The sequence below is a fragment of the Hemitrygon akajei genome, chromosome 30, assembly GCF_048418815.1.
Source record: "Hemitrygon akajei chromosome 30, sHemAka1.3, whole genome shotgun sequence".
NCBI lineage: Eukaryota > Metazoa > Chordata > Chondrichthyes > Myliobatiformes > Dasyatidae > Hemitrygon > Hemitrygon akajei.
In genome coordinates, this window is record NC_133153.1 from 32,202,998 (window position 1) to 32,275,086 (window position 72,089).

General features: G+C 41.4%; 1 long non-coding RNA gene across 1 annotated transcript; it reads left to right on the top strand.

Moving 5' to 3' along the window:
- Nucleotides 1-5,531: 5,531 nt before the first annotated feature.
- Nucleotides 5,532-59,735, top strand: LOC140718750 (uncharacterized). The gene is made up of 3 exons (XR_012096779.1): nucleotides 5,532-5,609; nucleotides 56,365-56,516; nucleotides 58,805-59,735. It is a non-coding gene; the product is annotated as an uncharacterized lncRNA (long non-coding RNA).
- Nucleotides 59,736-72,089: the final 12,354 nt, after the last annotated feature.

Genomic DNA, 72,089 nt, shown 5'->3' on the forward strand with positions numbered 1-72,089 from the left:
CAAGACTGCGTCCTCCGATCTTAGACACTCCCACCACAGGACACATCCACTCCACATCCACTCTATCAAGGCCTTTCACCATCCGATAGGTTTCAATTTGGTCACCCCTCATTCTTCTAAATTCCAGTGAATACAGGCCCAGAACCATCAAACACTCCTCTTATGACAAGCCATTCAATCCTGGAATCATTTCTGTGAACCTCCTTTGAACCTCTCCAGTTTCAGCACAAACTTTCTAAGACAAGGGGTCCAAAACTGCTCACAATACTCCAAGTGAGGCCTCAGCAGTGCTTTATAAAGCATCAACATTACATCCTTGCTTTTATATTCTAGTCCTCTTTAAATGAATGCTAACATTGTATTTGCCTTCCTCACCACAGCTTCAACCTGCAAATTAACCTTTATGGAATCCTACACAAGGACTCCTAAATCCCTTTGCACCTCAGACTTTTTGTATTTTCTCTCCATTTAGAAAATAGTCTACCCTTTTACTTCTTCTACTAAAGTGCATGGCCACACACTTCCCAACACTGTATTCCATCTACCACTTCTTTGCCTATTCTCCTAATCCAAATCATTCACATATAACATAAAAACAATTGGTCCCAACACAGACCCCTGTGGAACACCACTAGTCACTGAGAGCCAACCAGAAAAGGCTTCCGTTCTTTCCACACTTTGCCTCCTGCCAATCAGCTACTGCTTTATCCACTCTGAAATCGTTCCTGTAATACCGTGGGCTTGTAGCTTGTTAAGCAGCCTCATTTGTGGCACCTTGTAAAAGGTCTTCTGAAAATCCAAGTTACCAACATCAACCATTTCTCCTTTGTTTATCCTGCTCATTATTTCTTCAAAGAATTCCATATGATTTGTCAGGCAAGATATTCCCTTGAGGAAAGCATGCTGACTAAGCACATTTTATCATGTGCCTCCAAGTAGCCCAAAACCATATCCTTAACAATCGACTCCAATATCTTCCCAACCACTGAGGTCTGGCCTATAATTTCCTTTCTTCTGCCTCTCTCCCCTCTTGAAATGTGGAGTGACATTTGCAATTTTCCATTCTTCCAGAACCATTTAGAATCTAGTGATTCTTTGAAGGTAATTACTAGTGCCTCCACAATCTCTCCAGCCACCACTTTCAGAACTCTGGGGTGCACACCATCTGATCCAAGTGACTTATCTACTTTCAGACCTTTTAATTTTCCAAGAACCTTCTCCCTAGCGATGGTAACTTCACACACTTCATGACCCCTGACACCTGGAGCTTCCACCTTACTGCTCGTGTCATCCACAGTGAAGACTGATGCAAAATACTCTATTACTACCTCTCCAGCATCGTTTTCCAGCAGTCCGATATCCACCCTTGCCTCTCTTTTACACTTTATGTATCTGAAGAAACGTTTGGTATCTTCTTTAATGTTAATGGCTAGCTTACTTTCACATTTCATCTTTACCTTCCTAAAGACTTTTTTCATTGCCTTTTGTTGGTTTTTAAAAGCTTCCCAATCCTCTAACTTCCCACTTATTTTTGCCCTCTCCTTGGCTTTTTTGTTGGTACTGGCTACCCTTGTTTGCCATGGATGTGTCATCTTGCCTTTGGGATACTTCTTCTTTGGGATGTATATATCCTATGTCTTCTGAATTGCTTCCGGAAATTCCGGCCATTGCTACTCAGCTGTCATCCCTGCCAGTGTTCTTTTCCAATTAATTCTGGCCAGCTCCTCTCTCATGCCTCTGTAATTTCCTTTACTCCACTGTAATACTGATACATCTGACTTTAGTTTCTCCTTCTCAAATTTCAGGTGAATTCGATCATATTATGTTCACTTTCCCCTAAGGGGCAAGTTATTTTACCTTAAGCTTGCTAATCAATTCTGGTTCATTGCACAACGCCCAATTCAGAATAGCTGATCCCCTAGTGGGCTCAACCATGAGCCGCTGTAAAGAGCCATCTCGTAGGGACTCTAGAAAATCCCCCCCTTGAAATCTCACGCCAACCTGATTTTCCCAATCTACCTGCATATTGAAATCCCCAATGACTATTGCAATATTATCCTTTTGGCGTGCACGTTTTATCTCCCATTGTAATTTGTAGACCGCATCCTTACTACTGTTTAGGGATCTGTATATAACTCCCATCAGAGTCTTTTCACCCTTGCAGTTCCTTAGCTCTATCCAGAATGATCGAACATGTTCCGACCCTGTCAGCTCTTTCTAATGATCTGATTTCATTTTTTACCAATAGAGTCACGCCAGCCCTTCTGCCTTCCCGCTTACCCGTTCGATACAATGTATATCCTTGGATATTCAGCTTTCAGCTATAATTTTCTTTCAGCCATGATTCCGTGATGCCTACAACACCATACTTGCCGATCTGTAACTGTGCTACAGGTTGATCAAATTTATTCCGTATACTGCATGCGTACAAATATAACATCTTTAGTCCTTTATTCACCTTTTTCTATTCTGTCTGCCTTTTATGTTGCGGCTCATCCTGTTGACTGTAATTTTGCCCGATCATCATACAAACTCCACTCATATGGCAACAGAGGTTGGGATTGAACCTGTCTCTGGAGGTGTGAGGCAACAGCTCTACTTGTTGGACCATTCTGTCACCCATAATGCTATGAATATCTCTCTAACACACATGTATTGACTTCCTTCCAAGTAACTGCATATTGTTATAAAATACTGTCAAAATTGAATGAAAACATTATAATAATACTCAACTTAAGTGACAATATTTATGAAGGGAAGACAGTAGCTTGGTATGAACTTGTACAAAGCTAGAAAAAAATGGTGTATCATAAATTATAGAGGTCCATTAATGAGTATTCACCAAAATTACAAATTACTAGATTTAAACCTTCAATGACTCTATAGTTGTTGGAAATGTGCTCCGATTGCAGAAAAAGTCACCTTATAAACAAAAACAAAAAACAACAAATTTCGTGACATATTCCAGTGATGTTAAACCTGATTCTGAGCAATTAAAAGGATAGAAAAGATTTAGAGGTCTGTTGGCAAAACATGGACAGATGGAACTAGCTCACTGGGCAACATGGTGGACATGGACAAGTTGCTCTGAAGGTCCTGTTCCCATTCTGTAAGATGTTATGACTCTAAGATCCTTGAATACCTTCCTTCATTCCCTCTGGTGATCTCTTGAAGTGTTGGAGCTCAGATGGAGTGCACGTTTTGGGAGTCTGGCATGGAGTATGCAAATTATGTTGCTTGCCCATCGGAGCCAGTTGAGGTTGATTACGATCTCAGTGCTTGGATATTGGCTTGGGAGAACAAGTCCAATCGTTTTGATCATCCTACCAGTGGATTTGGAGAGTTTTGCAGAGATGTCCACTGCTTTAAGACAACCCGTTTCTTAGAAGCACTTGGATGTGGACAAGATGTCTCCTATATTTGGGGAGTCTAGGACCAGAGAGCACAAGGATGAGGCCACACTCAGGTTGGAGGAGCTACACCTAATATTTTGTCTGATAGCTTCCATCCTGATGGCATGAGTCCATAGTCGCCTCTATTGCCATGATAAGGCCACACGCAGGCTGGAGGAGCAGCATCTTATATTCCATCTCATTAGCTGCCAACTTGAAGGCATAACTATTGATTTCTCAAACCTCCGGTAATTGCCACCCACCACCCATTTTGCTTTCTCATCTTATCTCCTTATCACCTCCCGCTTTCCTTCTACCCTCTCCTATCAGATTCCTCCATCTCCAACCCTTTATCTCTTTCACCGATCAACTTCCCTTCCCCCTCTCCCAGTTTCACCTATCACCTACCACTTTGTACTTATTTCTCCCCTCCTCCCACTTTCTTGCTCTGACTTCTCATCTTTTTTTCCAGTACTGATGAAGGTCTCGGCCTGAAATGTCAACTGTTTACTCTTTTCCACAGATGCTGCCTGGCCTGCTGAGTTCCTCCAGCACTTTGTGTGTATTGCTTGGATTTCAGCATCTGCAGATGTTCTTGTGTCAGAATACAAGGATGTCCCTTTAGAAGAGAGACAGGGCAGAATTTGTTTCAATGCTACAGACAACTGTGGAGGCAAAGTCACTGGGTATATTTAGAGTGGAGGTTGATAAGTTCTTGATTAGTAATCATGTCAAAGGTTACGGGCAAAAGGCAGGAGAATGGGGTTGGGCCTTTATTATCAGAGGGCAGTTTTTTGGGGGCAGGGTCAGGTTTGTAAAGGACTTTTGACTTGCAGATGTTAAGTGAGAGGTCCTCTCTCTTGTTTGCATTATTGAATGAGCAGATGACAACCTGAATCTCCAATCCCAAATAATAACATATGCAAGTCAGAGTAATGTAGCCCAATGACTGATATTGAGGAGATGTTGGTTTAGGAATGGAGATGATGTAGTCACCAGAGCAACACAGTTCCTATTTGTCATCGTGATTAGATTTACACCAGTAGCAAGTTTGCTGGAGATGAGGTACAACACTTCAGTGAGAAAGACGGGGAAAAGTATTGGGAGTTGACACAGCCTTCCAGCATTGAGATTGATTCTGCAATAGATATGTTGTTTATGATCAGCGTGCTTGTGTCGTCACTGAGAAATAACTTTAGTGTGTGACAGACAATCCTTTTCTTATCAAAGTTTTGGATGTTATTATACTTAATTTGAAATACAACTAATTCACTCAACCTCCTCCTCTCCCCACACATTCTTGCTCTGACTTCTCATCTTTTTTTCCCAGTTTTGATGAAGGGTCTCGGCCCAAAACATCGACTGTTTACTCTTCTCCATAGATGCTGCCAGATCTGCTGAGTACCTCCAGCATTTTGTGTGTGTTGCTTTAATTCTCCCAATGACTCAGTTTCTTCTTGTTAGATACTGTAAGTTAACATTAAAAAGTCTTACAGGGTGGTGGGGTGGAGACATATCCCTACCAAAGGAGGTGTAAGGCACTCTCTCTGCTAGCCTGCAGGTCACCCTTGAGCAAGGTGTAGAACCTGCTTATTCCCCCGATCAGGGTCACGTGAAGCCATGGGAGCGAGTGGTGGACGGTCGTAAGAGCAGCAGGTGCACATCACAAGTCCGGGTTATGTGACCACTGACGCCAGGCAGTCAACCTCTGAAGAGTATTGATAATGGCTGGGGTCATCTGTTTTGTAAAGACGTTACCCAGAAGGCAAGTGCAAGCCACTTCTGTTAAAAAAAAATTGTCAAGAACAATCATGGTCATAGAAGAACATGATCACCCATGTCATACGGCATGGCACATAATGATGATGATGATTGGTTGTTCAGTACTGTGGTCACACAGAAATAAATATTAGTTACGCATTGCTGGAGCTAAAGTTTTTCCAAGTTCAAATTCCAGCCATCTATCTGTCTACATAACAGCAGTAAGTGTACTTTACAAGAATTACTCTGTATAGATCCTATATGGATATTTCAAAACTTTGAAATATATATATTTTCAAGTTGTTTTCTTTCACATTTGGGCTTGGATATTACCTCACAGGGACAGGATGTGGTAGTACTAATACAGGACACTAGATGGAGCACTTTAAGATGAAAGGGACTTCTTGTTTTCCTTCCCTATTCTTCACATCAGATGAAACAACTGGAACTTCACAGGTGAGTTTTCAATCAGTTAGTATCGGATCAGTGGGCAGGAATGAGGGCGGTGTATGTATTATCACTCCGAGGGGTCATAGAGATAAAAACAAAATCACCCACATATGTGGCAGCAGTTACAGGATTAACTTTTATTAAAATTCATTTGGGGAGTGTGGGCTCAGCCAGCATTTAATTGCCTATCTTTATTTGTCCTTGAGAAGGTAGTGGCAGGCTGCATTCTTGAGCCACTGCAGTCCCTGAGTACGGATATACTCACAATGCTATTGGGGAGGGAGTTCCAGGATTTCACCTCAGCAACACTGAAGGAAAGGCAATATATTTCCAACTCAGGGTTGTGTGCGGCTTGGAGGGTAGATTCCAGCTGGTGGCGTTCCACTTGTATTTTCTCCCCTTGTCCTTCTTGGTGGAAGAGGTCATGGCTGTGGAAAGTGGCATCTTAGGAATAGTGCAGAAACTGGATTAAAAATGACAACAACAACACACACAAAATGCTGGTGGAACACAGCAGGCTAGGCAGCATCTATAGGGAGAAGCGATGTCGACGTTTCGGGCCGAGACCCTTCGTCAGGACTAACCGAAAGGAAAGATAGTAAGAGATTTGAAAGTAGTGGGGGGAGGGGGAAATGCGAAATGATAGGAGTAGACCGGAGGAGGTGGGATGAAGCTAAGAGCTGGAAAGGTGATTGGCGAAAGTGATACAGAGCTGGAGAAGGGAAAGGATCATGGGATGGGAGGCCTCAGGAGGAAGAAGGGGGGGGGGGGGGAGCACCAGAGGGAGATGGAGAACAGGCAAACAACTAAATATGTCAGGGACGGGGAAGCAGGGGAGGAGGGGCATTAACGGAAGTTAGAGAAGTCAATCAAACACGAGGAAATCTGCAGATACTGGAAATGACAACACAGGTTTAAATCCCACCACAGCTGCCTGAACCTTTAATTCATCTGATATGGAATTATGGGTGTGGGGGGGGGGTGGTTTGGAGATACGACTGTACCAAAGGAGGTGTAAGGCACTCCTTCCCTCTGCTAGACTGCAGGTCACCCTTGGGCAAGGTGTAGCTCTTGTTTAACCCCACATTCAGGATTGTAAAGCCATGGGAGCAGGTGGTGGGTGGCTGTATGAGCAGCTGGTGCATATTACAAGTTCTTGGCTATATGACCACAGGCACCAGGCAGATAATCTCTGAAGAGTATTGATGATGGCTGGGGTCACCTGTCTTGTAAAGACACTGCCCAGAAGAAGACAATGGCAAACCGTTTCTGTAGAAAAATTTGCCAGGAACAATCATGGTCATGAAAAGTCCATGATTGCCCGCATAATACGACATGGCACATGATGAATGAATGAATATGGAATTGTCATTTGCATTGCCCCAATGCTAGGGGTAGTGGTATGTTGATATATTAAGGTATTTAAGAAACTCTTAGACAGGCACATGGATGATATAAAAATGGAGTGCTATGTAGGAGGGAAAGGTTTGACTGATCTTAGAGTAGGTTAAAAGCTCAGCACAACATCATGGGCCAAAGGGACTGTACTGTGCTGTACTGTTCTATGTTCTACATGTTCTAAAAGCAACAACAATGGCGACCACAACTGAGTAACCATCAATTTGAGCCTCTAATGTTCTTTACCCAGTCTGGCCAACAGCAATATGTTTAACTCCTGACGGCTCTTTGCAGTGTCCAAGAAATCTTAGTTGGTAGTTTCAAACAGTTATGTGATTGTGGTGATTCATGAGGACAGATCACCATCACGTCTCCAGGGCTGACAATAAATGCTGGCTCTGCTAGTGATGACCATATGCTTTGAATAAATAAACTAAATGTCCACACAGGCCAAAAAATGATAGAATACCATGGTCATCTACATTGAAATTCAACCTACTCATATCGTAGGCATTAACTGAGAACCCACAAAGGCAGCCTGCCAAAAATAATCCACAAAAGCTCATTCAGTGTATATGCTCACTGGACATTGAATTACATATGTGTCTACAGGCTTCCCTTGTCTGAAGATAAGACTCAATAGTGACAGTCAGTTTTCAGACGCCAAATGGGATGATAATACAATACTGGACAGAAGTCATAAGCACATGTAAAAAAATTCTGTAAAGCAAAGATGCTTTCAAAAATAGTGTAATGAAAAGTTTCTAAATATCAAAAAATTACTACAAAGAGCAGTAAACAGTAAAAAGTGAAATCAAATCAATAATTGGTATGACTACCCTTTGCATAGCGTCCACACCAAGATGAAACTGTACCAGAGCTGTGAAATGTCCACACTCTTGTATGGGTCAGAATGTTGATGCATGACAGAGAGTGACCTTGTCCAGCTGTAGTCATTCCACACCATGAGTCTTCGGAAGGTCCTTGGGATTTTCTGGCCAAGGAAGATCTCCAACCATACCGTGTCACCAAGAGGATATGGCCACAATCATCATGAGGAAACACTGGAGATGGATCGGGCACGTGATGAGAGGAGAGGCCAACTCTGTCATCAAGACAGCACTTCATTGGACCCCTGAAGGATGGAGGAGATGCAGGAGATGAAATCCAACTTGGTTCCGTACAGTAGGGGCAGAAATGAGGAAAACCACACCTGGGACACAATAGAGGAGATGGCCAAGGACCCATAGCGATGGAGGACTTTCATTGCTGCCAGCGGCGTAACAAGAACTAACTACTGCTGCTACCCTGTGCATTTAAAATAGCATCAGTTCTCTTAGGTACACAGCGGTGCTGTTTTATAAGGAAATCAGCTGGTAACAGAAGCAGTAATTGTCTCAGTAATCTGAAATTTCAGCTTAATTTAGAGGGAAAAGTATAAAATACATACAATAAATATATAGAAATTTATATTTTATAATATGACCATAGGTTCCTTCAGGTTGTTATAATCAGGGATGGTAATGGGGACAAGCTCCCACTACCTACTTAATGCTCCTAATAGCATGCACTTCAAATACCCCCTAACAACCAAATGTAGCTTTTGGCCTTCATGTGTCCCTTAGCTACCAAACCAGGCGAATTCTTTCTACTGCCAGGAGAAGGGGCATAGGCGGGTTACTGGCGCCTTAAAACCACTCACTTTGCGCAGATGGGGCTCGTTAACCATGGTTGGCAGCTCAACTCGGTGAAGGAAAACGCTGATCTCCACTGCCTTGCGGCTATACCCACTCATGGGAAATGCTTTGGGAGTAAACCCAGAAGGGAAAGCCCGGAGCTGGGGTCCCTGAGGCAGTCCTACATTGAGTTCAATGCTGACTGGCGGCTCCTGCGACGCTGCCAGTGCCAAACTGCATCAGTGTTTATCGTTCCTTTGGGTTCATCAGATGCATGGAGCGGGGGAGATTTGCTACATGGCAACAGCTTTTTCTCCATATTGCATGGCCCAGGCTTGCACATCTAGACAGCCAGTCTGACCCTGAGCAATGGGGGTCACAGAAATATGACTACAGCTCGCATAACGTGCTGTATTGTCCTATAACTAAACTGCATTTAGGATCAGATACAGCATGTGAATAAAGCACAGCCCAAGTACACGTCTGAAGGAAGCATTTCAGATACTATAAAGAATGAAGTGGGGAAATGGTCTGTCAATAGAGGGGTGTTCAGTACTAATTCAGTCTTGGAAAATTCCATTTGTTAGCATATCTATGGTGATTAGCAATGCTTTGAAGTAAAAAGACATCCAGTCTGAAGTGTTCCTCAAATGTTTAGATTCGCTTTGATTCCTAACCATTATGGCCCTTTCTGCTAATTGTCTCCACTCTATTGCAGACCTTTGTCAGCCTTTGTTATTTATTGTTTTTCATAAATTCTATTGCATTTTTTTATATTCCTGTAAATGCCTGCAAGAAAATGAATCTCAAAGTAGAAATGGTAGCTTCTGCAAACGTTTGTATATTCGTTGACATTAAATTTACTTTGATCTTTTATTGATCAATTAAAAATCTGACAAAATTCGATGATCAGACCTCTAATACAAAACAGACGTCCTTGGGCACACCCAAATGTAAACACACCAAGAGGATAGCATCCCATTAGAGACCTTTTCTATTTGTCCTCAAGTACTTGATTATATCGGCAGGAAAAATGTTATCCTAACATATCTAACTTGCTGTTTCTCTTTCTTTATGTTTCTTTTGAGATACCATATTGTTCAAAAGACTTAGGTATAAACACAGACACACAGACACAGACACAGACACACACACACACACACACACACACACACACAGTAGTACTTTTAAGTAATTGCACTGTACTTCTGCTGCAAAATAAAAATAAATTTCATGACATATGTGAGTGATGATAAACCTGTTTCTGATATGGGTCTCTGTTGTGGACTGAGAGTGAGAAAGGGGCAGGGAGAGAGGAATCATGGCGGGGAAAGGGGAAGGAATAGGGAAGGGAGCGGGAAACACCAGAGAGACATTCTGTAATGATCAATAAACTACTTGTTTGGAATCAAATGACTTTGCCTGGTGTCTCAGGACTGGGTGTGTCTGCACCCAGGCCACCCTGTTCCCGGCACTCCTTCTCTGTCACCTGTTGCACAACCCTACCTCGACGCTCCACCCTCACCATTCCCAACATTGTTTGCTCCCATCAGATTTACAAACTCACTCTTTGCTCCATGTTGAAAAATACCCTAGCGTTGCAGCCCCTTCCAAGGAGTCCATACAGCCCAATTACACCCATGTCACCAATTAATCTACTGAGGTGCACACCTTTGGAAAATAGGAGTAAAGCAGAGGGCCCAGAAGAAACCCATGTGGAGAACATACAAGTTCCTTATAGACAGCTGCGGAACTGAACCCTGGTTGCAGGTATTGTAACTGCTATTGACTGTGCTACCTCTGGCTCACCTCACAACTGCTTTGCTCATTTGTGTCTAATTCTGTAAAATACGTCTGGAGTTTTATCCTGGTAAATCCAAGCCGTTCGTGTATGGCAATGATACGTAGCTTGACTCTCTCTGCTCGGTCGATAGGTCCGATTGTGCTCACTCTGTACAGAGTCTATGCAGGAAAACCAGAGGCTCCTTCTCCTTTGCGCTCCAGCTTCTGTCGAAGTTGCACGCCTGCACATTGGAAAGGCAATCCGAAGCAAGCAGGAGGTCGAGTACCACTCAACCAATTCTCTTTTGCTCTTTGACTCAAAATGGAGTCCAACAGCAGAGCCCCGACGTAGTGAGCAGAAGGTCAGGATGCCCTTCACATCCAGCCCCTCTGTGAAGTTTGAAATTTGTGGCATCTCCTGAATACCTGCACTCAGTGATTCGGAAAAGGCTTCTTCCCCTCCCAACCCATTCCCGCCATCCGCGTGGTCCATGAATCCATGCACACTACCTCGTTATTCATTTTTGATTCAATCCCAGTTTAATTGTCATGCAACCGTACATGAAAACCCATGATTACAACCAAACGACACAACATTACTCAGGGACCAAGGTGCAAAACACAGTACCAACAGTCACTTACAGCACAAAGTGCACATAAACACATATGGAATAGCAAGCACATTTAAGATATCAGTAAAATACAGCCACACGGATAAAAAGTAGTCCAGACCCTGAGTCCACGAATTCCGCAGAAATCTGCAGTCAACCACAGTATAACTTGTCTTCTGCAAAATGATTAGTGTGGTGGGAGTGGAGGCAGCACCAACTCCAGCCTGGATGTCGTGCTATACCAGCCCCAGTGGAGCACTCCAGCTTCGACGCCTCTCTCCTGGCGGCGGTATACAGTTGACACATTGGCTTGAGGTCTAGTCCTTACTAAGAATGAGGCCAGCCAGCTGCCCTGTGCCATCTGCCAATAAAGCAGTGAATCAGACTTACAGCATTCCCCATCAACAATGTCTTAATGTCTTATGCACAATTATTTCTGCAAATTATAGCAATTCTATATCTTTTCACTGTACTGCTCCCACAAATCAATAAATTTTTCCATCATATGTCAGTGATGATAACTCCGGGCTTCATCTGAATGTGGTTTCTGGCCTGAAGCAAAAATTTAAGTGTAGAAAATGATTTAATTAATATCCTTCGATTGAGGGGCATCAGTAAGGTGAATAGCTGAAGTATTTTCATAAGGTTATGTAGGTTTAAAGTAGAGGGGAAAGATTTTAAAGGGATTTGAGCGGCAATGTTATATTCATGGATGGTATATAGAATGAGCTTCCAGAGGTACTATAGAGTTGGGTATAATGACAGCATTTAAAAAATTCTTGGACAGGCTGACTGATAGGGAAGATATGGATGGATAGGGATCAAATACAGACAAATGGGACTAGGTTAGTCAGGAAACAGTCAGCATGGATGAATTGGGTTAAAGGGCTGTTTGACTCTATGACATAACCTTAATAGTTTAATTTAATTTCTTATCTTTAATGTGTTTAAGCTGATAATTTTTGATGTATTTTGTTTATTTAATTTGCTTTTCAGTGACGTGAGGGGTGATTGATAAATTCGCGGCCTAAGGTAGAAGGAATCAATTTTCGAAAACCTAGCCCATTTATTTTTCCTACATTTACACACTTAGTCCAGTGGTCGTGGAGCATACGGATCCCTTCTTTGTAGAAGTCGACGTCTTGGACCTTCAGAAGTGGTCCACAGCAGGGGTGGTTGATAAGTTTGTGGCCTAAGGTAGAAGGAGATGAGTTATTAACTTCAAACTTTCTGCATAATCACTCAAAGAGTTTAACTGTATGTGCATGTAACGAGAGCTGTATAACTCATCTCCTTCTACCTTAGGCCATGAACTTATCAATCACCCCTCAAAACTTAAAAGCAGGCTGTTCCAAGAATTGAGTTAAAGCGAATCGAGCAATTCAGAAAATGTGTAGCTCGGGTGGATGATGATTTGGTTGAGTTGTTCTCCGCTCTTGGCAATGTTCTTGCAAACATTTCGTGACAATACGAGAAGATATCAACAGGGCACTAATGCTGTCTCCTCATTGGTGATGAAACATCTACAAGTAAATTGACAAAATCACAGAACAACTCACCCCAACCAGGAATCTAGCAAGTTTTCTGGATGAGTTATAGATTCACAAGAGAAGGCTGAGTTGCAACAAGCATCTCCGTCTCTCTGGTGGTTCCACACACATAAATACTGGAAGAACTCAGCAAGTCAGGCAACATCTATGGAGGTGAATAAACAGCTGGCATTTTGGACCATCTCAGACAACTCTCTACCCTTCCACAATCTCTCTGTCTCCGTCTCTGGCATCTTTAACAAACCTTGGGCTCCCACAGTTATATGTCGACTGCTTATTCCCATCAATAGACACTGCCTGATTTGCTGAGTTCCTCCAGCATTTTCTGTTTGTTGCCCATGCCTTTGCAGAATCTCTAGTGTTTTATTTCTTGTGGGCGCAGTCAATTAGCTTTGATCACATCTGGCTCAGGTTATTGAGGGAATAGGGGATGGGAATTGCTATCGATGGGGATGGATGGCTGGCCAAATCCAATAAAGATCCAATCTAGTAAACTAGGGGTGATAATCAAACTGTTCTTTTTACACTTAGCATCACCTCGGCTGATCCAGTCTGCCCTGCTCCCTCCAGAAATTTAGCACTGAAGTCCCAGATTCCATCTCCTGTCATAGTGATCGATGATTCCCTCAACAGCACCAGAGAGGTATTCTGTAATGATCAATAAACCAGTTGTTTGAATCAAGTGACCTTGCCTGGTGCTGCAGTGCTGGGTGTGTCTGCCCCTGCGCCACCCCCTGTCCCTGACAATCCTTCTCTGCAGTCTGCCCACACCTCACCTATATATATATATATTTGTGTGTGTGTGTGTGTGCCTAAGACTTTTTCACAGTACTGTGTACATTGAAGCATACATTGAAATGCATCATTTTGCATCAAGAATAAGCTGAGGGCAGCCCACAAGTGTCACCGTGCTTCAGGCACTGACATGGCCTCACAGTTTACTAATCCTAACTTGTATGTCTTTGGAATGCGGGAAGAAACCGGAACACCTGAGGGAAACAACACACACAAAATGCTGGAAGAATTCAGCAGGCCAGGCAGCATCCATGGGAAAAAGTACAGTCGGTGTTTCAGGCGGCATTTTGTGTGTGTGTTGCTCTCGTTTCTAGCATTTGAAGATTTTCTCTTGTTTGGCACCTGAAGGAACCCACATAGTCACAGGAGAATGTACAAACACCTTACAGACAGCAATGGAAATTGAATGCTGATCTAGCAGATTGCACTGTACAGTGTTATGATAATTGCTATGCCACCATGCCACCCATACATACATATGCTGATAATAAATTTACCTTGAACTTTGAGTGGTAAAGTATAGTAAGTGCTAATGGGAATATGGGGAGATAAACATGGGACTAGAACATATTATTTATTCCTTGTCCCCATGACCTTGAGAAATTAGTAGTGAGCTAGCTTTTCAAACTACTGCAGTCCATGTGGAAAAGGTACTTGCAAGGGCTGTTGAGGAGGGAGTTCCAAGAGTTGGTCTCAGTGACAATGGAAATATAACATTGTAGTTCCTAATAAAGAAGGTGCAGTGTTTGGAGATGATGCAATCACGTGTGCATCAAACTATGTACCTCATTTGATGAAAGAGGTGAAAAGTCCTGATGAAAGGTCTCAACCCAAAATGTCAACTGTCTATTCCCCTCCATAGATGCTGCCTGACCTGCTAAGTTCCTCCAATATTTTGTGTGTGTTACTCTGGACTTCCAGCATCTGCAGAATCTTCTGTGTTTATGGTATGCCTCCCTTAAAAGATGAAATGCAAGTGATAACTCCATCAATGGCAGTAGGGTTGGGGGTGGGGGGGTCTTTTCCTGATAAAGGAAAGCAGCTAGGAATAGAAGACCTTATCACAAGAACAGATATGGCAAGATGGAGGAACTGAGAAAAGGGAATGATAAATGGCAGGGTAGGAGGAAGTGTAGTTTTTTGTCAAGGTGCCACACATGAGGTTGCTTTCCAATTTAAGGGCCCATGGTATTACATGAAAGTTTAGGGCATTGGCTGGTTGGTAGGAGGCAGCAAATGGGAATAAAAGGATCCTTTTCTGAATGGCTGCCAGTGACTAGTGGTGTTCTGCAAGGGTCGGTGTTGGGACCACTTCTTTTTATGCTGTGTATCGATGATTTAGCTGATGGAATAGATGGCTTTGTTGCCAAGTTTGCAGATGATATAAAGATTGGTGGAGGGGCAGGTAGTGTTGAGGAAACGGGTAAGCTGCAGAAGGACTTAGACAGATTAGGAGAATGGGCAAGAGAGTGGCAAATGAAATACAATGTTGGAAAATGCATGGTCATACACTTTGGTAGTAGAAATATATTTACAGACTATTTTCTAAACGGGGAGAAAATCCAAAAATCTGAGTTGCAAAGGGATTTGGGAGTCTTTGTGCAGAACACCCTAAAGGTTAACTTGCAGGTAGAGATGGTGGTAAGGAAGGCAAATGGAATGTTATCATTCATTTCAAGAGGCCCAGAATACAAGAGCAGAGAAGTGATGCTGAGGCTTTATAAGGCACTGGTGTCCTCACCTTGAGTATTCTGAAACATTTTGGGCTTCTCATCTGGCATTAGAGAAGATTCAAAGGAGGTTCACAAGGATGATTTTAGGAATGAAAGGGTTATTATACGAGGAACATTTTTTAGCTCTGGGTCTGTACTCACTGAAATTTAGAAGGATGAGGGGGGATCTTTCAAATGTTGAAAGGCCTAGACAGAGTAGATATGGAAAGGATGTTTCCCATGGAGGGGTGTCTAGGTCAAGAGGGCACAGCCTCAGGATAGAGGGGCATCCATTTAACACAGAGATGCAGATAAATTTCTTTAGCCAGAGGATGGTAATTTTGTGGAATTCCTTACCACAGGCAGCTGTGGAGGCCAGGTGTATTTAAGGCAGAGCTTGATAGGTTCTTGATTGGACACGGCATCAAAGTTTCCAGAAAGAAGGACAGGGAATGGGGCTGAGGAGGGGAGAAAAGGATCAGCCATGTTTGAATGGTGGAACTGACTCGATGGGCCAAATGGCCTAATTCTGCTCCTATGTCTTACGGTCTTATGGTCTTATAGTCGAGGTAACCATGGGAGTCAGAGAGCTTGTAGTGGATGGTTTGACTTGGTAAATGCCAAGATCAATCCCCTCTAGCTAGCGAGTCCAGTTAAATGAGCAGAATCAGCATGAATTTAAGAGAAGAAAATAATTCTGGTTTAACTTATCAGAAATAATCTGGGGATTTAACTCAGAGGAACGATAAAGAAAGTCTAGTGGGCATGGTGTATTTAGAATGACCAGAAAGGTTTGATGAGATGCCATACAGGAGGTTGGAATCTGAGGTAATGAACTGACGTATATTGAGAACTGGTAAACAAATAGAGGTGTGAATAAGTGGATCGTTCTGGGTTGGGTGGTGTACTGGAGGGGGATGTTATGGTATTGGTTTAGATTTCTGTGTACTAGGATAGAATGAAAACCATTATTTACTTGCCATCCAGGCAGATCATGCTACACACAACTACACTGAGGTCCTAACAAGAAAACAGAATGCAAAGTATAGTGTTACAGCTACTGAGGAAGTTCAGGGCATGGAAATAGGGAAATAGCCACAACAAGGTTAATTGGGTGATCGAAAATTCATCTTTAATGTAGAAAGGTCTACTCTATAGTCAAAAGGTCAAGATAGCTCTGGAGCAGGTGTTCCCAACCTGGGGTCCATGGACTACTTGGTTAATGGTAGGGGTTTATGGCATAAAAAAGGTTGGGGTGTGGTGACTCTTTTTGAGCTGTCCTCAGCAGTTCCTCTCTTTGCATTACTGGAGTGACAAAGGGATCAGTGCTTGGGGCTCCAGCAATTCACAGTCCATATCAATGACCATTCTCCAAGGTTTGCTGGCCATGTAAAGCTGGGCAGAATTGTGAGTCATGAGGTGGATATAAAAAGGCTTCAGCAAGATATAGATGAGCAGAGTGGGTGTGAGCTTGGCAGAAGGCGTATAATGTGGAAAAACGCGTGGTGACCTATATTAATGCACAAACAAATAAAGCAAAGATGTTTTTAAATAGTGATAGAAAGAGAAACATTGAGGTTGAGAAGGACCAAGTTGTTTTATACACAAGTCACTGAAAGCTAACTTGTAGAAAAAACAAGCAGTTAGAATGCTTTTGCTACAAGTCATCATCGTCATTTTGTGTCGTGTCGTATGACGCAGGCGATCATGGTCTACAACCATGATTTTCTTGGCAAACTTTTCTACAGAAGTGGTTTGCCATTGCCTTCTTCTGGGCAGTGACTTTACAAGACAGGTGACCCCAGCCATTATCAATACTCTTCAGAGATTGTCTGTCTGGTGTCAGTGGTTGCATAACCAGGACTTGTGATATGCACCAGTTGCTCATACAACCATCCACCACCTGCTCCCATGGCTTCACGAGACCCTGATCATGGGACTAACAGAAGGGTAACAGAAGGAAGGAGTGCCTTACACCTCCTTTGGTAGAGACCAATTTCCAACCCGACACATTACAAGTAGATGGGAATATAGGAGTAAAAAGGGCTTACTTTAATTGCATTAGGACTTGTGAGACACCAACTAGAATAATGCGTCTGGTTTTGTTCTCTTTACCTAAGGGAGGATGAACTTGACAGAGGAGTGCATCAATTATTCACCGGCTCTTGGAGTGGTAGGTTTGCCATATGAGAAAAGAATGAGTGGAATGGGCCGGTATCAAGTTCAGAAGATTGATCGATGGTCTCATTGAAATTCCCAGAGTTTTTCAGGACTTGGAAAGAATATATTTCAACTGAGGAGTCTAGAACCTGAGGTCACAGTAAGGGGCTGAGCATTTAGAACTGTGCTGAAAGGAAATTACTTCACACAGAAGGTGGTGAATGTCCAAATGACAGTGTGGGCTCAGTTGTTAGGTTCATTCAAAGCCGTGATTCTGACATGACCGGATGTTGACAGAGTGGATGTGGAGAGGATATTTCCTAAAGTGGGCACGTCTAAGACCAGAGGACACAGCCTCAGAATAGAGGGGACTCCTTTTACAATGGAGATGAGGAGGAATTTCTTCAGTGAGAAATTAGTGAATTTGTGGAATTGGTTGCCACAGGTAACTGTGGAGGCCACGTCATTGGGTATGTTTAAAGCAGAGGTTGATAGATTCTTGATTAGTCTTATGTCCTTATGTGCTGGACACATAGCGACATTTGCAACTGCCCTCCAGTACAATCCTCAGACTGTGTTGGTTGTTGATGCAAAGCAACTAATTTTACCGTATGTTTTGATGTATATATGATAAATAATGCTAAGTTTTCTTCCTATCTTTCTAAATTGGCATTGATTATTCCAAGATTATCCTTGAAACGAAAGTTCTTTCCCTTTGACGTGCAGAATATTCCTATGTGGTTTTGGGATAAAATGTTGCAGATGGTGGAATCTTGAAATAAAAAAATAGATATGCAGAAAACAATAAGTGAAAAATGAAGTTGGTATTTCGGACTGATGATCTTTATTCACTACAGGGAAAATTTAGAAAATAGGCATTTGTCAACTTATAGAGAATGTTCAAAGTTCAAAGTAAATTGACTGGAGGTTTTAGTGATGGTAAATTAAAGAGATGTCTGTTATTGGTTGGCGAGCAAGAGGTGATGGAAGATTGGTGTTGGCAATGGAATGATACTGAAAAGATCGTTAATGACTGGTCTTTCTGGGGCAGTATAAACAGAGGATGGAGAGAGGAAAAAACTTACTGGATCTATGAGATGCAGAATATAGCAGCGCCTAGAAAAAAGAGAATGATAGAAAGCTTAGCAGGTCAGGCAGCATCTGTGAATAGAGAGACATAGAGTTCTATCAAATTTGACTGTAAACTAGAAAGCCAAACCACTGCAGATGTTGGAAACCTGAAACAAGATCAGATAATGCATATAACTCAAATGAGAATCTCCAACATTTGATTTGGATTGCCAGTGATGGCTATGCTCCATATCACCATTTGTTGTAAATAGGTTCTCCATCCATTTACACCTTCTTCAGACAGATTAGCTGCTATTAGTGAGGTTTCAGCACTCCCTCCTAATGTTACCTATCTTGGTCTCCACTCTGTTACAAACATTCCTTTTTTTTCTGACTGTTCTTGTCTCCTTGATAGAGTAGATGTAGAGAGGATGTTTCCTATGGTGGGAGAGTCTAAGACCAGAGGACACAGCCTCAGAATAGAGGGGCATCCTTTTAGAATGGAGATGAGGAGCAATTGCTTCAGCTGAAGAGTGGTGAATCTGTGTAATTCGTTGCCACTGGTGGCTGTGGATGTTGTCTTTGGGTACATTTAAGGTACAGGTTAATAAATTCTTGATTAGTCAGGGCATGAAGGGATATGGGGAGAAGGCAGGAGACTGGGGCTGAGAGGAATAATGGATCAACCATGATGAAATGGTGGAACAGACTTGATGGGCCAAATGGCCTAATTCTGCTGCTCTATCATATGGTCTTATGGTCTCCTCTCCTGTAACTTACATTTTCTCAGTTTTTAATGAAATGTTGCTCTGAAATTTACTCTCTGAAAATGCCTCCTAACCTGCTAAAAATTTCCAGCATGTTCTGTTATCTTTGTCTGCCTTCAGGAGCAAATTATTGTTGATGCTGCATCGAAACTGGCATTCAGTTTAGATCACATTTCGAAGTGACACTGAATGATTTCATCACACTTTTGTACTGGATTCCATTGTCTGATTTTTGAATGTAGTTACTAGCATCGACTGACAAGACTAGCAGAGAGATAAGCACAGTTGGAGGGGGAGCAGTACTTGGCAGCTGCTATATTGATGCCTGCAGGCCTGATCTTTGAGCTCTAGGTTCAAAAGTAAATCTGGCAGGACTGAGGGAAGTAGAAAAGAGCGGAGTATCAACAATAATAAAAACGAAATCCCCATTGCATCGTGTTCACTCTCGGCCATGCTAACTGACGTGTTCTAATGTTCTTCTTCTGGAAGGTGCGCATAGTCCTGTTTATTGATTAAACCTTTTTGTGCAAATAGACTATTGGCAGCAAGGTGACCAATGTTGAGGCTATCATGTGCATGCTTGAAAGGTTTCCACTCTGCAGTGGGAAACACAGTGAAAATATATATTATGTGTGGATTTGGTTTGAAAACTCTTTAATAATTTTTTTTGGAAACAATATGAATTGATCACATGGGTTTGTACACGTTGAAAGGAGGTCTTGAACCATTAGAGATTATCTGGAACTGGACAGTGATTGAAATTTGCATTCAGTATCAACTGCTAAATCATTGATAATGTGTAGCACAGTAGAGTAGCAGCTACGGCAATGGTATTACATTGCCAGCAACCAGATTCAAATCCACCCCTCTTTCTGTAAGAAGTTTGAATGATTTCTCCATCACTGCACGTGTCTCCCCCAGCTGCTCCAATTTCCTCCCATGTTCCAAAGACGTACGGGTTAGTAGCTCGATTGGTCATAAGGGTGTGATTGGGCTGTGTGGGCTCATTGGGCTGGAAGGGCCTATTACCGTGCTGTATTGTCCTCCACACTTCCTTGCATATCAATAGTTTTAGGTCACCTGCATGATTTTAGAATTATTTTTAGTATCGTCATTATTATTAAGGTTTTCCTTGAACCTTAGCACAAACTACCGCTATGAGTACCCAGGAGAAAAATTAAAAAAGGAAAACATTAGAGATGCTAGAAATATGAAATGAAGATAGAAAATTCCAGAAACGTTCAGCTGGTCAGGCAGCATCTGTGAACAGAGAATCTTGGTTAACATTTAAGTCCGATGGTGAAATTCCGATGAAGGGTCTTCAATCTGAGCATAAATTCTGCTGTTGCCTAACCTGCTGAGTATCTCCTGCATTTCTTGTTTTTTTATTACAAGAGAAACATAGAAACATAGAAAACCTACAGCACAATACAGGCCCTTTGGTCCACAAAGCTGTGCGGAACATGTCCTTACCTGAGAAATTACCTAGGGTTACCCATAGCCCTCTATTTTTCTGAGCTCCATATACCTGTCCTGGAGTCTCTTAAAAGACCCTATCGTACCAATTCCACCACTGTCGCCAAAATATATAGTGGCAATGACTGTGGCCATCATAACAAACAATGTCCCATGACTAAATAAACGGCAGGCATTGGGCAAAGGTGGTTGAGTGACAGCCCTGAGTCATCCACATCAGTCCACCTGAAGGATCTATTGGCCTACTATTTGGCGCACTGGGAAGGTGGCATTTTGGGCAACCAATGGCAGGAGTATAAGTGTAGGACCATCACACCAGGAAGTCATGTGACAAGGCCTCCAGGAATCTGTCCAGTAGAAGGCTGATAGTCCAAGCCTGAGATGAAATAAGAATGGTCCATTGGGCATAGTTATTAAAAGTGTATACTTTTGCTGCAAAAAAAACACAATATTTTAATCTCACATACAGGATAGAGCAGGGGTTCCCAAACTTTTTAATGGAGTAGACCCCTACCTTTAACTGAGGTGTCTGTGGATCCCAACTTGGGAACACCCTGGGCTAGAGGTTTACTGATGTAAGTAGATAAATTGAAAATGTAAGACAAACTCATAGAGCCACACTTCAGCTCAATTTGTTCACGCTGATCAGGATGCCCATACAAGCCAGTCGCATTTGCCTGTGTTTGATCCATAACCTTCTTCACCTTTCCTCTCCAAATCCCTTTACAATATTGTTTTTGTATCTACCTCAAACACTTCCTCTAGCAGCTGGTTCCATAGGTGTACCACCTTCTGTGTGATAAAGTTGCTCTCAGGTTCCTTAAATGCTTCTCCCACCTTAAACCTATGTCCTCCAATTCTTGATTCTTCAACCCTGGGAAAAGTCATACAGGATTATGCCATGAATAGATTAGCATATTAGATGATAGAGGTTACAAAATGATTTTAATCATGTTAACTGGGACCTTGGGGGAGGGTGCATGTGAAAAATGTTCCCATTCTTGGCCAAGGTTTCCTTTATCTTGGCAATCACAGTTTACCAAAATATAATTCTCCTGTAAAGGTTTAGAAACAGTAAATAAGGTGAAACTGTTTTCATTGGCAGTAAACAGAAAGCATACATTTAATTGCAAACAAGAGAAAATTTGCAGACGTCTGAAATCCGAGCAACACACAGAAAAAGCTGGAGGAACCCAACAGGCCTGGCCTGCTGAGTTTCTCCAGCATTCTGGGTGTGTTGCATACATTTAATTGATTTGGGAAGAGGAGCAAAGGGTGAAGGATATGTTTAATTTACGGAAGTGTTGTTAAGAGCTATGGAGTCATGCAGCAGGAAACATGGCCCTTCAACCTAATTTATCCATGCCAATTATGATGTCTATTTGAGTTAGCTTTATTTGTCTGCATTTTACTAATATCCCTCAATGCCCTTTATATCCTTGTATCTGCCCAATTGCCTTTGAAACATTATAATTTTACTGACCTCTGCAGTTACACCAACTGCTAATGACAACAAACAGATGGTGTGAGATTCCTGTTTTCCATTTACTTTTCCATTCAGTGACTGGATATTTTATTAAATTCCTATCTTTGACGAACTACCTTCACGAGACAGTGCTGGGAATTTTTCTCCTAGCCTCTAAGGTGGTGGGTGTGGTGAAACTTTAACCATGTTTAGAAAGGGGGTGTTTATGACTCATGTCCATACCAGCCAAAAAAGACTATTCCCTGGAGAAGAGGAATTTGAGGGGATAGTAGGATGAGGGGAGATTTGGTTGAGGTACACAAAATTATGAGGGGTATAGATAGGGTAAATGCAAGCAGACTTTTTCCACTGGATTGAGACGAGAACTAGCAGTCATAGGTTAAGGGTGAAAGGTGAAATATTCAAGTGCAACCTGAGGGTGGTGAGAGTGTGGAATGAAATTGAAACATTTGGGAGAATGTTGGATATGTACATGGATGAAAGGGGTGGGGAAGGCACAAGTTGATGGGAATAAGCAGAATAATAGTTTAGCATGTACTAGCTGGGCCAAAGGGCCTATTTCTATGCTGTAGTCCTGTATGACTTTAAAATAAATCCAAGTTCTAATTCTGTAGCCTTGTGATACATTAGGTGCTCATCCAGCTACTTTTAAAACGTACTGAAAATTTTTCACCTCCATCACCCCATCTGGGCATTGAGGTCTGGAGCCCCAACCACTCTTCTGATCTCAAACCTTTCCTCAGCTCTCCTCTCAACCGTGGAAACAGGCTCTTCAGTCCACCGTCCACACTAACCATAAGGCACCCATTTACTTTGATTTTACACTGATCTTAGTTAATTCTTCCCATATTCCTATAAATTCCTAGCAACTACGTTGTACCACCACTGTCCTACACTCCTACACATAGTGGCCAATTAACCAGACAAACTGCACATCTTCAGGACGTGGAAGGTTGTGTAATGTATACATACTTTGAACGTTGAAACTGGAACAGCAAAGAGAAATTCATTCAGTCCAAGGTTAAAAGTTCAAAGTCAATTTTTTATCAATGTACGTTTACGCCTCCACGTACTACCTTGAGATTTATTTTCTTGCAGGCATTTACAGTAGAACAAAGAAATACGCAGTAGAGTCAATAAAACTAGACACAAATAAAAACAAACTAACAGTGTGCAAAAGAAGAACAAGTGTGAATAAAGTAACTAATAATAAATAAGTAAGTGAATAATATTGGGAACATGATTTGTGGAGTTCTTGAAAGTTAGTTCATAGAATGTGGAATCAGTTCAGTGCTGATATGAATGAAGCTATCCCTGCTGGTTCAGGAGCCTAATGGTTGAAGGGTAACTTGGTGGTGTGGGACCTAGGGCAACAGTACACCCTGCCTGATGGTAGCAGTGAGAAGAGTTTGGATGGTGAGAGGTCTTGAGGTTGGACGCTGACCTTTGTAGAAATGTTCCGTGGTGCTGCCTGTGATGGACCAGGTTGTATCCACAACATTTTGTAGACTTTTTGTGCACAGGGCAACCAAGCAAGTTCCAGATGGACTGCAGTGGAGGTCAGGATGCAACCAGGCCCCTGGAAGTGTGAGGTAGCAGTTCTACTACCTGCACAAATGTACCTCTGCAAAAATCTTGGGCACATATAAGTATATAGCTAGGGCGCCTAGGACTTTTGCTCAGTACTGTAGTAACTTTACGTAATGTTCTGTACTGCTGCCACAAAAAAAAATCATGAGATATGTGAGTGATGATAAAGCTGATTCTGATATGGATCTCTATAGTGGACTGAGAGTGGGAAGGGAACAGTGAAAGTGGAATCATGGTTGGGAAAAGGGGAAGGGAGAGAGGAGGGAATAAGAAACACTAGAGAGACATTCTGTAATGATCAATAAACTAATTGTTTGGAATCAAATGACCTTGCCTGGTGTCTCAGGACTGGGTTCGTTTGTGCCCATGCCATCCCCATCCCTGGTACTCCTTCTCTGCCACCTGTCCCACAGCACTTCACTCTTGCCATTCCCAACATGCTTTACTCCTGCCAGAATTACAAACTCGCTCTCCGCTCCACATTGACAAATACAGTACTGTGCCAAAGTCTTAGGCACTCTCGCCATGTATGTGCCTACGACTTTTGCACAGTATTGGATATCTCTATAAGCCATAAACCTATTGCCTATGCAATAGTTGAACACTACAGTTTGTGGAGTTGAATAGAGAATCAGATAGAAGTGTGCTGGAGAGTAGGGAATTAACATCATGAGTGAATCCTTCAGAAGAATGGATGATGTAACTGCAAATGCGCAAAATCAAAGTTCTGTGGATACCAGACGTCTAAGCAAATAAAGTGAGCAATGCTCAAAACATCAGGTAGCACCTGCAGAGGGAGAGAAATAGTTAACATTCAAGCCCAATCAGTTCTAAGGAAACATCATCAGACTGAAACATTAACTGTTTCCCTCTCCATGTCTTGCTGGTTGTTTGGTTGTCACATGTAGTCAAAGTAAGTTTCTGATCAAATTATGTATATGTAACCACATACAACTTTCAGATTCATTTTCTTGCAGGCATTAATAAGAGAATAAATACAATAGAACTTACTAAAAGAATTTCCATAAACCAAGACTGACAAATAACTAATACAAAAGGAGAAAAATTGTGCAAATAAGAAAATACTGAGTACACGAGTTGTAGAATCCTTGAAAGTGAATCTGCAGATTGTGGAATCAGTTTAGAGTTGTGGTGTGTGAAGTTATCCACACCAATTCATCAGTCTGATGGTTGCAGTGAAATAACAGGTCCTGAACCTGGTGTTGTTAAACCGAAGGCTCCAGTGCCTCCTGCCCAATGGTAGTAGTGAGAAGACAGCATCTTCTGGATGGTGGAGATCCTTGCCAATGGACTGAGATATATTGAAAAGTTTGTCTTGTATCCTCTTTGTACAGATCAGATCATTACACGGTGCATTCAGATAGAAGGTGAGCCAATACAATGGAGAATATACAGCTGCAGTGAAAGTATAGTGCAAATAAACACTAAGGCGCAAGATCATATCGAGGTAGGTCGTGAGGTCAAGAGTCCAAATTATCATTTTAGGAAACTATTTAATAGTCTTATCTCAGCTGGGTAGAAGCTGTTCTTGAGCCTTGAGCTTTTAGGCTTCTGTGACTTGTATAAAGTTATATCATATGTAGGCCTCCGTTAGTCTCAATAGACCATGGATTTGCGCCTTGGAAAGTTTCCAGGGCGCAAGCCTGGGCAAGGTTTTTTTTCTATGGAAGACCGGCAGTTGCCCAAGCTGCAAGTCTCCCCTCTCCACGCCACCGATGTTGTCCAAGGGAAGGGCATTATATATCATATATAAATTATATTGTGTATAAAGTCATGAGAGGCAAAGATAGAATGAATGGACACACTAGGGAAGGGGAAGCAAAAACTAGAGGGCATAGGTTAAAGGTGAGAGGGGAAATACCTAAAGGGGACCTGAGGGGCACCTTCTTCCCACCGAGAATGGTGGGTATGTAGGGTGAGCAGTCAGAGAAAGTGATTGAGACAAGAATGATAACAACATTTAAAAGACATTTGGATAAGTAGATGGATAGGAAAAGCTTAGAGCAGGGTTTTCTAACCTTTTTTTTATGCCATGCACCCCTGCCACTAACTGACGGGTCTGTAGACCCCATGTTGGGAACCTCTGATCTAGAGGGTCATGGCAAATGGGACTAGCTTAGATGCATGTCTTGGCCAGCATGGGCAAGTTGGGCTGAAGGGCCTATTTCTGTGCTGTATTACTCTAAAACCCCACTGTGTCACCTGACCTCCAGTATTCCTGACATTTCCAGAAAAATACATGGGGATGAGGTATAACAACTGCTTTGAAGCAGAATCTTCTGAAATGCATTGAACCCGTGAAGCTCACTCCTCCGAGGTCAGGTTTTTTTTTTGTGTGTGACCATGGAGAGAAAAGGTTATTTTTAAATTATTTGCTGTCGGTTGCCAGGAAGATCGTTGTCAGCAAGTGAAGTGGTAAAAATAGCCTCGCAGGCAGTGACATTTATTTCAGGAGAGGCAAAGCAAACATAAAAATCCGAGGCTCCTGGGCAACGGTCTTGTAATAAAAATAATAATAAATAGATGAGGAAACATTAGAGCGGTAGTGTTGGATCATGAAAAGGGCTCTGAGCTGTGGAATTCCCTTCCTGGTACTTTACACCTCTTCTGCTCTCTTTCCAGATGTTTTGCACCTCCTCTCCTCTCCTTCCTCAACTTTTCAATCCACCTTTGCATTGTTTTCCTTTTATGTTTTGTTTTATATTTCCTTATGACAGATAAGGAGGCTATTCGGCCAGTTAGGTCTATACTGGCTCTCAGTGTAAACCCGTCACTCACACGACAACAGTGATCTCCCCATTCTCATTACTTAATTCTATTTATTTATATTTGCACTTGCAGAGCTTGTTGTCTTCTGGCTGATCTTTCATTGATCCAGTTATAGTTATTATTTTATAGATTTGCTGAGTATGCTCACAGAACAATGAATCTCAGGGTTGTATGTGGTGACAGTTATGAACAGTGATAATAAAATTTACATTGTCCTTTTCACTTTCTGCTTTGTATAACATACCCTGTCACATATGTCCAGAAATGCCACCCAAATTCTTCTCCCATACACCAAAACTGGGGATAATTTACAGTTTCCAGTTAATCTACTGACTTGGAATATTTAACCCAGAGGGAAAACACAGAGGGAGAGCATGCAAACTCCACCCATACAGCTCCAGAGGTCAGGATTGAACTCAGGTTACTGGGACTGTGAGGGTTGTAGAATTTCTTCTAGTTGTTCTCAAATGTTTAACTTGTTTTTACATGTACTGATGACCAATCATAAGACCAAAAGAGATCAGAACTTAATAGGCCATTCAACCCATCATGTCTGCTTTAGCATTTGATCATTTTTGATTTATTACCCTCTCAATCCCATTCCCCTGCCTTTTTCCCATAACCATAAGACCATAAGATGTAGGAGCAGAATAAATCCATTTGGCCCATCGAGACAGCTCTGCCATTCCATCATGGCTAATTTATTATCCCTCTAAAGCCAATCCTCTTGCCTTCTCCCTGTAACTTTTGACACCCTGATTAATCAAAAATCTATCAATCTTTGTCTTAAACATATCCAAAGACTTGGCCTGCACAGACATCTGTGGCAACAAAATCCACAGATTCACCACCTTCTGGCAAAATAAGATTTTCCTCATCTCTGTTCTAAATGGACATACCTTAATTCCGAGGCTGTGATCCACTATAGGAAACATTCTTTCCACATCCACTCTATCTAGGCCTATCAATATTCAATAGTTTTCAATGAGATTTCCTTCATTCATCTAACCTCCAACAAGTACAGGCCTTGAGCCATCAAATGCTCTTCATATGTTAACACTTTCATTCTTGGGATAATCCTCATGAATCTCCTCTGAAACTTCTCCAATGCTGGCACATCTTTTCTCAGATAAGGAGCCCAAAACAGCTCACAATAGTCCAAGTGAGGTCTGATCAATGCCTTATTATTCCTCAGCATTACATCCTTGCTTTCGTATTCTCGTCCTCCGGTTCCTCAAGCTGCAAGTTAACCTTTAGGGAATCCCAAACAAGGACTTTAAGTCCTTTTGCAACTCTGACTTTTGAATATTCTCTAGATTTAGAAAATAGGTCATGCCGTTATTCCATCTGCTGAAGAGAATGACCATACACTATATTCCATCTGCCACTTCGTTGTCTATTCCTCAATCTCTCCAAGTCCTTTCGCAGGCACCCTGCTTCCTCAATACTACATACCCCTCCACTTATCTTGGTATTGTCCACAAACTTGACCATAAAGCCATCAATTTTTTCATCCAAATACTAATCAGCGGTAGCCAACCAGAAAAGGCCCTGTTATTTCAACTCTTGCCGCCTGCCAGATGACCAGTCTTCTTTCCTATAATGCCACGGCTCTTATCTTGTTAAGCAGCTTCATGAGCAGCACCGTGTGAAAGCCCTTCTGAAAATCCAAATAAACATCATCCACTGACTCTCCTGTGTCTACCCTGTTGGTTGCTTCCTCAAAGAATTCCAACAGAATTGTCAGGCAGATTTCCACCTTAGAAAACCATACTGTTTTTGGCTTATTTATCATGTGCCTCCAAATATCCTGAAATAATAGATTCCAACATCATTCCAATCACTGAAGTAAGGCTAACTAGCCTATAATTTCCTGTCTTCTGCCTCTTTCCCTTAAAGAGTGGTGTGGCATTTGCAATTTTCCAGTTGTCAGGAACAATTCTGGAATCTAATAATTCTTGAAAGATCATTACTAATGATGCCACAATCTCTTCAGCTACCTCTTTCAGAATTCTGGAATTTGTCCATCTGGTCCAGGTAATTTATCTACCTTCAGACTTTTCAGCTTCCCAATCATTTTCTCATTAGTAATAGCAATGACGCTCACTTCTGTCCCCTGATACTCTTGCACTTCTAGCATTCTGCTAGTGTCTTACACAGTGAAGACAGATGCAAAATACATATTAAGTTCTTTTGCCATTTCTTTGTTCCCCATTACTGCCTCTCCAACATCATTTTCCAGCAGTCTGATATCCACTCTCGTCTCTCTTTTACTCTTTATAGATCTGAAAAGACTTTTTGTATCCTCTTTTATATTAATGATTAAATTACCTTCAAATTTCAACTTTTCTCTCTTCATGGCTTTTGTAGTTGCCTTCTGTTGGTTTTTAAAAGCTTCCCAATCTTCCACCTTCCCACTAAGTTTTGCTATATTATATGTCCTCTCTTCAGCTTTTATGCTGTCTTTGACTTCCCTTGTCAGCCGTGGTTACCTTATCCTCCCTTTAGAATATTTTTTCATCTTTGGGATGTACCTTTCCTGCAGCTTCTGATGTTCACCTGGAAACACCAGCCATTGCTGTTCTGCTGTCATCACTGCTAGTGTTCCCTTCTAATCAGCTTTGGCCAGCTCCTCTCTCATGCTTCTGTAATTCTCTTTACTCCACTGTAATACTGATACATCTGATTTTAGCTTCTCCCTCTCAAGCTACAGAGTGAATTCTGTCATATTATGATCACTGCCTCTTAATGATTTCTTTACCTTGAGCTCATTAATCAAACCTGGGTCATTATATAACACCCAATCCAGAATTGCTGTTCCTCTAGTGGGCTCAACCACAAGCTGCTCTAAAAAACATCTCCTACGCATTCTACAAATTCCCTTTCCTGGGATCCAGCACCAACTTGATTTTGCCCATCCATCTACATATTGAAATCTCGCATGATTATTACAACTCTTTCCTTTTTACATGCCTTTTCTATCTCCTGTTGTAATTTGCAGCCCACATCCTTGCTACTGTTTGGTGGCATGTGCATAACTCCTATCAGGGTCTTTTTACCTTTGCAGTTTCTTAACTTTACCCCCAAGGAATCTACATCTTCCAACCCTATGTCACATTGGTCTTAGGATTTGTTTCCATTTTTTACCAATAGTGCCACCCCACACCCTCTGCCTGTCTTTTCAATACAATGTGTATCCATGGATGTTAAGTTCCCAACTATGATCTTCTTTCAGCTACAACTCAGAGAAGTCCACCACATCGTACTTGTCAGTCCCCTGGGAAGACAACATCGATGAAGCCCATGAGCGCAAGTTAACCAAGTATGCAGAATTGAGATCAGAGTGCAGAGACAGAGGGTGGAAGGTCTCATGCTATCCATTCGAAGTAGGTTGCTGTGGCTTTATTGCGTTCACTTTCCAGAAGGGGCTGCGTGACCTTGGCTTCACTAGAAGAGAGATCAAGTCAACCAGCAGGGCTGTAGCTGAGACTGCGGAGACAGGATCATCATGGGTGTCCAGAGGGGCAGATAGTCGGACAGTGTGTCCATCTTTTGCAAACCCTTCAGTAGTTGCATAGATACCTGAAGAGTAGACTATCTGTTGGATGGAAGTGACCAACAACCCTGATAGAGGCAGATGCCAAGTTTTTAAGCTCACCAGTGGGAGGTGGTGCTTTAGCATTGCTGGCCCACCACCTCGAGGGAGTCTTGATCATAAGCGGGCCGAAACTCCTGAAGACAGGTGGCAGATCAACTGATGATCCCACTGGTGATAGCACAGGACAGTTAACATCTTAGTCTATGTGTATTTTCAATTCTAATTCTGTGCATTCGAATATAACTCCTGTATTCACCCCCCTTTTTGATTTTGGCCCCATGTTACACTTTAACTCATCCCATTGACTGCAATTTCACCCTATCCTCACAGTCTCAGTATACATTGCATCTAGTTGTCTATCAACTGCCCCATCCTCAGCTCTAACACTCTAGTTCTGGCCAAATTAGCTTAAATCCTCCCCAACTGCTTGAGCAAACCTGCTGCAAGGATGTTGTTACCCTTTAGGTTCAGGTGTAACCCATTCTTTTTGTGCAGTCATACCTTCCCCATAAGAGATCCCAGTGATCCAGGAATCTGAATCATAGCCCCCTGCATCAAACCCGCAGTAACCTTTGACTCCCTCTCTAATCAAGGACCAATCAGCCTCCACTTCAAATACACACAATGACTTTGCCTCCACAGCTGTCTCTGGCAATTCATTCCACAGATTCACCACCTATTGGTTAAAGAAATTTCTCCTCATCTCTGTTCTAAAGGGACATTCTTCCTCCCTCTCTCTCTTTCTCTCTCTCCCTCCCTTTCTCTCCTTCTCTCTGTCCCTCCCTCTCTCTTTCTCTCTCTCCCTCCCTTTCTCTCCTTCTCTCTGTCCCTCCCTCTCTCTTTCTCTCTCTCCCTCCCTTTCTCTCCTTCTCTCTGTCCCTCCCTCTCTCATTCTCTTTTGGGCATCCTTACTATTCTTTTCCTTGTTTATCTGGATTATTGTCTTCGGGACCTCCCTCTTCCTGTACCTTTGGGCTTCTCAGATCCTTTTCTTTCTTCATTTGGTGCATCATCCATGGTCCCTCCTTCCTGCAATTTGCATTCTAAGTGTTGTATGCCACTTTCATACTCCACTGTTTTCACACGCTTCTTAATGAAAACACAGTTAAATAAAATTTAATCTATACCGCCAATGAAAATCTGGCAAAAGGACAGTATTTTCAAAACTAAAGTTAGATTATGGAAGGACATTCTATTCTAGAATCAGGAATTTTGAACCAGGATGTTATGCTTGGATTAGGAACCCTTACAATGGCTTTGAGAGGGATATAATTGGCTAGAAGACTATATTTGGTGGTGTGAACCTTGAAAACTTGAACTTTGTGCCATTATTGCACAAGAATTAACATTTGGTTCTCAGGAGCACACTGTGGGCAGGATATTTTTGAATGATAATATTTTAGTGTCTTTAGCTGTTCAGTTCACATGACCAAACATATTTCTTATATGGCATTGGCATGCCTGATCTGACCCTGAACTCAGATTAACCGGGAATTCAATAGTTTAAGGAAACTGCCTCACCGTGAATGAGCTGGAATAGGTGTGTATTGGTGGGAAGGAACTGGAAAGACTTCAGCCAAAATTGAAGTATTAATGGTAGAATTTCAATGAAGTCATTTCCATACTTTAGAGTAGAATTTAGGCAATCACTGAAGAAGGTGAGAATTATGTTTACATCAGCACTTTGCTGAGAAGTGTGGTGTGTGGCCAAGTGGATAAGGCGTTGGCCTAGTGATCTGAAGGTCGCTTGTTCGAGCCTTAGCTGAGGCTGTGTGTGTAACCTTGAGCAAGGCACTTAACCACACATTGCTCTGCGACAACACCGGTGCCAAGTTAATGCCTTTATCCTAATGCCCTTCCCTTGGACAACATCGGTAGTGTGGAGAGGGGAGACTTGCAGCTTGGGCAACCTGGGCAACTGCAGGTCCTCCATACAACCTTGCCCAGGCCTCAGTCATCATCGAAAATCGATGGACAGCCGGCGAAGAAGAAGCTGAGAAGTTCTCAGGTAAACCGCAAAACTAAGTTGGAAATGGTTCTAGCAGAACACAAGAAAAATATTTTTTAGTTTGGTGTGTGACTATGATACCTACTGAAGAAGCCTGAACAGGTACATATTTTAAAAACGTTGATGCATATTTGAGGCATTGGCTGGGAGCCTTTTAAATGGGCTTAATTCAAGTTTAAGTTTATTGTCATTCAACTGTACACATGTATACAGCTAAATGAAACATTGTTCCTCAGGGGCCATTGTTCAAAACACAGTACATATAGTCACACACAGCACAAGTGGTTATGATCCAGCACGTACAATCACAAAATACAGATACTACACCAGTTATTTTGTTCAATCCAAATACTTTTTATTTCACAGAAAATAACCTGACAGCAAAATATATACTTGCACAATTCAGATAAATTAAGGTAAAAGGTATAGTTGATAGACATCACATTTTAGCATTTTACATAGTTAAAATCAATGTAGTCATACAATAAAATTGTTGAGCAAATATTTATGGAAAATACTACTAACACTTTCTCTGTAAAATATTTCAAATTCGCTTGAAAGACAAGTAAACCAATGTCTGTGTTGCTTTGCTCTCCCCCAGCCAACGTGCCAACGTGCCAAGTTATATTCAATCAGTTATGCTTAGCAGGTCACGTTGTTCACAGTCCTGACTCCAGACTACCAAAGCAGTCACTCTGTTCTGAAATCTGTCGCGAGAAGAGATTACCTGGCTCATAAAGGAACAGATTCAAGGATGTGCTCAAAGCCTTCTTGAAGAAATCCAATATCCTCACTGACTCCTGGGAATCCTGGGCACTTGGCTGCTCAATTTGGAAAGAAGGGGCAATTCAGGATGTTATTGAGAACCTTGGGTCAAATTTTTGGGAACTCACAGAGGACCTGTGTAGGTAGTACAAACACTGCACCAGTTAGTTTTTCCAATCCAAGTACTTTTTATTCCACTGAAAATATTCTAATAGGCAGAATACATATATGCACAATTCATATATATTAACACAATATTATAATTATAGACATTACATTTTACTATTTTACGTAGTTAGACAATACAACTGTGGAGAGAGTACTGATGGAAAAATACCACCAACGCCTTCTCTGTAACATCTTCCAGTGAAGAATAGACTGCCTGACAAGCTGCCCAAACGGCCCCATCAGAAACCAGTGGGATTTATTTATTTATTGAGATACAATGCGGATTAGGCTCTTCCACCCCTTCAAGCTGCACCACCCAGCGACCCTCCGATATTTTTTTAAAATCCTAGCCTAATCACAGGACAATTTACAGTGCCCAATTAACCTGCCAACTGGAATGTCTTTGGACTGTGGGAGGAAACCAGATTCCCAGGAGGAAACCTACACAGTCACGGGAAGAACATACACACTCCTTACAGGTGGTGGTGGGAACTGAGTCTGGGTCACCGGACATGTAAAGCGTTGTGCTAATCACTATGCTCCTGGGGCAGATTGAAGTGTCTATATTTTGCACACTGGCATCATTACTGATAAAACTTGACCAGAAAAAAGCCTTCCTCAATTCCAAGGGATGTTTAGGAAAGAGACAAAATGAAATCATTCAATGTGCTGTCTTTATTTAGATAACCTCAAATGGACTGTGGCCTCTCACATACCTTGTGAACATATGATGTAGTACAGAAAGCATTGGGTATAAGTCACTTATTTGACCTTGTATACTCTTGCTGAGGATATCTTCTTACCAATTAGCATCGTTTTGTAGTCTACAAACGTTGCATCTCCATCCTGTTAAACAATCCTAATGTCGATTTCATAACTGTTAAAAAGGAATGAACAGATATAGGAATAAACTTGAAAACAGTTTTCAAATTAAGACCGAGACTGTGTGAAAATATAAGTTGAACAAAGGCCACTTACTGTATTGAACTTGGCAATAGTTCATTATGCCTTACTCAGCTATTTATGAACATTGGTGCATCTGGACTGATGTTCTCAAGGTGAGATCACAAGTTTGAAGGTAGTCAACGTATTGACCTAAGTTTTGTGCTTATTTTTTCTCTCTTTGCCAGGGTGTGTGGGAATACCACACCACACTTTTCTGAAACTAGATCCTCTGCCACAGTTGATAGAAATCCTGAGATAATTGCATGTTAACACAGAACAAGTTAATAATAGAATCAATAGGAGTTCGAGATTGGCAACAGATCAATCCAACCTGAAACAGTGAATGAGGAGGGGGAGCTTCTTCAAGCAGATTGTGGAATGATCTGCCAGTGGAAGTGATAGGTATGGGTTTGATTTCAACATTTAAGAGAATAATTACTGACATTTCCACATTTTCCTTGCATAGAAATAACACAAATCAGGAAAGTGTCTGGACGTTGAATTGCACAACCAATCATACTCAGAATGAATCACCTCACTGATTGTATCTGAGTACAGTTTTGACCTTGACAGAATTGGACCAGGCACAGCAGTCAGGGTCATCACACTCTGCAGAAGAGAAAGAGTTAATGTTTTAGGTCCAAGAACTGTGTCAAAACTGGGAAAGAGAGATAAGGTGATAGATAGGGGTAGAGAGAGATAGAACAAAGTGAATGCATCTGCAAGACATTGAGGCCAAGGTTGCCATGGAGATGAATTGTTAATGGGACATTTAGAGGGAGACAAAGAAATGTGATGTGTATGAAGGGGGATAATATAAATTAATATAATTGAAAATAACCTGAATTAACAATGATAACAACAACAGAAATGACTATTTCTGATATGACTGTTATGGGCCCTGGGGACCTCTGCAGCTTGTCATAGAACGTTGATCTTCTAGGTTTCTTGAGCCCCTGTATTTTCTAACTGTTATCTTAACTACAGCCATTAAGCCCTCATGCTTTTGATTTAAGCTTATCAAGTTAATTGTGACTGGCATGTGTTTCCCATATTCTATGATTATTTAAAGGGGTTTCTAGTTAGCTCTTTAGTGGAGTCCTACTATGTTACAGAGAATGGGTTGTCTTGCTTAACCTTCTATTTCCATCTCTTCAAGGGTATTCTGCTCCACTCCTGGGCCAATGTGTGGGCCTGCTGTCTGCTTCTCCTGGGTTGAGCTGGTGACAGTGCCCACTGTGATAGAGAGAGTCTGCTTTTCCTCTGAACTTGTGTCCAATCCTGTGAGTGCATGTGTGACATTGACAGAGAAAGCAAGTTGGTGACAGTTAGAGAATTCATTGCTTTAATACTTTAATATTTTGAGAAGCCATTTGAAGGCTATAATATGATAATCAAAAATCTATCCAAGAAGAAAGGAAAGATCAATCATTGACCATGGGAAGGTTAGAACAGGAGTAACTTAAACTCTTCAATGAAAACATGTTTAATATGTAATCTATCCCTTTCACTTTTTGTAATTTTTGGTTGAAAAAAAATTACCTGGTCTCAAACTGAAAACTAACCAGGTTTCATCAGCTACTGGTGGATGACATTTCTGCTTGTGTTTGTATTCCATAAGGTCTTCCAGTAAAAGTAATCACAGGGGAATTAGGAAGAATAGTAGGGGGAATATAAGATGGGAGCAGAAGTAGGCCATTTGGCTCATTGAGTCTGCTCCACTGGTCAATCATGGGTTGATCCAATTTTTTCAGTCATCCCCACTCCCCTGCTTTCACCCCATACCACAATATCAGAAAGTAGCTGGAGCAATAGAGGGACAGTGACTAACCATGAGACCATAAAACATATGAGCAGACTTGGGCCATTTTGTTCATTGAGTCTGCTCTACCATTTCATCATAGCTGATTCATTTCCCTTTCAACCCCATTTTCCTGCTTTCTCCATGCCCTGAATAATTAGAGCCTATCAACCTCTGCCTTAAGTACACCAAATGACCTGGCAACAATTTCACAGATTCATCATGCTCTGCCTAAAAAAAGTTCTCCTTATCTCCAATCCAAAATGATACCCCTATATTCTGAGGCTGTGCCCTTTTGTCTTAAACTCCCTCAATATAGGAAACATCATCTCCACATTCACTATATGTAGGCCTTTCAACACTTGATTGGTTTCAAAGAGGTCCCCCCTCATTCTTCTAAATTCTGGTGAGAAAAGGCTGAGAGCCTGGGCTGGACTTTAGGCAGGGCTAGGCTGGGTTGCAGCCCAGGGGCCAGAGCTGCAGAGGGGCCCAAAATAGGTAGTTATTATCATGGCGGACAAAAAATATGAGTGAAGCACAGAAAAGAAACAAGAAAAAGAGGACAGTGAGAAAGAAGCATTAAAAAAGAGATTGAAATTGACAGAATTTTTTAAGCCTGTTCTCGATGATGCAGCAGTACCATCGCTCTTGTCACAGTCTGAGAATGGTGAACAAATGAAGACTTGTTCAACAGCTAGCGCTAGCACCAGCGTTAGCACAGGACCACCGTCCTTGCCACAGTCAGCAGCTAACGTTGAAGAGGCAGAGAGCATGACTTTGGGATTCCCGACCACAGAGGCCTCCGAACCACCAAGTCGGGCCGCCATTAAGGTTGACATTACTGCTACTGAGGATCCTTACAGCTCTGATCCTGCTCGCTGGGGAAAGGAAACGTTAGATGATTCAGTCCGAGCATACTGGGCTAAGAAAGGGCCAGAGTCCTGCTAGAATAAGGATGTGGATATCAAAGCTTCGGAACGAGTATACAAACAGCAGAGACGTTTTTTCCTCCAAATTTCACTTCAAACGCAAGCTCGTAAATGGTGAGTATATATTAAGGCAATGGCTCTTGTATTCCCTTTCCACTAGCTGTGCGTTTCGTTTTGCATGCCGCATCTTCAGTGATAGTAACTGTCAAACGTAAGCATTGCTTTGAGGCTTTACCTGACTCTCCCTGTCACGTGGTGAGCGATCTTTCTCCAAGCTGAAGCTAGTGAAGAATAGGCTCAGACCCACAATGGGACAGGACAGACAGAATCATCTTACTCTGATGTCACCTGAAACTGGATTTCAGTGATCTGATCAAGGACTTTGCTGCAAAGAAATCCAGAAGAACTAGGTTTAATTTTGAAAAACAAGCATCTGACTGTGTAAATATCTAGGCTTGTGGTGTCAGTGCTATTCCTGTTTTTGTGGCAATAGGCTAATAGTTGACTGTTTACAAACCTAGTAAGTAATAAGTGGTCTTTACTCTGCAAGCCACACAGCACAGCAATAGGTTAGTATGTGCTAAATCTAATTTTTCCAAGAGATTGTTGGAGTATTGCAAAGTTTCCTAGTTTGCCATAGTGCCATCTCTCTTGGCCTTTTTTTTTCTTTATTTTTTTATTAAAGAGAAAAAAAAACCCCCAAAAAAGAGAAAAAAAAACTAACCAACATGGGCCATTATATAATGTTAAATACATACAGTAGTGCCAATAACTCCGAACCTCCATCCAAATAATTAAGGATAATAAAAGTAAGGTTTAGGAAAAGACCATTTAACTCATATGAAAATGTTGAATAAATGGTCTCCAAGTTTCTTCAAATTTAACTGAAGAATCAAAAACCACGCTTCTAATTTTTTCTAAACTCAAACAAGAGATAGTTTGAGAAAACCACTGAAATACAGTTGGAGGATTAATTTCTTTCCAATTCAGTAAAATAGATCTTCTAGCCATTAATGTAACAAATGCAATCATTCGTTGAGATGAAGCGGATAAACGGTTATTATCCATCATTGGTAAACCGAAAATTGCAGTAAAAGGATGCGGTTGGAAATTGATATTTAAAACTCTTGAAATAATATTAAAAATATCTTTCCAATAATTTTGTAAACAAGGACAAGACCAGAACATATGAGTCAATGAAGCAACATCAGAATGACATCTGTCACAGGTTGAATTAACATGAGAATAAAATCGAGCAAGTTTATCCTTAGACATGTGAGCTCTATGTACAACCTTAAATTGTATTAGGGCATGTTTAGCACAAATAGAGGACGAATTTACCAATAATAAAATTTTTTCCCATTGCTCAGTGGATATAGGACAATGCAATTCTTCTTGCCATTCCTTCTTAATTTTTTCTGATACATCTGGCTGTAAATTCATAATCATATTATAAATGATAGCTACTAAACCCTCTCTTGGCCTTTTTGTCTCTCATTTCCATTTTTACTTTCTCAGAACCCACGGTTGAGAAAAATACCTAGATAAAAATGCTTTGGTATTTGAGAATTATGGCCTATGGTATATGCAGCAATAGCTAAGTAAAGATTTAAGATTGGGCACCATCAATAACTCTCGGAGACGGGAGGCGAACAATAGGCTTTCATTAACAGCAAAATGGAGCACAGCATCTCGGAGACTGAGGGGGGAGCAGTGCCTCCAATCGCCTTTATACAGGGGTCTGTGGGAGGAGCCACAAGAGCAGTCAGCAGAGGGGCGTGTCCAGACAGGTATACCTAGTTTACCACAGTCTCCCTCATAACTTTACTAAGCCTAGGTCAATTTTTGAGTGCTTTAGATGCTGTCCTTCAAGCTAAGAATCTGCATTACTTTCTGTCCTCCCTCTTAAGGCTTGTAAGTTTATAGCCTACATATTGGACTAAACCAATGTCTTGGTCCACAGCTTCGATACTTAGACTAGTACAACCTTTGCTCTTGTTCTTGCCTTTATTTTTGCTTGGTACAGCAGCATTTTATGGTGTTGGCAGGGGCCCTGGCCCCACTAAATCCGGCCCTGCCCAGAGCTATAAGTCACTTCTCGTATGATAAGCTTTTCATTCTTAGAATCATTCTCGTGAACCTCCTCTGAACCTGACCAATGTCAGCACATCTTCTTCAATAAAGGGTCCAGAATTGCTCACAATACTTCAAATGAGGCCCAACAAGTACATTATAAGGCTACGGCATTACGTCCTTGCTTTCATATTCTAGTCCTCTCGAAGTGAATAGTAACGTAACATTTGCCCTCTTCATCACCTACTCAACCTGAAGATTAATCTTTAGGGAACCCTGCTTGCAGACCAGCCAGACAGCAGTCAAATTCACTATCTGAAATGTTCTAGAGCATTTCCTTTTCCTTTGTAATATCAGTCAGGATACGTCAAGGTAAACAAACTTGCAGTCATTTTGTCAAGTTTACGTTAAAGGTTTGGAGGGCTGGCCAGGATGAAACAGATGATATCAAAGGTTGAAGTCTAGGACTTTGATAGTTTCAGAAACCCATTGAAAGCAATAAATAATCAAAATCCCAAAATGAAAGAACACCAATCCTGCAAGATCAGCCACTGGCCCTGGGAAAGAGGGATTCAGAAAACAAATGGGAAACATCCTCTAGGGGGTTGTAGAAGTCCAATGCTTATTGGGAAGGTAATCTTGATCATCTTGGATCTGTAGGAGTACAAATTGTGTGTGTCTATGGTGTAAATGAGATAGTTAATATAGAACATGGATTAATACAACACAGTACAGGCCATGTGGCCTAATATGTTGTATTGACTTTTTGACCTACTCTAAGATCAGTCGAACCTTTCTCTTCAACAATGCCCTCCATTTTTCTTTATTTTTCTTTGTTGTTGTGTTATTAGTTTCTTGGACCAACACACTGGAAGCTGAACTGGGCTTACTTCTGTAATAATAAATAAATCATTGGACCAGCATCTAGTCATGAGTTGAATGGCAAATGGGGAATTTATGCTTAATTCATCGGAACCAAATTAAATTTATTGTTAATAAAACCTTGAAACTATTGTCCTGAGCTCTAAATCTGAAGCCAGTCAGAACCAAACTGAATTGGAAGCCCAGTTAATTCAGGCACCATTTAAGGATGAATGATAAATAATGACCATACCATTTAATGATTAAACTTCTAAATATCTACTTTCCTTTGTATGTTTTTTTTAGCTTTACTCTTCAAAAAAAGCTTTTTAACATTTGGGCTATTTTCACTCGCACTGCTTTCCTTCCCCAACCAGTAGAAGTAATTTATCTCCTTCCATCACATCAACTTCACTCAAAATCCTCAATGTTATTCCATAGTTTTAAACATGCTACAGAACGCTTTTGCAATTTGGCTGATCCCTACTTTAATAGTTAAATGACAAGGCACTTGAAGGAGCAGAGATTAGGATATAAGTCATTATTTAGATGTTGTAGTAGAGTCCTAGGAGGGACTTAAAGATTAAAGATTAGCTTTATTTGTCACATGTAAGTTGAAACATCAAAGCACACAGTGAAATGTGTCATCTTGCATCAACAGCCAATACAGCCTGAACAACACACACAAAATGCTGGTGGAACACAGCAGGCCAAGCAGCATCTATAAGGAGAAGCACTGTCGACGTTTCGGGCCGAGACCCTTCGTCAGGACTAACTGAAAGGAAAGATAGTAAGAGATTTGAAAGTAGTGGGGGGGAGGGGGAAATGCAAAATGATAGAAGACCGGAGGGGGTGGGATGAAGCTAAGAGCTGGAAAGATGATTGGTGAAAGTGATACCGAGCTGGAGAAGGGAAAGGATCATGGGACGGGAGGCCTCGGGAGAAAGAAGGGGTGGGGTGGGGGGAAGCACCAGAGGGAGATGGAGAACAGGCAAACAACTAAATATGTCAAGGATGGGGTAAGAAGGGGAGGGCATTAATAGAAGTTAGAGAAGTCAATGTTCATGCCATCAGGTTGGAGGCTACCCAGCCGGTATATAAGGTGTTGTTCCTCCAACCTGAGTTTGGATTCATTTTGACAGTAGAGGAGGCTATGGATAGACATATCAGAATGGGAATGGACGTAGAATTAAAATGTCTGCTCTTTAAATACAGCCTGAAGATGTGCTGGGGAGCTTACTAAGGGTCTCCATGCTTTCCGCGCGAACATAGTATGCCCATAACTTACCAACGCTAATCCCTGCATCTTTTTGGAATGTGGGTGGAAACTGGAGCACACAGAGAAAATCAAAGTGTTTGCAAGGAGAGTGTACTAATTCCTTACAGACCGCAGTGGGAATTGATCCGCTATCTCTGAATCATTGGCGCTCTAAAGCGTTATGGCACAATGTACCATGCCGCTCATCCAATGAAGTGGGCAATTAATCATGACTGTATGAGACGCAGGTAAAACATTGCCAGGTGGTCATATTTCCTTTGATTGGTTATTGTCTTTGTGAATATCACCAACGCAAAGTTAAAAATGTTATGGATTATTTTAGGTGGGAACTTGGTATTTGTAGAATGCATAGGCTCGGAATCTGGCACAAAGCCTCCAACACTATTTCAATTCAACAATTGTTCTTGACAATCTTCTGTGCAGATGCAAGGAGCTGAATGATGTTAGGAAAATATGGCATAAAATAGCCTTGAAACTTAACTCAATCCTAATGTTCGGAAAAGCACAGTGACTGTGCCAAAGAAAGCTGGGGAACAGAATCTAAACAGCTTCTTCAAATCTCAGTGATCTCTGACAGTTTATGACCCTATTTTGGATTGAGTCTACAGTGCTGTTCAAATGTGCTGTGCACATTTATATAGTTAGGGTGGCTAAGTTTTTTGCACAGTACTGTAGTAATTTTGTGTATTGCACTGCTGCCGCAAAATAAGAACAATTATGTGAGTGATGAACGTGATTCTGATATGGGTCTCTGTTGTGGACTGAGAGTGGGAAGGGGGCAGGGAGAAGGGGATTGTGGTTGGGAGAAGGAGGGAAGCACCAGAGAGACATTCTGTAATGATCAATAAACCAATTGTTTTGAATCAAATTACCTTGCCTGGTGTCTCAGGGCTGGGTGTGTCTGCACCCAAGTCACCCACTGCCCCTCGCACTCCTTCTCTGCCACCAGTCCAACGCACTCCTGTGGCACTCCACCCTCTCCATTCCCAGCATCCTTTGCTCTTGGCAGATTTACGAGCTCACTTCACTCCACATTGACAAACAGTACTGTACACAAGCCTTAAGCACCCTAGCTATAGTATATATATGTGACTAAGACATTTGCACAGTACTCTAGATGCTCAAATTTTTTTTATTGAAGTAAATGCTGTGTAAAATGTCCTAGCAAGCAGCCCCATTGAATCTATTATTGACGTGTACTCTGTGCAGGGAATTGGAGTGGATATTTCCATTATTGGCATTAAAGGGGGTGCTGATTCTGCAATGATTACTGTTTACATTCAGACTCCAAGATGAGAGTTCTGTTTGCACACTTGGGCCATTTCCTTTTCTGTTCATAAGTGACATACCCACTATACTGTTGGATGTCTTGAGGATGCCCCATCCAACTGTAAACCACAAAGCAAGCAGACAAAAATAGAGACTTGTATATAAGCAATTGAAACTCAGGGTACCTTGAGTACATAAAACATTTTGATACTTTAGAACACCTTCATTTTTCAGTTCATCTTTCAAAGTTCGAAGTAAATTTATTATCAATGTATGTATATGCTACCACTTACGAACTATCCTGAGATTCATTTTCTTGCAGGCATTCACAACAGAACAAAGAATTACAGTAGAACAAACTACACACAAAGACTTGCAAACATCTAATGTGCAAAAGAGGACAAACTGTGCGAAATCATAAAAACAAATAATAATACTGAGAACATGAGTTGTAGAGTCCTTGAAAGTGAGTCCATTGGTTCAAATCCAATTTCAAGTTTATTGTTATTCAATCACGCATCTAAACAAAATATTGTTTCTCCGTGGCCAGAGGACCAACCATATATATAGCCACACACAGCACATATAGTTACAAGTAATATTAGCACAAGTCCCTGAGATTGACAGGTTGGCATGCAGTGTGAGATGCGTATTTATGTAAGACAGTATGATGTGACTGGTACTTCTACAACTGTTTGTTTTATTATAATAGTATGTGAAATGCAGCAATAAAAGGTGTAGCATGAGAGGGTCTGTAAGCTGGAGAGTAAGAGTGGTGACGGCATTCAGTCAGGGTGTGCATGTGTGTAGGGTATTAACAGGTGGAATCAGTTCAGTGCTAAGGTGAGTGAAGGTATCCACGCTGGTCCAGAGAACTGATAATTAATAACTGTTTCCTTTATTTCTTTCACTTATTCCACCAACTATGGTCTTTTCTAATCCCTACCTCAATTCGGGAGACTGAATCAAAGTCAGTTTTAGCTACAACTTCTGTGTGTAGCTCTGTTGCTGCAAAACTAATGGTTTCTGGCTTAAAGTCTCACTCGATAATCTTGTGCACAAACCTTTCTGTGGGCACTATTAAAGGAGTGCTGCAAAACCCGATTTTTTTTCTCCCCCAAAGGAGGGCAGGGTTTTTTCACTGGTGTCTCTAATTAATCTTCCAGCCAACATCAAAGAGAAACAGACTCGTTGTTACCATCAATTTTTGCTGTTTGTAAGAGCTTGCTAATTGCTACTTGGCTGCCTTGTTTCCAATATTGCCACAACAACCTTAATTCAGCAGTACTTTATTGGGCTGTGAAATGCTTTAGGGGAGATCTAAAAGACACGTGAATGGCATTATGCATATTGATTTTACCAAAATATTGCGTGCTGTAAACTCAGCCAGCTCCATCGTGGGCAATAGGCTTCCTGCCTTCGAGGAAATCTTCAACAAGCAATGCCTTAAAAAGGTGGTATCCCTTATTAAGGACTCCCACCACCCAGAACATGCCCTCTTCTTATTACTACCACCAGGAGCCTGAAGACCACCCAGTCAATATTTTCTTCCCCTCCGTCATCAAATTTCTGAACAGGCCATGAGCCCATTAATGCTACACTACCTCAATATTTTTGCTCTCTTGTACTACCTGTTTAACTTTTAAGTATATTTTTATTGTTGTTGATTACAGTTTATTTTATGTTTCGCACTGTTGCCACAAAGCAACAAATTCAGGCATAATGTTATTACAGCTCAAGGGCATTAGAGTTCGGAGTTTAAATCCGATGTCATCTGTAAGGAATCTATACATCCTCTCAGTGAAATGCATGTGTTCCCTCCCACAGTCAAAAGACATACTGGTTAATAGTGTAGTCATTGTAAATCGTTCCCGTGATTGGACTTGGGTTAAATCGGGGGTTCGAATGGCCAGAAGGACCTATTCCGCACTGTATCTCTAAATAAAATAATATCAGTAGAACTAATCAAATTGGTTGCAATGCCATTATAAAAGTTCTGCCTCCTAATTTCAATCTATTGAAGTCAATGTAGCAAATCTCAAGGCAAGAGCAATACTCTCGATGCAGGTTTAGAAAGAATCGCTAGCTAATTTATTTCCACTGCCTGTGCTCAATGATACACAACTTTGCAAAGGATACAATTCTTAAATTCAGATCCATGTTTTCTAATCAGCCTATGACCTCACCATCCATTTGTTAGTTATTGCCAACAATTCAATAGCCTTCCATACACTCATCATCTGAAAATCTATTTATTAGGAAGTTGCTGTATTCATATAAATTGAAGTTTTGCATCTGTGACATGAACATATCATATGGCTGATATTCTTTGTAAAGGGGTAACTAATGTCAAAAAGTACTGCTTCTGAGATGAAAATTGATTGTGAATTGGAAAATCCTAAAGGCATACAAGATAGAGAAATGCAAATTTTATCTTTGACTCTAGATGAGACATTATAGTGTCCATACGTTTGCTGAATATTAGGTCCAGATTCACTCATTTTCCTCTCAGTCTACAGCAGGGGTTCCCAACCTGGTGTCTGTGGACCCTTCAGTTAAGGGCAGTGGCCCATGGCATAAAAAAGGTTGGGAACCCTGGTCTACATGCATGAGATAACTGCAATTGCCCTAGTGCCACAATGCATCAAAACATATAACAAGTCAAACAGTCCATTCATATTCATTGACTAGATGTACGTATAAGGAAATGCTTCTTGAGCATGTGATGCCTCCTGGCACCATTGCTGACTACACGGTGACCCAAAGGCAGGATGTCCTTGACATCTGTGGATTAATAACACAACAGAATCTTACAGCTCTGGAGGAGGTTATTAGGTCTTAAACTCGGTGGAAAAAACCCATTAGATTTAGTCCTATTTGTTCACACTGATCTGCAATATCCATAAGGTAATTGTGAGGGAAGTCTTGACAACCATCTATTAATTGGTTACATTGCATACTGTGTTAAAATGGAACATCTCAACCTACTACAACACACACAAAATACTGGAAGAACTCAGTAGGTCAGGCAGCATCTATGGGATAAACGGTCAATGTTTTGGACTGAGACCCTTCTTCAGGATTGGGAATGAAGGGGGAAGATGCCAGAATTAAATGGTGGGGAGAGGGGAAAGAGGATAGTTAGAAGATGGTAGGTGAACCCAGGTGGGTGGGAAAGGTGAAGTGCTGAAGAGGAAGGAATCTGATAGGAAAAGGAAGTGGCCCATAGGAAAAAGGGAAGGAGGAGGGGCACCAGAAATGGTGATAGGCAAGTAAGAAGAGGTAATGGGCCAGAGTGGGGAAAAAATAAGTGGGGGGGGGGGGGAAGTTTTTTTTTTACCGAAAGGAAAAATTGCTATTCATGCCATCAGGTTAGAGGCTACCCAGTTAAGGTGTGGCTCCCCAAACCTGATTGCGGCCTCATCGTAGCACAAGAGGAGGCCAAGGATCAACATGTTGGAATGGGAATTGAAATCGGAATTAAAATGCTCGGCCTCCAGGAAATCCCGCTTTTGGTGGATAGAGTGGAAGTGCCCAACGAAGCAGTTGCCCAGATTAAGACAGATCTCAGCAATGTAGAGGAGGACTCACCAGGAGATCTAGACACAATAGACAAGCCCTGCAGATTCACAGGTGAAACGTTGCCTCACTGGGAGGACTGGCCGTGGCCCTGACTGGAGGTGAGGGAAGAGATGAATGGGCAGGTTGCAGGGATAAGTGCCAGGAGATTAGTGGTGATGGAAGAATGGACAGGGGAATCACAAAGGAAGCTGTGGAAAGTTGGGGGTGGGGGGAGATTGCAGAAATTCTCATGTTTATTATCTCAACCTACTACTGTACTTATAACTAAAAACTACAAGATGTGTTCCCACAGAAATAACATTGCACCACTAGAACAGTGACTAAACTAGAATCCAGTGACCTTGATTAATGATAATAAGACAAGAGGTCAAATCCTAAGACAGCACTTAGAAAAGTTAAATTCAAATAACTGGAATAAGCACTTAAATGGTAAACAATAAATGACAGATATTCATGAAAGGTCTGTGATTTATTATCAAGTTTATCTGAGACTCTGGGTTCACTGCTATTACAGATTTAAACATTTTTAACTGTGGTGCTGCAGTACCGTAGCAGTTAGTGTGACGCTATTACAGCTTGGGACACTGGAGTTCAGAGTTCAATTCTGCACTGTCTGTAAGGAGTTTGTACATTATCCCTGCCCTGTGACTGTGTTGGTTTCATCCAGGTGCTCCAGGTTCCTCTCTCACTCCAAAGAAGTACTGGTTAGTTGGTTAATTGATCGTTGTAAATTGTCCTGTGATTGAACAATGTTTAAAAAGGTGGGTTGCTGGGTGACACGGCCCATTGAGCCAGAAGAGCCTATTTCTCACTGTATCTCTAATAAATAAGTAAGTAAATAAATAAATACATGCCCTCTGAATTGGCTGAGCAGGCCACTTGATTGAAAGGGCCATTAGATATGGAGGGAAAATACACAGTATCACTGAATTAAAAAAATTCATCAACATCTATTTAATCTGAAAGTCTGTTGTACCACTCAGCTTGAACATGGTCGCTCTTTATATTGAATTCTTTCAGCTATTTTGGTTAGAACCATAGAACATTACAGCACAGAAACAGACCTTTTGGCCCTTCTTGGCTGTGCTGAACCATTTTTCTGCCTAGTCCCACTGACCTGCACCTGGGCCATATCCCACCAAACCCCTCTCATCCATATACCTGTCCAAGGTTTTCTTAAATGTCAAAAGTGAGCTCGCATTCACCACTTCATCTGGCAGCTCATTCCACACTCCCACCACTCTCTGCATGAAGAAGCCCCCCCCCCCAATGTTCCCTTTAAACTTTCCCCCTTCACCCTTAACCCATGACCTCTGGGTTTTTTCTCCCCTAGCCTCAGTGGTTCTTTGATTTTATTCCCATTGCCTAACAATAACAGATTGAAATTTTCAATGAAATTCCAGTCTTTAAATCATTTCGGTTGAAATGGTTTCAGGTTTCCACTGTTCTATTTGAGAAGTGTTCAACATCAGCCTTGAGTGGTTCCACCTTTAGAAGGGTTGATTTCCATTGATTCTTCACTGGATGGAGAGCATAGTCTTTGTTAATCTCTCTTTTTCTGCTGGACAATTATCACAGATAGGTCCTGTAACTTCCGTTTGAATTTTGGGGCAAATTGATGTGGCAGAACCAATGCGAGGCAACAGGTCCATCGCCAAGAGTGAGGAAGACCTGAGGTTCGATTGATTTAAGCACTGGGCCAAATTGGAAAGGTCAGGTAGAGGTCAAATTGAGGCAGTGGGGTCCAGCTCCCAGAGCGGACTTGAATGACTGAACCTGATGTTTTGGTGACAAGTTAAGAGCTGGGTCAGATTTAAATGGTTAAGGTGTCGGGACCTGAGGTGAGAGATATGGTGGTTTGCCAGCTCTGTACTGAACTAAGGGTCTGTGGACGGACTCCCTTTGTGGACTTCAGTTCAGAATGCTATTTGCTTGCGTTTATTTTTTGCATGATTTCGTTTTGTTTATCTCTGTGCACATTGGGTATTTGAAAGTCTTGTTTTTTAATGGGTTCTTCTGGGTTTCATTGTTAGGAGAATAATTTCAAGGTTGTATAATGTATACATACTTCGATAATAAATACACTTCGGACTTTGGTCTATGTAGAAGCTTGAGAAACAGTGATTTTGAAGGACGCTGTCTTTTATCCAACAGAGGGGAATCACAGAAGCTTCAGCCATGTTGATTACATGCCTTCTATTGGAACAATTAAGCTCTACTGACAAGCTTAAAAATGATCTTTCTTTTCAGGTATCAATCCTTCATCCAGCTTTACTTTCTTAGCTCTCATGAACTCGTGCCTTGTGACAGAAACGTGAGCGGAGACATAATAATATAGGCTTACCCCATAACTGTTCTGTATTGTCAAAGATTTCATCTTTCAGATGAGGTAATAAAGTCAATGTCAAAATAAGATTTATTTAAGTATGTGTATGTTACCATAAATTATTTTGAGATTCATTTTATTGTAAGCATTTATTGGAAAATAAAAAAATGCAATAGAATTTATAAAAAACTATACATAAAGTGACAAATAACTAATGTGTAAAAGAAGACAGGTTGTGCTAATAATAATTTAAAAAAAGTACTGGGAACGTGAGTTGTAAAGAGACCTTGAAAGAGAGTCTGCAAGTTGTAGAATATGGTGGGTGTAGTTATCTTTGCCAGTTCAAGAGTCTGATAGTTGCAGGGTAATAACTGCTCCTGAACCTAATGGCGTAGGGTCTAAGGGTTCCGTACCTCGGTAGTAGTGAGAAGACAACTTAGCTGGATGATGTTTCTCCTTGATGATAGATGTGGCCGTGCTCCAAGTAAATGTGCTCTGTGGTGGAGACGGCTTTGCCTGTGATGGACTGGGCCGTATCCACCGCTAAAACAAACCTCAAACAAGCTTTAAGCACTAATTCATGTCAAGAAGCCTACAGCGCTATTTAAGGAAGAACATGGTTAGCGTCTCTTTGTGAACAGTGCTGAAGAAACCAGTTAGCTCTTCGTGGTTGCATTACTGGTGTTGGGAATGTGTGCGTACATTAGCTGCTGCAAGCCGACAGCAGAATCGTTACAAGAAAGGAAGCACGTCTGAGGAGTAGACACCTCCAGGATGGTCCGTGGCCGTGAAAGGTGTTAAGTAAATGGACATGAAATGGGCTTCTTCACATTTGTAAGTTGTCATGGTCATAATTGTGTGTGAGTGTGTGTGTGTGTGTGTGTGTGTGTGTGTGTGTGTGTGTGTGTGTGTGTGTGTGTGTGTGTGTGTGTGTGTGTGTGTGTGTGTGTGTGTGTGTGTGTGTAAATGTGAATGAGACAGGTTGGCTTTATGCATTACATAAAGCAGTTTTGTTGACATCAATAAGAGACACAGTCACATTTGTATGACTTCTGAATTTACTTGAAATCATCCAAAGTATACATGCAACATGGTTTTTATATCTGAGGGATTAAAAGAAATGATTTCTTTGAAATCATTGAATAACCATCTCTAAAACTGGGCTCCCACTCAAACCACATGGGTGGTCTGCTTATCCAGAATTCAACCACACTGATTACAGTGCAGGATAACGTTTAGTTCTCATTTCAGTCCCGTGGAGCATGAACCGACTGATCCCACCACAAGATAGTCTTCAACATTGTAAGCTCAAAGTAGAAAATAAACATTTAATGATTTTTAAAACGTATACTTGAGGCTATTTTTGTGAGGTTTAACAAACTGTTTTAGTTAAAATTTTAAAAAAAGCCTAAATGATTTAAAAATGTCTTCTTGCTGATTTTATTTATAAATGTGTTTAATTACAGAGAGTGTTTAATTTTTTTGCAAAGCACACTTCCGAAGTGTAGTATTGTCTAAATCTGTTGGCATAATATATAGATTTGATTTGAAAGAATACTGCTCAATAATAAGGTACACAAGAAATTCTGCAAATGATGGAAACTCAGAGTAACACACATAAAATGCTGGAGGAACTCAGCAGGTCAGGCAGCTTCTATGGCAAGGAAGAAGCAGTCGATGTATCAGGCCAAGTCCCTTCATTAGAACTAATGATGAATCCCAATGAGGGATCTCAGCCCGAAATATCATCTGTTTATTCCCCTCCATGGATGTTGCCTCACCTGCTGAGTTCTCGAACATTTTGTGTGCATTATTCCATAATAAGGCGGCCACATCAAGTGACTTAAATCCACACTAAAAAAAAAATCACTCCACAATGAGAAATCAGAAATATAGAACAAGAAATATAGCACAGTACAGGCCCTTTGGTCCATAATGTTGTGTTTACCTTTTAACCTACTCTAAGACAATCTAAACCTTCCTTTCTACATAGCTCTCCATTTTCTATCGTCCATGCGCCTTTCTAAGAGTTTCTTAAATGCCCCTAATGTATCTACCTTTATCAACATCCCTGGCAGATTGTTCTTATGCAACCACTGCTCTCTTTGTAAAATCGTACCTCTGACATCCCACCTATGAGTTAGGGAATTGGAGCAGGAGCTGGATGAACTACGGATCATTCAGGAGGCAGAGGCAGAGATAGATAAGAGTTATCGGGAGGTAGTCACACCGAAAAGACAGGAGGTAGGCAAATGGGTGACAGTCAAGAGAGGCAGGGGGAGCAGACAGAGAGAGCAGAGCACCCCTGTGGCCGTTCCCATCAACAATAAGTATACCGTTTTGGATACTGATGGTGGGGATGACCTACCAGGAACAAGCTGCAGTGGTCCTGTCTCTGGCACTGAGGTTGGACCCGCGACTAGGAAGGGGAGGAGGGAAGAGAAGAGAGCGGTAGTGATAGGGGATCCTATAGTCAGGGGGGCGGATAGGAGATTTTGTGGGGAAGATCGGGAGTCTCGGATGGTATGTTGCTTCCCTGGTGCCGGGGTCCGAGATATCTCAGATCGGGTGCAGGTTATTCTCGAGAGGGAGGGCAAGAATCCAGATGTTGTGGTCCCTGTAGGGACCAACGACGTGGGTAGGATGAGTGAGGGGGTCCTGCGTAGTGAGTTCAGGGAGTTAGGTGCGAAGCTGAAGAGCAGGACCTCCAGGGTAACAATCTCAGGATTGCTACCTGTGCCACGTGCGAGTGAGGCAAGGAACAGAAAGATTATACAGATTAATACGTGGCTGAGAGGATGGTGCAGGAGGGAGGGCTTCAGGTTTTTAGATAATTGGGCTTTGTTCCAGGGAAGGTGGGATCTGTTCCGAAGGGACGGTTTACACCTGAACTGGAGCGGTACTAACATTCTTGCAGGGAAATTTGCTAGTGCTTCTCGGGGGTGGGGGGGGGGTTTAAACTAAATTTGCAGGGGGCGGGGATCCAGAATGTGAGAGAGGATAGCAAGATGAAGAATAAAGGACAGGTGGGGACTACACAGTTCCGGAATATTAAGTGTGTAGTAGAGAAAGGTGAGGCGGAACAAGTGATAAGGAGGACACATGTACAGAGGGCTGGTCTGACGGAACATGGAGTTAAATGTGCAGAAAGAATAAGTAAATTTAGGAAGGACAACAAAATTCTAGGGGCGTATAGCCCGATGGGAGTTCAGGGAGCTGGGTTAAGCACAATAGGCAGCGATTCAAGCACAGAGAGGAGAAACGGGCTAAAAATTCTATATCTGAATGCACGAAGTGTCAGAAATAAGGCGGATGAGCTTGAAGCTCAGGTGCGAATGGGTAACTATGATGTTGTTGGGATAACGGAGACATGGCTGCAGGGAGATCAGACCTGGGAAATGAATGTACAAGGGTATACGTGCTATCGTAGGGACAGAAATGTGGGCAGAGGGGGTGGGGTGGCTCTGTTGGTGAGGAATGAGACTCAGTCCTTTGCAAGGGGGGACATAGGATCAGGAGAAGTAGAGTCTGTGTGGAGAGAACTGAGGAACAGTAAGGGCAAAAGGACCCAAATGGGTGTTGTCTACAGGCCACCTAACAGTAGCATGGATATTGGGTGCAAGTTGAATAGGGAGTTAACATTGGCATGTGGCAAAGGTAATGTCGCAGTAGTTATGGGGGATTTCAACATGCAGGTGAACTGGGAGAATCAGGTTGGTGCTGGACCCCAGGATAGGGAGTTTGTAGAGTACCTAAGGGATGCATTCTTGGAACAGCTTGTACGAGAGCCGACCAGGGACAAGGCTATTCTGGATTTAGTGTTATGTAATGAACAGGATTTGATAAGCGATCTTGAAGTAAAGGAGCCATTAGGAGGTAGTGATCATAATATGATAAGTTTTTATCTGCAACTTGAGAAGGATAAGGGCAGCTCGGAGGTGTCAGTGTTGCAGTTGAACAAAGGAGACTATGGAGCCATGAGGGAGGAGCTGGCCAAAGTTAACTGGATGGATATCCTGGCAGAAAAGACAGTGGAACAGCAATGGCAGGTATTCTTGGGAATAATGCACAAGGTGCAAAATCAGTTCATCCCCTGGAGAAGGAAGGATTCAAAAGGGGGAAAGGGGCCACAATGGTTGACAAAGGAAGTCAGAGATTGCATAGCATTAAAAAAAAAGGAAGTATGACAGAGCTAAGGTGAGTGGGAGGACAGATAATTGGGGAAATTTTTAAGGAACAACAGAACTTAACTAAAAAGGCAATACGGGGAGAAAAAATGAGGTACGAACGCAAGCTAGCCAGGAATATAAAGGAGGATAGCAAAAGCTTTTTTAGGTATGTGAAGAGAAAGAAGATAGTTAAGAACAATGTTGGGCCTTGAAGAATGAATTGGGTGAAATTGTTATGGGAAACAGAGAAATGGCAGAAGAATTTAATAAGTACTTTAGATCTGTCTTCACTAAGGAAGACACAAGCAATCTCCCAGATGTATGGATGGGCCAAGGACATAGGGTAACAGAGGAAATGAAACAGATTGACATTAGGAAGGAAACGGTGATGAGTAGACTGATGGGACTGAAGGCTGACAAATCCCCAGGTCCAGATGGTCTGCATCCTAGGGTACTAAAGGAGGTGGCCCTGGAAATTGCGGATGCATTGGTAATCATTTTCCAATGTTCCTTAGATTCAGGATCAGTTCCTGAGGATTGGAGAATGGCTAATGTTATCCCACTTTTTAAGAAAGGAGGGAGGGAGAAAACAGAGAACTATCGTCCTGTCAGCCTAACATCAGTAGTGGGGAAGATGCTAGAGTCCATTATTAAAGATGAAATAGTGGCATATCTAGATAGCAGTGATAGGATTGGGCCGAGCCAGCATGGATTTACCAAGGGCAAATCATGCTTGACTAATCTGTTGGAGTTTTTCGAGGAGGTAACCAGGAAGTTAGACAAGGGAGATCCAGTAGATGTAGTGTACCTCGATTTTCAGAAGGCATTTGATAAGGTCCCACATAGGAGATTGGTGGGTAAAATCAAAGCTCATGACATTGGTGGGAAGACATTGACATGGATAGAAAACTGGTTGGCAGATAGAAAGCAAAGGGTAGCGGTGAATGGGTGTTTCTCGGAATGGCAGGTGGTGACTAGTGGGGTGCCACAGGGCTCGGTATTGGGACCACAGCTGTTTACGATTTACGTCAACAATTTAGATGAAGGCATTGAGAATAACATCAGCAAGTTTGCTGATGATACTAAGCCGGGTGGCAGTGTGACATGTGATGAGGATGTTAGAAGAATTCAGGGTGACTTGGATAGGCTGGGTGAGTGGGCAGATACTTGGCAGATGACGTTTAATGTGAATAAGTGTGAGGTTATCCACTTTGGGAGTAAGAACAGGAAGGCAGATTATTATCTGAATGGTGTAAAGTTAGGTAAGGGAGAAATACAAAGAGATCTAGGAGTCCTTGTTCATCAGTCACTGAAGGTGAATGAGCAAGTTCAGCAGGCAGTGAAGAAGGCTAATGGAATGTTGGCCTTTATTACAAAGGGAATTGAGTACAAGAGCAAGGAAATTCTCTTGCATTTGTACAGGGCCCTGGTGAGACCACACCTGGAGTATTGTGTACAGTTTTGGTCTCCAGGGTTAAGGAAGGACATCCTGGCTGTAGAGGAAGTGCAGCGTAGATTCACAAGGTTAATTCCTGGGATGTCTGGACTGTCTTACGCAGAGAGGTTAGAGAGACTGGGCTTGTACACACTGGAATTAAGGAGATTGAGAGGGATCTGATTGCAACATATAAGATTATTAAGGGATTGGACAAGATAGAGGCAGGAAATATGTTCCAGATGCTGAGAGAGTCTAGTACCAGAGGGCATGGTTTGAGAATAAGGGGTAGGTCATTTAGGACAGAGTTAAGGAAAAACTTCTTCTCCCAGAGAGTTGTGGGGGTCTGGAATGCACTGCCTCGGAAGGCAGTGGAGGCCAATTCTCTGGATGCTTTCAAGAAGGAGTTAGAAAGGTATCTTATGGATAGGGGAATCAAGGGATATGGGGACAAGGCAGGAACCGGGTATTGATAGTAGATGTTCAGCCATGATCTCAAAATGGCGGTGCAGGCTCGAAGGGCCGAATGGTCTACTTCTGCATCTATTGTCTACACTATCTTCCAATCACATCCCCCTTGTGTCAGCCATTTCCATGCTGGGAAAATGTCTTTGGCTATCCATTTGATCAAAGTGCAGAAAATTTTGGAAGCATTCTGTAGGCTAGCAGGAACTTAACTTAAATGGAATTCTTAGAATGGTGACAATCAGGCATGTGAAGGGTCTCTGTCGAGTTGACTAAAAAAAGTAACATGGTATGAAAGACATTAAATCTGGGTTTTCAAAGATATTGTACAAATATTATTGTACACATGCTTCACATATTTTTGCGCTGTGACTATTTTTACTCAGTGGCCACTTTATTAGGTACAGTTGTACACTTGCTCATTAATGCAACTACCTAATCAGCCAATCATGTAGAAGCAACTGGATGCATAAAAAGAATGCAGACATGGTCAAGAGGTTCAGTTGTTCAGACCAAACATCAGAATGGGGAAGAAATGTGATCTAAGTGACTTTGACTGTGGAATGATTGTTGGTGCTGGACAGGATGGTTTGAGTTTCTCAGAAACTGCTGATGTCCTTGGGTTTTCAAGCACACTGGTTTCTAGAGAATAAGGAGTGTTTCATGGCTCTGGGCCTGTACTCATTGGAATCTCAGTTGAAATCTCATTGAAATCTGCTAAATATTGGAGGCTCTGGATAGGGTGAACGTGGAGAGAATGTAAGCGACTCTAAGGTCAGAAGGCACTGCCTCAGAATATAAGGACAACCTTTAGAACAGAGATGTGGAGGAATTTCTTTAGCTAGAGTGTGGTGAATCTGTCGAATTAATTGCCATGGATGGCTGTGGAGGCCATGTCATTGGGTATATTTAAAGGGAAAGGTGATAAGTTCATGGTGGGTAAGGATGTAAATGGTTAAGGGGAGAAGGCAGGAGAATGGGGTTGAGGTGGATAATAAATCAACCGTGATGGAAGGACAGAATGGCTAAAGTTTATAGGAAGAAGGCAGAAAAATGGGTTTGAAAAAATTCAACCTTGATTGAATTGCAGAGCAGGCTACACGGGCTAACTGGGCTAACTCTGCTCCTATATCTTATGGTCTGTGTGTTGGTAAAATCTATGCACCTGAGATGCAGCTGCAAGCAAGTTCTTCATTGTACCTGTACTCCGAACTTGTACAAATTACAGTAAACTTTAGTAGGTTCTGGCTGGAACAGTAGATAGGGATGATGCATAGATCAAGTGAAACTTATGAGATGTCCACTAACTCCATAGAAAGCACATCTAGAGATCAGTGCTGAAAGGGTTGATGGAAAATTGCTCATGGTTCAGCAATTTCTGATTCAGAGAAACAAAAAAAGTAACAGGTAACAGCACTGTGTTAATATAATTCAGTCATAAATATCACTGGACAACAAATATTTTTGAAAGTGTTTCTTCCTCTGAAATGTTTTGTGGTTATGGTTGACGGTTTGAAGCTGAACACAAATATAATTTCAGACTACTTGTATCATGTAGGAATTTGGAGAAAGAATCAATCAGTTTTTATTGCATACAATGTGTCTAGTTGCATAACTGTGCTGATGCTTTGCAATAGTTCAACTAAGATAAAATGTTTTGATGATGATTTTCATTTGTACTCAGTGGCTGAGGCTTCTCATTTGAACGTCCAATAATAATCAGCATCGATGGATTCCAGTTGCCCTGATCCCATTTATAATTAAATTCCTTTAGAATTACCATTAAAAACCAGTTTCACTAATATGCTACAGGAAGAAAGAATGTCCTTCACAATATCTGATAAATAAAAGCTAGTAGTCTCTGATTTTCTGATAATGTGTAAGTTGTGAGGAATGACTTCAGAGTCAACAGATAATCTTCATGTCCAACATTTGTTATATTTTATTGGTGAGTATTATTCTCATTCCAACTTCCCACCTTAGTGTCCAGACACTGAATAAACAGTGAGGCTTAAATAGTTCAGATTTGGGAAAAGATTCAAAATACCTCTGAAATAATAAGGCACTGTGTGCCTTTGGTGCATTGCCAAAGAAAATAACCGTTACTGCTATTAGACCAGCAATGAAATGCTGACTAATGTAAAATTGATGGTCACTTAGATGCAGTACCTCAAATGCACTGTCCTTGGAAAAACCTTCCAATTACTGGCTGACTCTCATTCAGGGTGCCGTGGGAGCATTGCGGTTAGAGTGACCCCGGAGGATGGAGTTCAATTCCGGTGCCATTCTGGAAGGAGCATCTGTATGTCCTCCCTGTGGAATGCGTGGGTTCCCCCAGGTCTTCAGGTTTCCTCCCACCGTCTAAAGATGTACCTGGTAGGTTAATTGTTCATTATAAATGGTCCCATGATTGGAGTAGGGTTAGTCGGGATTGTGGGGTTGCTGGGCCAGCATGGCTCCTTCTCAGCATGGCTAGAGAAGGACCTACTCTATGCTGTATTGCGATATAAATAAATAAATTTTAAAAAATCATAGTATATTGATATAGAGAGTTGAATTAATCTGAATCTTATCTGATTAAAGGGCACATCAAGAATGATCTCTATTTTCAGCAACCTAAGTCTTACTCTTCTGTTTTTGAGTGCAAGAGCTAGGGATTCATTTGTCACTTCATTTTAAACATAAAAACATTGTAGGAAATAAATGTTTGATTTTCAATGCTGTTGCTCAACAGATGAGATAAGAATTATGGAGCCATGGAATATTACAACATGAAAACAGGTCACTTGGCCCAACTCATGAAGTTGTATATTGTATGTAACTTTGATAATAAACTTGAACTTTGAACCATGCCACCATGGTACCCACCAAGCTATCCCCATTTCCCTGCGTTTGGCCATATTCAAAGTTCAAAGTAAACTTATTACCAAAGTACGTAAATGTCACCATATACGACCATGAGATTCATTTTCTTGCAGGCATTCATAGCAGAACAAAGAAATACAATAGAATCAATGAAAAACTACACACAAATCAAGACTGGCAAAAAACTAATATGCAAAAGAAGACATGCTATGCAGATACAAAAAATGACAAATCATAATAAATAAGTAAGTAAGTAATACTGAAAACCTCTAAACCCTTCCTATGCCAGGTACTTATTGATAGTATCAGGGAAGAGATACAACATGGAAACAGTCCCTTTGGCCCAGTAAGTCAGAGACACTCAACATTAATCGCATTTATATTCTCCCTGTATTCTCATCATCTCCTTACAGGTCCTTCCACTCACACATGCAGTAAAACATCTGGTAGCCAATTAAGCTGCCGATCTGCACCTTTTGAAATGTGGAAAGAAACTGGAGTATCTGGGGGAACCCAAGCAGTCACAGGGAGAACATGCAAATTCCACACAGACAAAAACCCAAGTCAGGATTATTTGGTGTCCAGGAGTTTTCTCAGATGGAGGTAGATCAGTCAAGTCTAACTAGACTCTGGCACTTCCTCAGATCCTGTCACTGACATGGAAAAAGAACTAGGAATAAAAATGGAGAAGACAGGAGGGACAGAGAGGACAATTTATAGAATTGAGATTATCTGCCACCTTTTTTTCCCTCTAAAAATAGACTTAGTTATATTAATACAACTGATCACTACCTTCACATACTAAACATCAAGTCTGTTTCAGTCTGCTTGACACTCAAGCACATGAGATCCTTGCAACCAATCAGCCTGCAATTGGACTGAGGGACAGATCTGCTGTGAAATGAACACATACTACTGTAATTGTGGTGTTTTGGGAAATGAGACACTAATTATACACAGTTAGAGTTATTTTGGAACTTAGAATTAAATAAAGCAAAAAGTGCAGATTTTAAAGCACTTTACCTGATTTGAAGTGTTACTTTTATTTAGAAGCCCCACATTGAATGATTCTGGCTTATTTAATTGAGCTACCTATTTTTGAATCATTCTTCTTTCAAGGTAATTATTTTTACTGCAGCAGACAGCTTTAAAGTTGTAATCATGAAACAGGATTTTATTTTATGAAAAGCAGGGTTATAAACATTGCCGTATAATCTCTTTGTCTGGTGCTGAATTTCACAGTTTGTTATTCACGGAATACATCCAGCATAATTGCCACTCCTGCCTAAGCAAATAATAAGCAACTGCTCTTGTGCACGTATGTGAGATCTAGCTGATTTCTCAGTCGGACCCTAGGGCAAAAGGATTAAGTGCACTAAGGTTGCACCATTGTCTCACTGCATCCCCAGATACTTCAGTAATGTAAGATTCACCTTAGATTATAGCAATAACAGAGGCACCAAAGTAGCACAATGCTATTACAGCCAGGGACATACCAGAGTTTGAGCTTCAATTCCATCACTGCTCTGTAAGGACTCTCTGTACATCCTCTCCGTGGAATGTGTGGGTTTTCTCTGTGTCCTCCGGTTTCCTCCCACAGTCCAAAGACATACCAAGTAGGTTAACTGGTCATTGTAAATTGTCCCCTGATTGGGTTAGGGTTAATTGGGTTTGTTGGGGGTTGCCGGGTGGTGTGGCTCGAAGGACTGGAAGGGCATATTCCATGTTGTATCGCTAAATAAAATCAAATTGGGTGAAGCATCATTGAACTGAAATATTGACTCTGTTTCTTCTTCCAGATGCTAATGGACCTCAGAGTTCAACATTCAAAGCTCAAAGTGATTTTTCTTAATCAAAGTAACACACACAGAAAATGCTGGAGGAACTCAGCAGGTCAGGCAGCATCTATACAAGTGAATAAACCGTCAAAGTTTCTGACCGAGGCCCTTCTTCAGGACTGGAGAGGAAGGGGGAAGATGCCAGAATAAAAAGGTGAGGGGAGGGGGAGGAGTATAGTTAGAAAGTGATAGGCAAAGACTGGTCAGTAGGAAAGATAAAGGGCTGGAGAGGAAGGAATCTGATAGGAGAGGAGAGTGGACCAAAGTAGAAAGGAAAGGAGGAGAAGCACCAGGAGGAGGTCATAGGCAGGCGAGAAGAGGTAAGAAACAAAAGTGGGGAATAGAAGAAGGGAGGGGGAGAAATCAATAATAATTCCATCAGATTGGTGGTTACCCAGACAGAATATAAAGTGTTGCTCCTCCACCTGGAGAGTAGCATCATCTTGGCACAAGTGAAGGCCACGCACCAACAATTTACCATGACCAATTAACCTACTAACTGGTACAGCTTTGAACTGTGGGAGGAAACCGGAGAACCCAAAGGAAGCCTGCACATTTCATGAGGAGGAAGTACAGATGACGTTGGAATTGAACTCCAAACTCCGAAGTGCCGAGCTGTGATATCATCTTGCTAACCACTAGACAATTGTGGCACCTAACTGCTGAATTATATGAGCAACCCCCCCCCCCCCACCCCCAAGTGACTCCCTACATTGGCAAGACTGAAGTCCAAGGCTAGTGCTCGGGTCTTTGAAATTGGTGAGTGTGCCTAGCACAATCTATTGTTGCAATAACAAACAACACATCCTAAGGTTGTGTTGGTTGTTAATGCTAACAGTGTATTTCCCTGTATTTTTTGATGTACATGTGTGTTAAATAAATGAATCTGAATTGAACTATTTCCAGCGGGTTTTAAATCATTGATGATGCACGGACATAATTTCACTGGGCAGTAGAGTCTCTGCATACAGTTTGGTAACTCTAGTGTGAAAACTTGATGTTCCTGAGGTACATATCAGGGGAAATTACATGAACTGAAGAGCATATATTTTTTTTTGTTTGTCTCTGCCAGGCATGCCTTCCTGCTTTGTATTTTGCAAATCTCACATTCGCTTGTATATATTCTCTCTGTTTAACTGTTTTATTCACTCATTCATCTCATGTTAGACTCTTCAACTCATGTTCTTGATATTTATTGCTTATCTATTTGTTGCCTTTTTTCTTTTTCTGCTTGCACTGTTTTTTGTCTTTTGCACACTCATTGAACCCCCAAGTTGGTGTGTTTTTTCACTGATTCTGCTTTGGTGGTTATTCTATGAATTTATTGAATATGCCAGCAAGAAAATGAATCTCAGGATTGTACTGTAATGTACTTTGATAATAAATTTACTTTGAATTTTGAACTTCGACCAGGTAATATTGCTTCCAGGTTATACTTATTGTATGGCAAACAATTAGTGGTGCAAGTGATAAGTTGACCTTTATTGCATAAAAATTTGAGGACAAGAATGAAGACATCTTACTGCAGTAAGACCACAAGATATAGGAACAGAATTAGGCCATTCAACCCATCAAACCTTCTCTGTTATTTGATAATGGCTGATTTGTTTTCCCTCTTAACCACATTCTCCTGCCTTCTCCCCATAACTTTTCAGTCCCTTACTAATCAAGATCCTATCAAACTCTATTTTAAACATACCCAGTGACTTTTCCTCCATGGCTGCCCGTGGCAATGAATTCACAGGTTCATCACCCTTTGGCTAAATAAATTACTCCTCATCTGTTCTAAAGTGACATCCATTTGTTCTAAGTATATGCCTCTGGCCCTAGACTCTACCATTATAAGAAACATCTTCTCTACATCTACTCTATCTAGGCCTTTCAAAATTTGGTAGGTTTCAATAAGATATACCCCCCACCCCACCATTCTTCAAAAACATGAAACCCTTGTGTGGCTACGCCTAGAATATTGTAAATAACTCCTGTTCCATTTACCAATGTAATAGAGTGAGTGAAATAAATCTGCACCATATTAATTTTTGATTCACCAGTTTTCACCTACATGGGCAAGTAATCTTCTGGGTTTAGGAGAATGAGAAGTACTCTTATTGAAATGTAATATCCTTGCAGGTCTTAAATAGCTAGGTGCGAAATGGTATTTCCTCATAATTGCTGCCATTTCGCTCCTCATTTTTATTGGAAACTTCCAGGAAGCATGGGAATTTCATGGAGCAACCGATGGCATCTAAAAACCATATTTATGTAGCTGCAATAGAATTGTTTGCAAACTGAAGTTAATGACCATCCTCTTATGAGAAGATGACTTGCAGTTTAATGGGGGAGGGGTCAATTCGCTGACTTGCATCTTCTTGAACTTCACCCTTTGAAAACCAGAACCCACACTTACTCACGTTAAAATATCTTCCCCAGGTAAGGAAACAATATTGGAGATATTAGTGACACTATACTCCAAGACCTGATGTTCCGCATTTCAAGGTGGCTGAAGAGAGAGTGGGTGCAACTGTTGTCAATTGCTAATATTTTATAAATTTCAGAAAGAGGTCCTGCACATTCAAAGAAAGCAAAAGCAATTTCACTGTTTAAGAAGACATAAGGAGAGAGGATGAGCAACTATAGACCGGCTGGTCAAACATCAGTAGTGAGAAAAAAATTTCAATCTATTATTTATGACATGCGGTAGGGCATTTAGAAAATAAATTGCTTGGAGTCAGTATGGGTTTAAGAAAAGAAAATTGCATTTGACAAATCTGTTAGCATATTTTGAAGGTTATAACTTGTGGAATAGATAAGTGTGAACTAGTAACCATGATGTTTTTGTACCTTCAGAAGGTCTATGATCAGGTGATCAAAGAAGTGACCATCATTATGTGCCATGTCACATGACATGGGCGATCATGGTCTATCCATGACCATGATTGTTCTTGCAAATTTTTCTACAGAAGGGATTTGCCATTGCTGCCTTCTGGGCAGTGTCTTTAAAAGATAGGTGACCTCCGCCATTATCAATACTCTTCAGAGATTGTCTGCCTGGTGTCAGTGTCGCGTAACCAGGATGTGACATACACCAGCTACTCATACGACCATCCACCACCTGCTCCCATGGCTTCACCTGACCCTGTTCGGGGGGCTAAGCAGGTGCTTAAGGTGATCTGCAGGCTAGTGGAGGGAAAGAGTGCCTTACACCTCCTTTGGTAGTGGCATATCTCCACTCTGCCACCCAAACAAAAGAGGTAGTTGATCAGAATGTAACCGTACAACACAGTACAGGCCTTTCAGCTATGATATTATAGTGACCTTTTAACCTACTCCAAGATCAATCTAACCCTTCCCTCTCACATAGCCCTCCGTTTGTATATCATCTATGTACCTCAGGGTCTCATAAATATCCCTAATACATCCACCTCTACCACTACCCCCAGCCATATGTTCCATGCACTTACCACTCTCTGTGTCGAACACCCAGATCTGATCCATATAAAGTCCATTTGATATCAGTCAGGACCTCATTTAGCAACTACCACAAAGCATAAACAGTTCATTAATGTAAACACAAGGAAATCTGCAGGTGCTGGAAATTCAAGCAACACACACAAAATGCTGGTGGAACACAGCAGGCCAGGCAGCATCTATAGGAAGAAGTACATTCGATGTTTTGGGCCGAGACGTCAACTGTACTTCTTCCTATAGATGCTGCCTAGCCTGCTGCGTTCCACCAGCATTCTATGTGTGTTCATTAATGTAAAGTTCTTTTCCTACTGCACTACAGTGCAGTCTAGAGTTATGCATTCAGTTTTGATATTGGGACTAAAGATTAAGTTATGACAAAGGGTTAGCATGATAGCATAGCAACTAGTGTAATGCACCACCAATCAGTGATTGGGGTTCAAATACCATTGCTACCTGCAAGGATTGTACATGTTCTCTCCATGACCATGTGTGTTTCCTCCTTGTGTTTCACTTTCCTCCCACATTCCAAAGATGTATGGGTTAAGCTTAGTAAATTGTGGTCAAGTGTGGTCACCCTACATCAGCACCGGAAACATGGAAAAACTTGCAGGCTGCCCCCAGCACATCCTCGGACTACGTTGGTCGTTGACACAAATGACACATTTCACTATATGTTTTGATGTGCTTGTGAAAAATAAAACTAATCTTTCTTTATCTAACTCAAAAACAATGGTGGACCAAATTGAACCAAGTCAACATTTATGAAATAATTCCATTTCTCATGTCTAACCAGTAGAGGAGTCAACTATTTTGATGAAATATGTGGAGCTTCTGAAGATATTTGCTGAAGGAAGAATGCAAAGGAAAGGATGCTTTAAGGTCTTTGGTTTTACTTCTCCTCGGGATGGAATGCTGCTGACTTCCATGCCAGCTCTGTCAGTCTGTGGTGGCTGATGAGGCTGTTAGATGGAGTTGAATTCCTATGGGTAGTTGAATTTGAGGAAGCTGTTGCATGGTACCTTCTGATTCATGAACTCAATAACTTTGTTGAAGTTGAAGAAGACCTTGGCTACTGTGCTCCCTGCATTTTCCTGGAGTCGACAGAAGTAAGGGATCATGTCCTTTGACCCTTGATAAATGGGATCCACATTGTGATTCAAGGAGTAGTTCTTCAAGCACTGTCTATTTCCAAATTAATGATACCAGCTTTCGGCTGTTCAAGACGACCCTGGTGTTGACTTTCTTGCATTGTTCACTGTCCTTTCCTATTAAATTCCTCCTCCTTCAGCCCTTTACCTTCCACATGTCTCCTCCCATCTTCTCACATCACCCTCCCCAACCCCAAGTGTCCACCTGCCCTCGCCTGGTCTCACCTATCACATACCAGTTTGTACTCCTCTCCCTTCCTGTACCTTTTTATTCTGGCTGAGCTCCTTAAATTTCCAGTCCTGATACATGATAATCATCATCATTATGTGCTGAGTTGTATGACATGGGCGATCATGGTCTTTCATCTGCCTTTAATCTGAGAAGTTCTAATTAGTTCTGCAAAACTTTTACCTGTCCATCTCTTGATGTAACTCATGAATACCATGCGCTGTCGATCGCAACTTCTTCTTTCATCAATTTTTCCCATCACTGCAGGATTTTTGATCATTAGGAATGGATAGGTAAACACAGAGTAAGCTAAGGTATACACAGAGGGATTTTGACATGTGAACAAAGCTGACGTCTGCCTAAAAATAAATATTTGTAAATTCTAGACCTCTGTGCTCATCTTCTCAAAAATCTCACGCTTATCATATGGCTACTGTCCAGAATTTTAAGATATTGATCCGACTGAATATTGCAGCTGTATTATATTGAACTGACACTAAAATTAAAGGCAGGGAACATGGTAAAGGTTTGCAAGATATCATCAAAAATAATCTGAGTTGCACAATCCTAACTTCATTGCTCTGCTGCTTCTTATCACACTTTTTGCTTCACACCTGTATCCTTTGGTAATTTTGGAGTATCAGTCTGGGACTGAACAGATTAATTGAGGTATAGTTGCCTGAATTACTGGATCTCTACCCTATTGATTATAAGAGAGAAGCACAGAAAATTAGTCAGATATCCAACTCTGTTGTAAGAATACCTTGAACTATGGAACACTAAGGACCCTCACAATATATCAGAAAGCCCATATAAAGAAAGCTAAGCGCATTTCAGAATCTTGCATTATACAAATGGAAGCTTCAGTCCTTCCCTGTAGACATCCTGTCTGTATGAGTAGTTGCAATGACCTTGACTGGAAAAGTCACCTTATCCCACTATTCCCTTCCCCTCCAAAATGTTAGTTCCTCCTGCAGTTTGTTTTATGATCCTATCTGCATTGGTAGCTGTAACATTAACAGTCTCCCTTTGCACTTCAGGTTCTGTGGGTGCTCACAGCATCACTCTGTTTCTGATCTGAGCGGAACAGACCATTTAACTGAGGAAATCGAAGTTTAAGTTTCTAACCTAGAGATCTGACCCCATACTGTTAGGTCATTCAGCACCATGTGCCTTGGCTTAGATCTATTAGTAACAGGCACAAAATGCTGGAGGAACTCAGCAGGTCAAGCTGCATCTATGGAAAAGAGTTAGATCTGAAGACTCGGTCCTGAAGAAGGATTTCCACCCAAAATATCAACTGTTTACTCTTTTTCACAAAGCCTGACCTGCTGAATTTCTCCAGCATTTTGAGTGTGTTGCTTTGGATTTCCAGAAACTGCAGATTTCCTTGTGTCTTAGATCTGTTATTTTGGAAGGCTAAACTCTAGTTCATTAAAGTGTAGGTATATCATTTTTTCTAGATAAAACAACATACACATAAAATGTCTATCTAGGAATTTAAAATCTGATCATCTGGAGACATGGATTTAATTAGTAATTGGTTTGTTAATTTCACATGTACTGAGATGCAGTGAAAAGATTTTTTTTAGTCCATCCAGACATTATTCTATACATAAATACATTCAATATATACACCTGCTTGTTAATGCAAATATCTAATTAACCAATTATGCAGCAGCAACTCCATCCATAAAAATAAGCGGAGATGGTCAAGAGGTACATTTGCTGTTCAGCCCAAACATGAGAATTGGGAAGAAATGTGAGCTAAGTGATTTTGACCGTAGAATGATTATTGGTGCCAGACTGGGTGGTTTGAGTATCTCAGAGAGTACTGATCTCCAGGGATTTTCACGCACAGCAGTCCCTAGAGTTTGCAGAAGATGGTGCGAGAAACAAAAAACTTCCAGAGAGCGGCAGTTTTATTGGTGAAAATACCTTGTTAATGGAAAAGGTCAGAGAACGGCCAGACTGGTTCAAGCTGACAGGAAGGTGACACTAACTCAAATAACCACATGTTACAAAAGCGGTGTGACGATGAGGATTTCTGAATGCACAACACGTTGAGCCTTGAAGTGGATGGGCTACAGCAGCAGAAGATCGCAAGCTTACACTCAGTATCCATTTTATTAGGAAGTAACTAATAAAGTGGCCGCCGAATATGCATCAAAGTAGTATGGAAGGAAAATCAACTGATAAAGTCGCAGAATAAGCAAGATTCAAGCTTTTTTATCATATGAGGGGTGATTGATAAGTTTGTGGCCTAAGGTAGAAGGAGTCAATTTTAGAACACCTAGCATATTTATTTTTCAACATAATCCCCTCCTACATTTACACACTTGGTTCAGCGGTGGTGGAGCATACGAATCCCTTCTTTGTAGAAGTTAGCGTCTTGGACCTCCAGAAGTGGTCCACAGCAGGGGTGATTGGTAAGTTTGTAGCCTAAGGAAGAAGGAGATGAGTTATTAACTTGAAACTTTCTGCATAATTACTCAGAGTTGAACTGCACGTGCATGTAACGAGAGCTGTATTCCTCCTCATCTCCATTCTAAAAGGATGCCCTTCTGTTCTGAGGCTGCGTCCAATGGTCTTAGACTCTCCCATGATAGGAGACATCCTCTCCACATCGTCTCTACCAAGGTCTTTCAGTATTCAATAGGTTTCAATGAGGTCACCCTTCATTCTTCTGAGTTCTAGTAAATACAGGCCCAAAGGCATCAGACGCTCTCTATATGACAAATTATTCAATCCTGGAATCATTTTAGTGAACCTCCTTTGAACCCTCTCCAGTTTCAGCAAATCCTTTCTCAGATAAGGGGCCCACAGTACTACAAGTGAGGCCTCACCAAAGCTTTACAAAGTTTCAACATTGCATGCTTGCTTTTATGTTCTAATCCTCTTGAAGTGAATGCTAACATTGCATTTGCCTTCCTCACCACAGACTTAAACTGCAAATTAACTTTTAGGGAATCCTGCACAAGGACTCCCAAGTCCCTCTGCACCTCTGTTTTTTGTATTTTCTCGCCATTTAGACAATAGTCAACCCTTTCGTTTCTTTTACCAAAGTGCATGACCATCCACTTTCCAACATCATATTCCATCTCTCATTTCTTTGCAGATGTTCCTAATCTGTCTAAGTCCTTCTATAGCCCCTCCGCCTGACTTCATATCGTCTGCAAAGTTTGCAACAAAGCCATCAACCCCATCATCTAAATCATTGACATATAAAGAATGGGTCCCAACACAGACCTCTGTGGAACACCGTTTGTCACAGGTAGCTAACCAGAAAAGGCTCCCTTTAATTTCTATTCTTTGCTTCCAGCTAATCAGCCACTGCTTTATCCATGCTAAATCTTTCCTGTAATATCATGGGCTCATAGCAGCCTCTTGTGTAGAAAATGTAGGTTTCCTCCCATAGTCCAAAGATGTGTGGAGGGCTAGTTGATTAATTGGTTGGAAAATGTGTAACTCAGGTGGTTGATGGCTGGGGTGAATTGTTGTCCAATCTTGGCAATCCATTTGCAAATGTTTCCTCACCATACCAGCGCACTGATGATGTTTCCTTGTATGATGACGAAGCGTTTGCAGACGGATTACCAAGATTGGGGAACAACTCAACTCAACCGGGTTAATTGGTCATTGTAAATTGTCTCATGATTAGGCCAAGTTAAAATCAGGGGTTGCTGGGCAGCACAGCTTGAAAGGCCAGAAGGGCCTATTCTGTGCTGTATCTCTAAATAAAATAAATAATCCAAGGTGATACTTAGTAAAGTACTGAGGAACTGCAATCCTTTGGATTCAAAGTTAAACCTAGACCTTCTATACCAGTTGGGTAGATGTGCATGAGACAATTTTCTCTCCTGGTGAACTGCCCAAACCAAATAGAAATAAGCTGAATGCTAGTTTCATTACTGTTGGGAAGTTGGTTGTTAAACCTGCTTATGAAATAATGATTATATTTTGGGATTTATTTGTTACATTTCATGAAAAGTAAATGCGGCATCACTAGCTGAGAGATGTGATTGAGTTTCTTTCTCAATAAACCTAATGTCTCCTTTATATCTTGGAACCATTTCTGTTCCAACTGAAGTTGTTGTTAACCTGAAAACCAGCCATTTATATTGTGAGGCAGTTGTCCAAGCAGTAGCATAACAAGGAAACATCTATACCGGCACAAAATCATGCCAGTTGAAAAGTCAACAATTCTGATTTTATTTTCTTGACCAGAGTTTTTATACAATGGTAACCCACATTCACACTGTAGAACACCTACCTGACCTCTACACATGTCATCTACGCTTTCTCTTTCAGAGACCAATGGCCTGCTGTGCATAGCAAATCTTTTAGTTTTTTTGTTGAATTTTTATACATTTGCAGCTCTAACCCTGAATGTCCCAAGCAACACATACAAAATGCTGGAGGAACTCAGCAGGTCGGGCAGCATCTATAGAAATGAATAAACAGTCGATTGTTTCGGGCCGAGACCCTTCTTCAGCACTGAAAAGGAAGAGGGAAGACGCCGGAATAAAATGGTGGGGGGAGGGGAAGGAGACTAGCTAGAAGCTGATAGGTGGAAAGGTAAAGGGCTGGAGAAGAAGGAATCTGACAGGAGAGGAGAGTGGATTATAGAGAAACAGAAGGAGGAGAAGAGCCAAAGGGAAGTGATGGGCAGGTGAGAAGAAGTAAAAGGCCAGAGTGGGGAATAGAATTGGGGGGGGGGGGGGAATTTTTCTTTACCAGAAGGAGAATCGATATTCATGTCATCAGGTTGGAGGCTACCCATAAGATGTTGCTTCATCCTGAGGGTGGCCTCAAGTTGCCACAAGAGGAGGCCATGGACTGACGTGTTGGAATGGGAATAAGAAACAGGATTAAAATGTTTGACACTGGGAAGTTCCACATTTTGCGAATGGAGCAGAGGTGCTCAACAAAGCGGTCTCACCAATGTAGAGGAAGAGCATCTGGAGCACCAGACATGATAGATGACCCTAGCAGATTTGCAAGTGAAGTGTTGCCTCACATGGAAGGACTGTTAGGGACCCTGAATGTAGTTGAGGTAAGAATGTCTCAATGGTTTTCCTGGGGAAGAGGCCAATTAAGCTTTCAAGGTGCCACTTTATAGCAGGGAGAATAGAAATTAGATTAGTGCAGGATTAGACACACTTATTATCAACAGCTCTATAGTCAGCACTGTTTCAACATTCAGGTTCCTGGGCATTGTTATTTCACAAGACTTCCTGTGGGAGAACCATATCTCCTTCATTTACAAAGAAGCTTGGCAGAACATGTACTGATGTACTTGCAGCAGCTGGTAAAATTCCACCTTCTTCTGAACATATTGGCGCACTTCTATGCTGCCATCATAGAGAGCATCCTTACATTGGCCTTTGGTTTGGTGCAGACTCCTCTTGCAATGTAGGAGATCTACAGTGAACAGCCAGCACAGCAGAAAACACCAATGGCTGCAGTCTATCATCACTGCAGGACTTGTATGTGTTCAGCACAAAGAAGCAGGAAGGAAAAATCATTGAAGGCACAACCCTCCCTACAAATCGCCTTTTCCAAAAGCTCACTTCTGGAAAGTGCTTCAGGGATGTTTAAACCCAAACTACACACCATTTTAAACTTTTCTTCCCCAAAGCAGTTAATCTGCTCAATCCATTCTGTTTAGCTCCTCCCATCCTCCCCTCTATATGTTACTCTCATCACTGCACTGCTCTGCAAACACTTTAAACCACTTTTTATAATGCTGTTTACACGTAACCACATGCTGGTATTTATGTATTTATGCACATTATATTCCATATCCATACTTTAATGTCTAACTTAATTTTTATTACATATTTTTGTATTCTTATTATTGTTGAATGTTGTTTGATGTTGCATGTCATGCCCTGACCGTCACATTACAGGAACTTCCTAATACATGGTGAATAAAGTTGATCTTGATTCTTGATTATTGTAAATGGATGGTTGAATGACTTGGTGGCTAGATGTCTTTTTGACTCCATGACAGCATGAGGCTTTAACGGCACAACATTGTGAGCTGAATAGCCTGTACTGTACCATACTATTTTATGTTTTATGATTGGGCAGGTTCTACTTTTCATATTTAATCTCTTAACAACAAATGTTATCTCATTATTTAGTGTTATCTAATTAAACATTATCTAATTTTTTAGTGTCTTCGTGATACTTTTGCACTCTCTGCAGTACTACAGCAGTTGCCCTCTGGTAGTATAATTGAGGGTGGCAATGTTCTTGTTTTCAAATATCTTAGGTCAAATCGTGGAAGCTCATGACTGCTACTTTAAGTAAAAGTTTCAAATACTTGGACTTTACTCATTGTCCAAACATTTGGTGGCCACCCAATATGTATCAAGACTACACCACGTGGTGCTCTGTTCTGCAGATAACCCAGATGCATGGACCAAATTTGGTGTACGGTTGTTGAAACAATAGATGAAAAGGGGACTCACTTCTTTCTCTCTGAACTTTTCTTTGCTGGTATGGGAACACCAATGCCTTTGAGTGGAAAATCCTACAAAAAGTAGTGGATTTGGCCCAGTTCATCACAGGAGACCCTCCCAACCACCAAGCACATCTACATGAAACATTGCCGTAGAAAAGCAGCATCCATCATTAAAAAGCCTCACCTCCCAAACCATGCACTTTTTTTTGCTGCTGCCATAGGGTAGAAGGTAAAAGTGCTTCAGGACCAGATTCCTGAAGTCACCACTTGGTTCAAGGGCAGTTAAACAAGAGATGATAACTACACTCATTCAAGGACTCTTCTATCCTGTTATTTCATGCTTATTATTTATTGCTATTTATTTATATTTGCATTTGCACAGTTTGGTGTCCATTGGTCCTGTTTAAAGTTACTGTTCTATAGATTTGTTAAGTATGCCCGCAGACAAAAGAATCCGGGGTTGTATGTGGTGACATGTATGTACTCTGATAATAGATTTTACTTTGAACTTTGATCATCCTGTAGGTACTGAACATTTGATTGGAGTATTGGATTATGTATTCACTTGGACTATTGTGTTCCATTCTGGTCACCTCATTTTAGGAAGCATGTGGAAGCTTTAGGGAGGGCACAGAGGAGATTTATCATGATCCTGCTTGGATTAGACAGCATAGTCTTATAAGAAAAGGTTGAATGAACTATGGCTTTTCTCCTTGGAGAGGAGGAGGATGAAAAGTGACTTGATAGAGGTGTACAAAATGATAAGGGGCCTAGATAGAGCGAACAGCCGGAGATTTTTTTTCCCAGGGCAGAAATGGTAGAGGGGGCATAACTTTAAGGTGTTCAGTGGCAGGTTTTTTTTACAGAGAGAGTCGTAGGTGTGTGGAACACACTGTCAGGGGAGGTAGTAGAGGCAGATACCGTAGAGACACTTAAGAGACTCTTAGATACATGGATGAAAGAAAAATGGAGAAAGGACTACGTGGGAGGGAAGGGTTGGATCGGTCTTAGAGTAGGTTAAAATTTCGGCTCAACCTCGTGGGCTGAATAGCCTGTACTGTGCCATGCTGTTTTATGTTTAATGATTGGGCAGGGTCTACCTTTCATATGTAATCTTTTAACAACAAACGTTATCTAATTATTTTCCCAAAGAATTTCATTGGAACCCCTGATCTGAGGAAATTGGGTTGGATGGAAAAAGAGGTGGGTGGAGGAGTGGTGAATGAATCAGTAATCCTTGGGCATGGGATTGCTAATATAGAACTTCTACATTTCATTAAACATGATAACTATCAGTTAGGAAATGTAACTTTGGTAACTTACTTCTAATCTACGATTGAAGTGGTTGATATAGTAAATTGGTAAATTGGTTTATTATTGTCACATCTACCATGGTGCGGTTAAGATCTATGTCTTGCATGCCATTCATACAGATAATTTCATTACAGCAATTCATTGAGGTCCTCCAAGAGGATCACAACCTTATTGTAGGATTTGGAGGCTTGCCTGCCTCAAAGGCCCAGAGAGCTATGTTGGCTGGAGTCTTGTGCTTTGGCTCTTGGTAGGGTTACCCATGCTAAACAGATCAAAGTGTAGAAGCCAGACTAAGAGTGGTCCACCATTCCTCCATGTTCAGGGGTTCAGTTCAAGGCTAACAACCCTCACTACTCAAAACAAGTTGTTATGGAAACAGTAGTGAGGAATCTTCTATACAGACAGGGATGGAGGATATTCATTGCTGCCCTAAACGCCAGTGGCATAACAGGCAGTAAGTAAGTACATTGAGTTAGTGCAAGCGAAAAACAATAATGAAATGCAGAATAAAGTGTTACAGTTATTGAGAAAGTATCATGCAGGCAAACAATAAGTGAAATGTCCTGATGAGGTGGATTGTGAAATCAAGAGTAGATCTTATCATACAAAAGATCT